The 71,929-nt window shown below is 48.3% G+C and overlaps 1 protein-coding gene across 1 annotated transcript; it reads left to right on the top strand.

Moving 5' to 3' along the window:
* Positions 1-9,584: 9,584 nt before the first annotated feature.
* On the top strand, positions 9,585-38,337 carry COX19 (cytochrome c oxidase assembly factor COX19). The gene is made up of 3 exons (XM_069647218.1): positions 9,585-9,775; positions 30,266-30,381; positions 37,958-38,337. Exons 1-3 carry the CDS (start codon positions 9,694-9,696, stop codon positions 38,039-38,041), a joined length of 282 nt encoding a protein of 93 aa, XP_069503319.1. The 5' UTR covers positions 9,585-9,693; the 3' UTR covers positions 38,042-38,337.
* The last annotated feature ends 33,592 nt before the right edge of the window (positions 38,338-71,929 follow it).

The raw sequence follows: 71,929 nt of genomic DNA on the forward strand, positions 1-71,929 counted from the left end.
TTATTGTGATGCTCAGTGAGGGTCAGCCACAGCAGGCCAGGACACGTGGTGCCAGAGGCCAAGAAAGAAGACACACACTCAGGGTGTCAGAGAGGAGAATGCCTTGGCAGGCTTTTCCACTCCCCTTTATTCCTCACACCCCGTGGTCTCACCTGACCAGGTCATCATACACATCACGTGGTCATCACATCCTTCCTCAACTTGGACAAACAAACAAACAACTTTCTAAACCTTATGGTGGTCCTTGGATGCTGTCATCGGAGTGCCAGTCTTGTGTTCTCTTGCTCACACCCGTCGGTAGATACAATGTAGGATGTACCCTTGAAGTTGAGTGGGGGGTACAAGTAGTCTGCAGAGCGAGTATCGTCCCCCGTCTTCTCTTCGTAGGGTTGCCAACTTAGTTGGACTCAATCCCATGTCTCTGGGTTCTGCAATCTCTCGGGTTGGAGTTTATGGGGGTTCTCTCTGTTCCCCTGCAGGTGGTGTTTGCTCGGCCGATGTGGAGTGTGCTCCCATGGGGGCTCCATCCTCTTGAGCTTCTTCCCACGTGGGGTTTGGTATCCGCCTAAAGTGGGACACGTTCCTGGTGACTGTCTCTGGTCATCCTGTGGCCGTTACCAGCCCATGCTCTCGGTGGCTAATGGTCCAGGGCACAGACTCATAGGGGAGGGCCATCTTTCTGTGTAGTGTCCGGTTTTGTAACCAGTGCAGTGTCCCCTACTTGGAGGTGGTTTGGTGTTGCCCTTCTCGAGTGATCTTCTCTGGCATTGTGCTCTTGTCTTCTCTGTTCTACCTGCTGTAGGTTCACTCGCGGGGGGCGTCAGGAGTGGTGGAGGGGGAGTCTGGCTTGGATTGGTACCCCGAACATCAGGGCTTTTGGGCTGACTTGCATAGCTGAGTGGGGGGTTTGTCAGTACGATACAGTTCTGGTAGCCATGGTCGCCCATTGTCTTTGGTGATCCGTATACACTTATTGATGGACGCCAGTACGGTGTAATGTGGTGGTATTGAACTCCCATGTTGTCAATGAAGTGCTGGAATTCTTTGTTTTTGGAATGGTGGGCCGTTGTCGCTTTTGTGCGATGAGGGTATTCCGTGGACCGCAAACATTTTCTCTAGCGCCATTACGGCAGAGGCTGCATTGGTGGAGTCGACAGGTTTGACCTCTGGGTACCGCGTGTACTCATCTACGGCTACCAGGAGGTAGGCTTCGTTGGCGATTGTGCACAAGCCTATGCTCACTGAGTCCCAATGGCACTCGCTTCGCTGAGGGCAGGCCATGGGCTGTGGTGGTCTGGGTCTGCGCGTGGCCAGACATGAATGCGCAGGTTTCTACGAGGGCCATGACTTTCTGCTGTATTTGCAGCGTCGAAACTCATGACTTGAGGAAGGCCTGTATCTTCACGATCTCCTGGTGCACTTCATGAGCGAGCTGGGGCACTCTCTCTTGTAGGGTGGAGGGCATTAGAATGCGGTGTCCTTTGAGGATCAGGCCTTTTGGTGAGACAGACAGTTCATGTCGGATCCCGGACAAGGCTTGCATCATTTCCTGTGCTTGGGGCGTTCGGTGGGAGACTACGGTGAGGAACTTTTCCATTCGTCCGTTAGTATGGTCTCTGTGGTCATTTGGAGACAAGGGTCTTTGTTTCTGCCGCTATTCACTCCAGCCTCAATGCTTTAGGTTTGGCACAAGCGATGATATGGCATGCATGCTCCTCTGTTTCTTTTGCTGCTTCACATTCTGTTGCAGTGGCGGGTCGGGGGTGTTGCGACAGAAAGGTTGCGAGGGTTGTCGGCCCCTGCTCTGTACTGTACATCGAGATCGAATTGCTGCAGTTGGAGCATCCAGCGTTCAATCCTGGCTAGGGGGTGCGGTGCTTACCCCTTAATGATCGGGACTAGAGGTTTTTGGTCTCTCAGTACTTTTACGGGGTGGCCCAGGATATATACATGAAAGTGGCTGCAGCCACATATGATGGCGAGGGCCTCCTTCTGTATGTGAGCATAGTTTCTCTCTGTGGGAGTGAGGGTTCTACTGGCGAAAGCGATGGGAACTACGGTTCTTTCACAGTCAGTCTGTGTGAGAACTGCTCCAAGGCTAACAGGGCTGCCATCAACTAGTAGTTCCATTTTGCGTGACGTGTCAAAGAAGGCCATGGTGCATCGCTAGATAGAGAGTCTTTGATCTTATGGAATGCCATCTCTTGGGTCTCACCCTACTCCCATGTCAACTTTGCCTTTGTGAGTTCTCGCAGTGGAGTGACCAATGGTGGCTAGGTCGGGATGAATCGCCCTCAGTACGTTGCTGCTGACTTCTGTTGCATTGTGGGGAGCTTAGGCGTTTTTGATATCAGCCACTTTTCCAGGATCTGGGGACACCCCTCTTTCAGTGAATATGTAACTGAAAAAACTCAGTGTGGATTTTCCGAATTCACATTTTTCTTCATGGAGGGTCAGCCCGGATTCTTCCAGTCGCTGTAGCATTGCAACATACGTAACACAAGAAACCACCTACTATTCAGGAAACTACTCAAAGCTTGGCTATTCACGTCATAACCGGAAAGACCGGTCACAGGGGCACACACACAACTAAAACATAGATGAACGAAGAGAGAGACCCTGATCCACACTAAGCAATCAATGGAAAAAACCTAAGGAAACTATCCCACGACATACCAAACGACTAACCGGGAGACAGCCGCAATACGACCAAAGACCATATTTGTAGCAAGAGAAAGACAGAAACACTAGGACAACTCATCAATAGGACCATGACCCTAAACTATAGCCATTCCCAACAGACCTAATCACAACAGATAGCGAGGGAAATGGAAACCCTGCACCACCAGCTCTAATCCAGAAGGTGAGATACAGACTGTTCCATCATTACACAATGTTCACCAATACATAGTGGGAAGCACAATGCGCCATCATACATAAACTACAACTAAACAATGCCACCAAGGAAGTTCACCCCATGGAAACCAAAGAACCAACGGAAAGCTAGTCATGACAGCAGGAAATGAATGACTGAATACACAGGCTCACCAAGACGGAAGCACTAGGACGCCACATCAACAGCACTCCGACCCTGAAATATTCAAAGCCTCAACCGACCAGTGTCACACTAGATAACAAGAGAATAGATATTACCAGCCCAGTCACACACCCGAAGAAAAGGTTCAGACACACCTATCACTCCATACAATACTCACTATGATACAGCTGGTTCAGCGCAGGACCACCACAGCGAGATGGTCCATGAGGAACCAGCAACAACCCCACCCAAAGTGATACAACTGTAACGGAACCAGAAGTACCTGAATCAGGATACAGACCCCACTAGACCAACCCTCAATCTTCTGCATACTTAACCCACACAAAAGCCACACAAACATCTCTCTCCCAGCAATCCGCACGCACTTTACCACACTGCATCAACAACACATAAACATCACCTACAGCACACAAGGTCTCGCCCGATTCGATACTTGCACCAAAGGCCAGCACTCAGTGTATACCGAGCTGAAGCTGCCAACAGCACACCACTTCTCCCGCTCTCCTTCTCCCCTCCTCCCAACTAACCCTACCCGTCCTCCTTCCTGTTTACAGATCTGATAGAGCGCCTGGGGACCAATTCCGTTGGTGACGGTCCGCTATATAAGTACCTTTAACATAACATAACATTGCTGCTAGTTGGCTGTTGTGTTTATCATCTGTTTTGCCATAGACTAGAATGTAGTCACTGACATTGGTGACCCCCGGGAGGTCCTGTAAAACCTTCCAGATTTCATGTTGGAATACCTCTGCTACGGAGGAGTGTCCAAAATTGAGCTGGCGATATCTTCTTAGCTCAAGGCGCGAAAAGAAGGTTGTGATATACCTTGATTTTTCACTGGACAGATCTGATGGTATCCTGATCTTAAGTCCAATTTGCTGAAAACGGTGGTACCAATTAGGTCAACATTTAATTCATCCACTGTCAGTGTAATGTGCCTTTCTCGCCCTATTGCTACATTGGGCAGGCGCATGCCGATACATATCTGTAGGTTTATTGTCTTTCCAATGAAAATTTTCCATCGAAGGTAAATACAATCACATTATTTCCATCGAAAACTGTTCCATTGAATTCCTAAACATAAAGTGCAAAGGGTAAATGCATTGAAACCCTTTCATCGAATAGGGTTTTGTTACATAAACACTTTACAATTTTTTGCATGGAAATTCGATGGAACATAATGTTACAGGGAGCTGTCCAGTGCAAAAATCTATATTTGTAACACTTGACAGCTCCCGATATCTTATGGTATTTATTTTTAATTGGGGGGTCTCCCCCCCCAAACTCCCCTCAACCCCCAGGAGTCCTCTCCCTATAACCCCCCACACCAACCCCCATGATCAAAATGTACCCCTTGTCCAGTACTGAAATCTTTAATGTATTTCAGCACTGGACACCTCCCTGTAAATTGTTGTATTTATTGTATATTGGTGGGGGGTTCCCCCAAAAGCCCCCTAACCTCAAGGGCACCCCTAACCCTAACCCTTGCCCTAATCCTTACCCTAAACCTTGCCCTAACCCTAACCCTAATTCTAACCCTTGCCCTTATCATAACCCTAATTCTAACCCTTGCCCTACCCCTTACTCTAACCCTTGTCCTAACCCTTACCCTAACCCTAACCCTAATTCTAACCCTTACCCTATTCCTAACCCTTGCCTAAAATTCATTCAATGAATATACTTTTCAATGGAAAAGAATTTAAATTAATACATTTCGATGGATATGAATTTGTTGGAAATTAATTCGATGGAAAGACCAGATACCATATCCGTACAGCTTGTGTCTGTTTGGGCTTCGCTGTCATGACCATGGGGGACACCCAGGGTTTGGGGCCTGTGGTTTTTTCAATTATTCTGAGGTCTTCAAATTTGTTAAGTTCTACCTCAACTGCCGCTCTCATATGGAATGGGATCCTTCAGTGCCGGACGGCCCTCGGTTCCACCGTGGGATTGATGTGAAGTTTCACTGTCCTCCCTTTCAGGCACCCTATGCCTCGAAACAGCTTCCTGTGTTAGGCCAGCAGTTGGTCAATTTCCATGGAGTAAATTGCATATGTAAATAGTATCAGCTCTAGTCTTTCAGGGGTTGGGCAGCTGAGAAGTGTCTCGATTCCCACATCGACTATGTAGATGCGTGTTTTGCAGCACTTCTCATTATACGTCAGGGTGGTTTTGAAGTACCCTACGACTGGCAGAGGCTTTTTGCATCCGTATGCGAATAGCTGTACAGGTTTTTGCCAGAGCGTTAGTCTGGGGTTTAGCTTGTCGAACTTTGTGGTCGGCATAACATTCACTGTGGCGCCACTATCAATCATCATCTTCACTGGGATTTCTCCAACCGTCACCATGCAGCTGCAATGCGATCTGCTGTTGTGGGGTTGTTTTCTGTGTTCCGGCTTGACTGCCGAGATCATGTGGGCTTTCTCCCGCCTTGATTTGTGTTAGCGGTTTGCGCGGTCTGGGGAAGGTTCTCTGCCTGATTGGTCATCATCATCACTGCTGCTGCTAGCAGCATCCCTTTCAATTGCTCAGGCTCGCCCTTTGCGCGGGTCCGGTTGGGCTGGCTCCGTGGGCGGTGGGCAGGTTGCCATGGGCGGAAGGGCTGTGCATTCCTAGATCTTGGATCACTTTTCCATTCTTGGGATTTTCTTTGAGGCGAATGGTCTTTAGTCCTTTGGGATTTGAAGCATTTGGATGCATAGTGGTTGATTTTTCCATATTTATAGCATGTGGTGCCATACGCTGGGCATGGTTCCCCTTTGTGTTGCTGGCCGCCGCACCATAGACACTCTCTGGGTTTTTTCACAGTCTGCCCCTGTTCGGGTTGGTTCTGCCGCAGTGCATTGATGGTGGTCATGCTACTGTGTGGTGTTTCTGTGTCCAGTGGTAGGCAACTGATCATCTGCTCTATTCCTGCCACGTGCTAGTTTGTCCTCTGCCGTTGACGTCCCATGGTGAGGATGGTGTCTAGCGGGAGATTTGTCTCCGATAGGATGGTTCTGCGAAGCTTCTCGGTGGAGAGGCCGTGTATGGTCTGTTGTCTTACTACGAACTCGTCATCGGGAAAGTCGCAACCGATGCCCATTTCCCGTAGCCGACCATGGAAGTCGTCAATGCTTTCCTGTGGGCGTTGTCTTGCCGTCTCATTTTGAAGCATTCAAAATCCGGGCTTACTTGGGGCTTACATTTTCTTGTTAGGATATCTTTCAAGGTCTCATAGTCGTCTTCCATGCCTCAGTTTGGGAGCACTTTGAAAAGTCTCAACGCCATGGTGCCAAGGTTGAGCATGAGGAACGTTTTTTTTCCCTCCTCGGCAGTGATTCTGTGTGATTTTAGGCTCAGTTCAAATTGCTGGACCCATTGCTCCCAGCAGAGCGCCGTCCGGGCGGCAAAAGGATCGAATGGCTTCATGACGTGCCCTGCGTGGTATCTAACCATGTGCTGGTGTCTGGGTTGTGGTTCTGTGGCCTGGCTGGTGTCACAGCTGGGTCTTCTGCCATGATGTGGTTTCACGCAGGTGTTGGCAATGCTGGGTTCCCAGGGAAACACATTTGCTTGTCAGGGTGTGGCTCCCTCGCAGTAAGGGCTGGCTCTTGGTGGGCTGGGCTGTATTTGGCGAAGTTGTGTTGCCTCACACTCGTGCTGGCAGTGAACTGATCTTGGTGGCTCGGCAGGGTAAATGTCCTGCGTGCAGGCTGATGGTGTGGGCTTGAGAGGCCACTAGTGGGTTTCTGTGCTTCTCCCTGGTGGCCAGTGGTCTGCAGCAGTGCTTGTTGGCGTGCAGTCAGTGCAAGTTGTGGGGGATACGCTCTGGGAGGAGCGCAGCGCTTTATCCCTACTCACGGTTCTGCTTCCTTCATTCCGGTGTTCTATTCCGACGCCCAGGCACCGTTTGGGGGATGGGCGCGACTCTGCATTGAGTCTGCGGGCCTGTGGGTGCCTGGGGTGTATGATCAGGCCAATGCAGCGTTGCCGTGTCAGGTGATGGGCCTCAGCGGTGGACTCCGTCTCTGCTTCGTCGCCAGTGTGATACTCGGTGATGGTCAGCCTCAGCAGGCCAGGACGCACTGCGCCTTGGGCCAAGAAAGGAGGCACACACTTAGGGTGTTGGAGTGGAGAATGACTTGGCAGGCATTTCCACTCCCCTTTATTCCTCACACCCACATGGTCTCACCCGACAACGTCGTCATACAAATCACGTGGTCATCACATCTATGAAGGGGCCGGTAAAACATTCTCAATGAGGTTTCGCAAACCGCAGAGCTCTCAAAGTTTCCTGTGGTCATGCATGAGACAGCAACCCAGTCCTGTTTTGCTTGGGATTTTTGGATTTGTATTGTTCCTATATTTCAAATGAAAAAAAAAATGAAAAGAAAAAAACACGAGTCCCAAAGTCCAAAGGGAAAAAAAACAGGAATGGATGCCCTTCTCACACATAGCCACGGTAACTTGAGAGCTTGGCAAACAGGTCACGGCATGAAACTTTGGGATCAACCAGTGTGTTCTTAGTGGCAATAGTGCCATATTTTATGGGCACATATATCATACATGGCAACATTCTGAGGAACCTGGGGGAGGTTTTGTCAAGGAAATTGCACGAATTTAATTTGCCACTAGGCTTGTATTGGGGTTATAATTAAATTATGTAAGAGAAAGGGAAAAAATGCCAATATTTAAAAAAAAAAAACAGGAGTCTCCCACCTTAGCCACACTTGGATGGAATTGTGGACATTGGCCTGCGTCGCATCTAGAGGGGACTTTGAATGCTAGCATGCCCGCCCTTAGATACAATTGTGAATATTGGCATGTCTACATTTAGATAGAATTGAGAATATTAGCCTGCATCGCATCTAGATAGGACCATGAATGTTGGCATGCCCGCACCTAGGTGAAAGCTGAATGCCAGCATACCCACACCTAGATAGATTTGTGAATATTAGCCTGCGTCGCATCTAGATAGGACTTCGAACGTTAGCATGCCCGCACCTATGCGAAACCTGAAGACTAGCACAGGCCACACCTACAATTGTGGACATTGGCCTGCGTCGCATCTAGATGGGATTGATTGAAGGATAGCGAGCCCGCGCCTAGATGAAACCAGAATGTTGGCGTGTGCCACACTTGGAATTGTGAACACCAGCCTGCGTAGCATCCAGATAGGGTTGCGAATGATAGCATGCCCACACCTGGACAGATTTCTAGACGCTAGCTTGCGCCGCATCTGGATGGGACTGTGAATGTTGGCTTGCCCACACCCAGATAGAATTCTAAACATTGGCCCGCGCCGCATCCAGATAGAGTTGTGGGGGTCAACTGGTGCCACACTGGGACAGAACTGCAAATGCTAGCATGCCAAAGGTCAGGTAACCCACTAACAAATATATAACTCTGCATACTTATCTCACTCAAAAAACTCACACAACCATCTCTCGCACAACAAGACACACGCACTTCACAACACTGCAACAACACATAAGCCAGATCAACAGCACATGCGGCCTGTCACCGATCCAATACCTGCACCAAAGCTCAGCATCTGGTGTATACTGAGTTGAAGCTGCCAACAGAACACCACTCCTCTCACTACATAGCTCTCAACCATTTGTGTTGCAAAGGCGGGTGAAATCACCCGATTTTGTTTTTGGCGGGTGAGACGCCCATTGGAATGAATGGGCGTGCAGGAGACTTGGCGGGTGAGTCAGCCCTTTACAAGGCGGGTGACACCCGCCAAAAGCGTGTGAGTTGAGAGCTATGTCACTATCCTACTCCCTCTTCAGCTTACTAACCCACCCCACCTTATCATTTACAGATCCGCCAGAGCGCCTGGGGACGCATTCCGTTGGTGACGGTGCGCGGTACAAATACCTTTAACATTTAACATCTAAATCGGGAGGGTTGGCATGCATGATATAAATATGTGTGGAGTTTCTCTCCTTTATTGTGGAAGCACTGCATAATAAAGTGTGCTTTACAGAGGTATTCATCAGGGACACAGTCATCGTGCAAATGCAGTGGTGTATTTTTTCATGTGTTACACCACAGAACTTACTGCCCAGCCCCATTTGATTTAGGACTCCCTTGCTACACACGGCGACTCGAACTCATTACTGAGAAATATTCATACTTCAGTTACAACTGCGTTCTTCCCTGTTTGAACGGTAAAACATGACCTTTTATGATTCAGTCAACTAATGTCGCATCCGCTACTGTTTAAATTAAAATGCCCCGTTTTACTGTTATAAAAAGTTGAAGCGCGTTCTTTTTATTTTACGTGAATTAAAACGTTTTGAACAGATGCTGACAAAAAATACAATTCAAGGTTTGAAAATAAATCGGAAAGCATCTGGCCAATTCTATGATCAGAGGAACAAAAGCGTTAAAAGCACCGTTACGTTCCTCTTGACTCGCCGGTAATTTTATAAACAAAAAAGTGGAACGTAAAACAGTATTGGCCAATGGAAGAAAACGTCTCTTCAGACCAATCAAAAGCTGCAAATACTAACCAATCAGGAAGCGGTTAACAGGACGGATTCCAGGAAGTAATGTAAATGGTCTACTTCGTGCTGCACATAGGAGCCGGGTTTGACAGCTGCTGGCGCTTGTGAGAGCAGCAGGGGCTGTTTACTTTCGTCATCATGTCGACTGCAATGAATTTCGGAAGCAAAACATTTAAACCTCGCCCCCCGGATAAGGGTTCCTTTCCGTTAGATCACTTCGGTAAGTTAAGAGAGAGAATGGTTTCTCATGGCCACTGTGTCTATAGGCAGGGCCAGACAGTGACCTTATCGAGGGTCATCGCGACCAAAATCGAAGTCCTTTCTACGGACATAGGAATTCTCCCAACATAAGACATTTTACAGAAAATACATTGTGTGACGTATTCTAGCTTTTTCCGGAAATACTCTGGGCAAAAATACTATCATCTCCTCTGCATGGCTGGAGCCAATAATTGAGCCGTTTATTCTTTCAGGAAGGGTGCCACTCCAAATGCAGTTTTACAGTATGCAGGGGGTGAACGAAACCTGCATTCCGTGGAGGAGGTGGGGTGATTGGGGCTAACCCTTGAAATGCTGGGACAGGCGCTAATTTCAGAGGCGGTGGGGGAGGGGCAAACCTGTTTGTGTGGGGGCATCTAACTTTTTGCATTCTAGTGCAGCTTCAATGTTACAATCGATGCATTCCCTCCTTCAAATCTGAAAGCACCCACTGTTGTAATGTGTGTCCAGTCTTGGGCTGGCCACTTATGTATGCTGGTATAATGTTGGTGAGTGTGATGATTGGTAGCTCAGGTTGTATTTGAGTGTTCCATGTGTGTCAGTTGGGGGCCGCCTGAGCTGGATATGTGAGGATGGCCTGTGGGTCCATTGCATGTCTACTTACCTGTATCATAGCTGAGAGCGACTAGAACCATTTAACATCTAAATATGTACAATAAAGATACCTGGAATTTCATCAGAGATACCACTGCTTGTCAGTGTGTGAACCATTGAGCGTTTTACTCTCTATTACAACACCCACTCATGACGGCTGTGAGAACGAGTGGTCTCTTGTCCCCTCTACCCTTCCAATCATTGCCCTGGCATGCAAGTACTAACCCCACATCACGATTTCAATTGCCTAAACATGTATGCAGGTGCTAACAATGAAATGCTTTACGTTAGTAATTGCTGGGCCTTTTTTAACAGGGCAGCCTGGGGAGGCAGGAGGAGCGTGGGTGAGACTGAAGCCTGGTCAGCTCAACGGTGTGTACCAATGCCAGTACGGCAACTTAGTTTTCACTAAACGTTGCCCCATATTTTCAGGCACCCTCTCGTGGAGGTACCAAACTAGAGGAGCCATTTGGATCTATTGAAAATGGGCATTAATTTACTAACTTGTCATCCGGAAATCAGTCTATAATGTGCTTACTGGACAAACTGGAATCCAGCCTTACTGTGCTAAATGGCAGGCTGTAATAATCTTACTCGACTATGCTAACTTTAATTACGTAATCTGGCTTTACTGCTCTAATTTTGCGTACTAGAATCTGCACTCTCTGGGATAACTAAGCATGTTTGTATTTTGGTTGCCCATAGTGTTTAACACAGACCAGAGGCCAATTTAAAACTCTATAATGGAAAAAAGTAAGAGATGTGTGGGCAAAAGAGAATTTAGGAGCTGAGGAAATGGGAACAGCACTAAGTTGTAAAACAGAAGCTAGGTTACTCGAATGCACTTAGTAGTTCCCTGAAGAAACGTTGGTGTACTCTAGTGGACGGGGTGGTGGTGGTAAGGTAAGTAGGTTAGGAAGGGTTGAACTGGGAGCGCAGTTAGAAATGGAATGAGAATGTGAGGTGACAGAGAAATCACACCTTGTAAAGAAACATATATAGGGGCTTTAAGTCGGCAGTTTTCTGCGTTAGTGCAATGCAAGAGGCAGCTTTATGTGGGGGAGGGGATTTGCTAGAGAAAAGCCTTTCTGTTGTGCCCAAGAGGGCAAGCGAAATGGTGCGAGGACATTTGAACACCTGAATCTGCCCTTAGTGCGCAAAATAGTCATTTTGAAATTGTGTCCTACTGTGATAGTTACTAATGGATTCTGATCTTACGCTGCTAACTGGACCCATGCAATTTGCCCTTACTTTTGTGCAGTAGCACCTGGATCGTTCATGTGCCAGATGGAATTACCAATAAAGTATCTCGGACCCAAATAACCGTACAGACTCAAAGAATATGACAAAATACTATTTTATTATCAGCCAAATAAAGTAGGGAAACCTGGTGAACAAACAAATGGCAGTTCACTCTCAATTACTTTTCAATTACACAAAGGCTTTATACCTCAATGAACTTCAGCTATGGCATTATCCTATGTGGCAAACAGTAAAAACCTATCAAAGGAGAGGTTGGTTAAGGGAGCATATATACCTATACTTTATATTTACGTGTTAGTAACATATTTGGCTGTCCCATATCTAGTAGGCACATCTTGAACTACCGCTAAATACGTACAATACAGATTAATAGTGGAATAACAGCAGAGGATTGGCTTCTCCGACAATGTATGGTTCATTGCTACATAGGCCCTCCCGATTGGTTCACATTCTCTCTCCCAACCTTGGACATTTGGCTCGTTAGCAGCATGTAAGCAAAACGGAACCCAAGTGTGTAGAACGTCAGACCACTGCCTATTAGCCTACCGTCGCATCAGTTAGGCCACAAGCCAAGGCTGCTTCTTTGTAGTTGACCTTGCTGACTGTTCTCTTCCTCTTGACTTCTAAGGGAGTCCAGGTACATCACTATCTTTGTCTGGAGCTTAATGAATAGGCCTTGTTTTCTTGTCTTGCATCACGTGTGAGGAGACCACAATTTTCTCCATTCTGATCTTTATTTAGTAGCTATTTGATTTAATTTATACTGGATGCTATTACTCCTCTTGGCCCCTGGAGACTTGGTTGCTGCTCCTTACATAGGCTTTCTGCATCTTTAATTGTCCAAAACGTGGCACTTGCACATTTTTTCTCCTTCACTTCATCTAAGAGAAATATGTTGTGCGTATGTAGCTTATCCCCTTTGACTCCTTTTTGTACCTTGCAGTTGCCTCTTGTTGTGGCATCCTTGTTCCCAAGCCAAACGGATATTCTTTGTGCAAAGCTGTCATCATGGCTGCTTTACCCATGCTATATTATTTTACTGCAGGAAGCTTCTATATGTTTCGTCTAGCTTGCGTTTCTGCGTATATACTTTTTACTTAATCTCATCTCACTTATTTTCTCAGTGCATGTGACGTCTTAATATTCGCATTTATGTTTTACTTTGTTGCTTCAGTTACATCATTATTCTTTAAATGTTTGCATATAGTTTGTGTGTCCTCATGTCTTTTTTTCATGACATCACTTTGCACTTTTCAGATTTCACTTGTAGCTCTTCTATGTTCAATGGTATAGGCAGACATCCTTCTACCTCGTCAGTTCGAGGGTACATTCAATATGGTTGTGTGAGTGTATAGCGTCTCCCATTTCTTCAATGCAGTATTGGGATGATATTGGGGTCACACAAAGTGTCTTCTTGTTGTTCTTCCAATCTGACAGAGGTGAGGCGGCAGGCACTATCGATGCCAATTACATTTGCCTCTCTACACTTTGTTAATTATGCACGCTTCCGTCTGGGCTTACTAATCTGTATAGCCTTGAATGAGCCAATTGTTTGCTAACTGGGCATACTGGAGTCTGCCACGGCTGTTCATACTGATGCTGATGGAATCTGCCATTACCTTGCTAAAGGGGCTTACTTTAATTGCTATTTTGCTGCACCTATGCAATTCAGCCTTACTGTGGGCATGCTAACTCGTCCCTTTCCTAATTGAACATGTTCCAGCCTGGCCTTAATGTGGTAACGGGACAAACTGGAGTATGCCATTGCTGTTTTATTTGAGCATGCTGGATTCTGGAACCTGTGATAAATGGGCATAAGGAAGTCTAAATATATTGTGCTAATCCGGCATACTAGAATGCTCCTTACTGACCAACCAAACTCTATACTTTCCGCATTATCTCAACATTGTGTATATCTGCCTTCCTTGTGCGGACATGGCATACTGGAACCTATGCATGGCACCAAGATAGCTTCTGGCAAAAAATTATACTTCTTGAATTCAACTAAACTACTCTGGACATGTGGAGACTTGTCTTACTGTAAACTGGAATGTTACCGTACTGCTGAAATCTTCCCTCAATGTCCTAATTGGACATCCAGCAATGTACCCTTACTGTGCCAACTGGATGTAATGAAATATGTCCTTACCCTACTAACGTGACATAATAAAATGTGGCCTTACTGTGCTAAATCAACATTCTGCAGTCTCTCCTAACTGGTCCTATCAACTCTGTCCATTTTATAATAACTGGGCAACTTGGTATCTGCCGGAGCATATCTACAGGGGTACACATTTGAAGCTGCAGGGTATTAGTCGGACATCAATATCAGTTGCCCCTGGTATGAAGGCCAGTTCTCCACATGCAGACGCCATTTTTTTTTTTTTACACGCAAATAATGTTATCTCTCGTCAGTAGCTGGTACCTAGTGTATACGTTTGGGTCTTACATATGCCTGTTGGGTAGCTTATTCTGTGCTGAGCAGCAGTTTGGGGCTGTTTAAAAAAAAATAAAAAATAAATTCTGCAGTGTGAGAAGGTAAGCTAGTAGAGGAAAAGGAGCAGCGCCAAGAGATATTAAAACGTTAAGGTTGCTTAGATGTAGCTGCTTCAGAATCCTGCATGAAATAATAGGGAGAAGGTAGGTTAGAAAGAGTGACGAGTGGGAAGAAATGAAAACGGAATGGTGCTAAGGGTTGGAGGACGTAAACCCATATATTGTTTGTTTGCCCTGAAAGCGTACGTGGCCCATAAGGGCTATACCTCTATAAATAAGCTATTACCTTGTAGTGTTATGCAAGAGATGAAGGGTCGGTTGGGAGATGGACATTTTGCTAAAAAAATATGATGTCCCTTGTACTTCAGGGTGCATGAGATGCTGAACAAGCAAGAATCTGGCTTTACGGGGTGTTTGTGACTCTCCTCAGTGTGATTCTTGGTTTATGTCATCTGTCCTTGCATTACTAAGATGACATACTCGATTCAGGCCTACTGTGCCAACTGTATCAATGCTATTTAAATTGGCTGGCTTTGCTAACTGAGCATACTCAAATCTTGCTTCATTGTCCCAACGGAGCACCGAGTCTACTCTATTCTGCTAGCTTGAAATTTGGAACATGACTTTATGCACTCAAGGCAGTCAATAGAATCTGGCCGTACTCTGGTAACTGCATACTGAATCTGGCTTTACTGCACAAACGACACCTATGAAATCTGGCATGCTGGAAACTAGACATGTAAAATCTGGCACTGGTGTGCTGATTTGGCATATTGGAATCTGCCCCTGGTATGCTAAGTGGACCTATTATTTAATCTCTGTAACGCGCTACTCGCCCATAGGCCCCAGAGCGCACAATGGCATATGATCATACTGTATACTTAATGCCGATACTGGAATCAGCCCTTCTGGTGCTAAAATTGACATACTGTATTTAGACATTGCTGAGCGTACCTGAACAAGGCCTGTTGTGCTATTTGGGAATAACATCCTAACCAGGCATAATGAAATCAGCACTGCTTTGTTCAGTGGCCAATATGGAATCTGATACTTCTGGTTGGAACAACAAAACGCAAGTGACTCAGGCTTCATTAACCGCTCTGTATTTCACACAAGGAGGGGTTTGAACAATGTCTAGCAGCTAAGGTAAGTACTGCGCTACTGTTAAGATAGGAGTACAAACGTCAGCTACCAACATCCTTTACAGCGCTCTGCTGCTCTCAAGCTAGATATTTTATTTATAGAGAGCCAAAGGCATCAGGACGCTGCATCAACACAGCAAGACTTTAGAAAGACAGGACAAGGAGACAAGAGCATGTGATCATACCAGGGTTTTAGGAGAATAGGTGGGTTTTCAGAATGTTTCTAAAGCGCAACCAGTTTGGTTCTTGCCTCGGAGGAAGTGTATTCCAAATTTGTGCCACGGATACAGGAAAAGATCTCTCCATGCCTTTGCTTTTCTTTACTCTAGGAACGGTAAACTGACCACTGGCACTAGAACGAAGCAGTCTTGACGGAATTGTATGGAGTCCTATGTTTCTTCATTTAGGGGCATTACCGTAGGTGCATTTATGAGCCAGGCTGATGGCCTTAAAGTGTTTCCTAGCTACCCAGGAAGCCAGTGTAACTCGTTCATGGCACCCGTGATGTGGTCTCTTTTAGGAATGTCGTAAATGACTCGTACTGCGTCATTGTGTACGATTTGTAGCGTATGCAGTGAGAATTTGTCCCAAGAATTAAGGTGCTACACTAGTCTAACCGGGGTAGAATAATGGCTCTCGCCAGGGGAGCACATTTTTTTGTGACGGAAAAGGTTTAGCGTGTCTTAGTACTTTTAAATGATGTTGAGTACTATGGGCTACCCCTTGTAAATGGGCGACAGAATTTACGGCTGCATTCATGTAAACGGCAAGAGTTTTAACATTGTCTCTAATGGGAATTGCGATGTTATCGATGACCAGGCTGGAATAGTCAGCAAATAGCTTGATTCTTGCTTGAGTAGATCCACAAATCATCAGTTCAGTCTTAGCAGGATTAAGACGCATGGAGTTCAGGCTCATCCAATCATTGATTGGTCCATAGATGTATTGTAATTGGACTGAGGCAAGGTCATAATTGCCACTCAGTTCCAATATGAGCAGAGTGTCATCCGCATAATTAGAGTGATGGATGTTCTGAGGTGTTCAGGTCCCATAAGGGCATGATATGCAGATTAAACAGGGAGGGGGACAAACGGGCCCCCTCCGGAACACCCTCTTTTATACACTTGGTGTCAGAGGTTGCTTTGTCCCAGCATACTCACGATTGCCTATTACTTAGAAAGGATGAGAACCAATCAATAGCGTCAATTGAACACTGGCCATGGGAGTGAAGACTGTCCACAAGACATGAGTGTTCCAGTAAGTTGAATTCAGCCGACAAGTCCAATAGTACCAACAGGCCAACTCTGCCCCTATCCACAATGGTAAGCATTTCTGTCTTTAGGTCCCGCGACGCGGTCTCTGTCCCATGGCAAGTCCTGAAGCCTGATTGTTGTTGGTGTAAGATGTTGTTAACCTCTAAATGAAACCGAATTGTGGCAACGTTGACAATGATTTTTAACAAGAAAAGCGAATTGGTTATAGGATGTAGTTGTTTAGGTTGTTAAAATCTGAACGTGGTTTCTTTGGTAGAGGAGAAACAACAATATCAGGTACAGTGCTATGACTAAATGACGAGTTGACGAAGCGTACTATGAATGGGGAAAAAGATGTTTGGGTTTTGTACAGTGAACTTGGATGGCATGATGTCACCTGCGCAAGAGGTCGGATGCATTTGTTTCAAAGGTTTAGAGACTTCATCTTCTGAGGTATGTGAAAAAGAAAAGTAGTGCAAAGGCTGGGTGTCGCTTTCCATACTCAGAAGAGGATGGGGTGTATGTGGCTTAAGAGAAGCTGCAATCTTAATACGCGCCTGGAGATTGATTGCAGACTACATTGGTAGGTACAAACTGCTGAGATTGGAGTGTAGGTTTTTCCAGGCTCTGATAAATATCAAATAATTTCTTGGTATCATTCTTAGCGGACTCAATTTCCATGTTAACATTTTTTTCTTTGGAGGCCACCAGGGGCCCACAGGTGATGGCAGCCTGAGTGCTGATCTCCCACTTCACTGGTCTAAGGGATCTGAGTCTCCCCTAACAGACACCCCTCTTCCCCCCACTCCCCCCCCCCCCCCCGAGAAGAAAGGAGAGAGCTGGCTGGGTGGGAACAACTACAGACCAGCTAGGAGGAAAATCGGAGCGTGTTTTAAAGTCCTATATGCACGGACAGTGCATCTTGTGATTACTCCTGTGCCACAAATGTTCCTCTCTGCCTGAGACATCCCTGATTGAGGCAGCAGCTTGGCCACAGGGGTCTGGAGCGGCACACAGGCCAATACTTTTGCCCTTTTTTTCTACAAGTGAACATATTTAAGTGGAGGCATAAATGCAACGTTGCATTCAGTTTTGCTCCCTATCACTAATGCAAGGCTTCACAAGAAACCAGGCCGTCCTACAAGCACTCATATAGCCTTCGAGCAACTAAGTGGCTGTTACAGGAGCATATCCGTTTGTTTCCCATAATTTGGCGGGGCAGGAGGAACCTGCCGGTTACAGACCACAGCAGGTGCCAAGTCTTATCGCAGGGTTGAAGGAGACATCCTTGAGGAGGGAGCTAGAGTAAGCACGGGGCTGAGACTTCCCCTCCCCCTCCCCCACAGAATACAACTTGGAAAGAACTGTGGGTCGGGGGTCACATGACCTCCGGTGGATGAGGTAGACTCCTGCAGATGGCGAAGGGAGGTGTGGGCCCCCAGTCTTTGGGTATGTGCTTGCCTCCATGGCATAGACTGGGGCTCGACAACCACTGCCGGAATAGACTCTGGGACTGCTCTCTGCAGTGCACCAGGCTCCAACTCCACACACAGGCTCACTTGGAAAACAGGAACATCTCTCTGAAGTCTGGGTGAGTTGGAGGAGCCTATTCAGTGGTCGGCCTAGGGTCCCGCATATGGGGAAGAGAAGGATATAAGGGCACAGAGTACACAGAAGGAAGACCCCCCCCCCCCCCCCCCCCCACTGACTGGGTGGTAGGCAGTGGGGCTGAGGCGGCGATCTCTCAAATCAGTGCCCCTGGGAGGGCCCTTTGGCAGGTGCCCTCCCACTTCTCACGAGCGGTAACACAAGACCAGAGAGGGGTGGGAGGGTGGATTTCCCCCCCCCCCCCAAACCGGACCTTAGTGGTGTTGGCCCCCTGACTCTGGGGTGTGTAACCGCCACGGGGGTTGCGGCAGGGGAGCAATAGCTCATGAGAAGCACATGACCTTGAAGGAAAAGACACGTAAGAGGCGACAACTACCGCCCGGAGGGGTGCACAGGCAGGGAGAGCGTAGCAGGGGTCATGCACTGGATAACGAACCGCGGCGCATGGAGGCAAAGCAGAAGTTGGCCACATATAAATATATAATGAACCTCCCCAGGCTTTTGACTCCGGGGCAGAGCAAAATGGCATCAACATCAGAGGCATCGGCAGCAACCAAAAAAGATGTGGCGGCCCTGATGGAAGAAATAAGGAATATGAGGGCAGATATTGAGAGCAGGGTTGACAAGATTACCCAGAGGATAGATAAGATGGAGGAGCGGTTGGAAGAAGCTGAAAACAACCAAACCTCCTTGGACATCCTAGAGACACAAATGGACCTGTGCATGTCAGAAATGAAAAGACGGGAGGAGGACGTTCGAATGAAGATGGATGATTTGGAAAACCGCGGAACGCGGAACAACCTTAGGCTCTTCGGAATCCCAGACAGAGGGGGAGTCGGAACAAGACTTGAAAAGAACACTTCATGAGGTCACAAAGTAGGTTTTTGATGACGACACCATTGATGAGGCTAAGATTGAGAGGCTAGACCGGGCAGGAGGTACTACTGGGGGCCCCACGTCAGTCCTTGTCAGGTTCCATAATTACGCAGACAAAATGAAAATCCTAGAGAAAGCAAAACAAAGGCCTGATCACCTATGGCTCGTCTAGAGTTACAATTTTTCAAAATGTATCCTCCCTGACCCTGGCAAAGGGAAGGATGTGTGTGCCCCTGACGAAGTGGCTACAGGAAAAGGGAGTGCGGTACAAATTTCCCTCACATTTGAATTGGACGGTCACAAACAGGCTGACGATCGAGAGAGACATTCGCAGAGATATGAGCAAGTTGCTGGGTGGATCTGATGGTGAGAAGAACCAGGGCGAAAGATCGGATGCGCATCCAAGAGCCGAGAAGGAGTATGCCGGGATCCAGGAAGCTGAACGCTTTGCCCGTGGTGGACACTTGAAGCACACCGGGAACACAGTAATGTTGATAATTGGGAAGGAGGTGGTCTTAAAAGGATTTTATGGTGGCGAAGGGGCCCTGGAGGTGCTCCTGTTGGTTTAGGGTCTTGTAATGTGTTAGAGGGGTTGTGTGGGACCCACAGGGGCTGTGGTTAGACTAAAAAGACAGGGTCCAGTCAGAGAGGGGGCTCAATGGCAATGAGGATGAGTAAGTGATGGACCATGAGGGAAATGGTCTCAGCTGGTGGTCTGATCTCAGCCCAGTGATGACAACCGGGAGGTGTCGGGTGCCTTTGAGGGGGCAGGGCGGAAGGATTTAGGAAAAAGGTCTTCTTGAAGCTGAGTTTCATCGGCTGTGGGAAGGTGGAGTTCTGGGCTTGGCCGCCTCGGGAGGGAAGAAGAGATTAGGGCAGTGGTATGTTATTATGGCAGTAAATCTAGGAACACAAAAAGGTTGTTAGTGGCCAGGGAGTTTCGTACAGCGGGCCTTGACGTGATGTTCCTACAGGAGACCAAATATGCCAGAGGGGAAGAACGGGTGGTCCCGGGTGGCTGTTTGGGACAGAAATACGAGGGCGTGAGTAAAGCAGGGTGGGTAGTCTCATCGGGAAGGGGCTCAAACTGGAGGTGACCAAAGTATGGGCAGATGAAGAAGGCAGGGCCCTCTTGGTTGTTGGTACTGTAATGAAAGTGTGTTTTACGTTTGCTAGAGTTTACTCCCGAAAATGATGCTTGAGGCCTCGGCCATATAATATTTTTAGGTGACTGTAACATGTGGGCTGATATCAAATTGGACAGACGCGTGTGAGATACATGAACACCGGACCCGCCCGGGAGGGGGTTTGGGGAGGTCCTGGAAAGGATGGGGGGGGGGGGTTTATGAGCTCATGGATGAATGGTGACATCGTCACCCGATTGAAAAGGGGTACACCTTCTATTCGGTCCCACACTGCACTTACCAGAATAGACTACATGTATCTCAAGGGGCTGTGGGAAGAGACGCTGGGTTCAGAGATCTCTCCGATCACATTGTCAGACCACGACCACGATATGGTAACGGTGGAACTAAACCTGCTCGGCCTGGTACATAAAGGGTCAAAGTGGAGATGCAACGAATCACTGTGGAAGGACCCAGTGTTCCACGCGGAAATATTTGAAGAAATTGGGGAATATTTTAAAATAAATACTACGGGAGGTGTCTCAAGGAAGACCGTGTGGGAGGCGGGGAAGGCGACATGGAGAGGGATCCTGATTAGGGAGGGGGCTAGGAAGAAACGGGAGCGGATGTTAATTGAGAACAGGCTGAGAGAGGAGATAGTTCATCTCGAAAGGAGGGCAAGGCACCCCACCGAAGAGGCGAAGTGGGGGGGGGGCCTGCCCCTATCTCGGGGACACCGAAAAAGCATTTGATAAGGAAGTTCTGGGCAAGGTGGGATTTGGGTCCAGGTTCAAGAGGGGCATAATGGTGGTGTACACTCCCCCCACCCCCCTCACACCCCCCCAGGGCATATGTGGCAGTTAATGGAGGTTATTCCCGTTGGTTCTCCTTAAGTAGGGGTACGAGACAGGGCTGCGTCCTTTGAAGGGGGCTGTGGATGAAGACCGGAATAGATTTGCCCCACTGGAACTAACAGTTAATTGGGACGCACTGGGATACCTGGGGAGGTGGGAGCCTTATTTGAAGCTAATTTCCCCCTCCCTCATTTCTGGATTTCGAGCAAACCTTGAAAGATGGGGGGGCGAGGGGGGAAACTGACCATATCTAGGTTCGGGCGCCTGAATGCCCTGAATATGGTTTGCCTGCCAAGGTTCTTATATGCATTCCAGATGCTTCCGATCAGAGTCCCTGAGGCCTTTTTTCCAGGAAACAAAAGGGGAGATGTTTTTGTGGCAGGGGAAGAAAGCAAGTTCTCACATTGCCGAAAGATGGGGGTCGGGGGGGGGCAGCACTCCCGATTTTGAACTGTATTATGAAGCGGTACAACTAAGGGTCCTCATACTCCATTTTAGGATGCAGAAGGAATTCCAGTGGGTTGAGCTGGCCAAACACAATTAGCTCCCGCCACTGTGGCAGAGCGGCTGTGGGTACCGAGAGGTAAGCTTCTGCGCAAAATCGGGGACCACCCGATTCTGGGAGCCATTTGGGAGATCTGGCAGGAGAAGGCGGATATGCAAGGAGTCGCGACATGGCCGTCTCCCCTGAGTCACATCTGGGCACCCGTTGTCCGGGATGCGATCCCAAACCCTGAGAGATTCCAAGCATGGTTTGAGGCGGGCCTGGAGAGGGTGCGCCCACTTTGGAAAGTGGGCGCCTCCATTACGATCCTTGATCTGGAAGGGGAACTGGGCAGAGGCGCTCTTTCGGTCTTCTCGTACCTTCAGCTAAAGGGAGTCATTGCGAGTGAAAATTTGAAAGGGGATTCAGAGATACCTTACCCCCTTTGAAAATCTCCTAGATAAAAGAAGGGGGGAAAAAAGAAAGAAGGGGAAAAAAGGGCTTGATTTCTGCTATATTCAGTGCATTGGTGATTGCAGGGAAGGGGTCCCCAGAGAACCTGAGGAGAAGGCGGGAAAGATATGGAGAGGGTAATAGACCCAGGGCTCTAGCCGATACTATGTAAAGGAGCCTTGCAGACCTCAATCTCTAGTCCGTACAAACTACACGACATTAAGCTTCTCCACAGATGGCAATATGACCTGGTTAGGCTACCAAAGATGTTTCAAGGCAAGTCCCATGTGCTAGCGCTTGTGTGGGGAACAGGCCGACTATTGGCATATGTGGTGGGGATTCCCCACGAATAAAGGTGTTGTGGGATGAGGGGCTGGGGTAGGTTAAAGCCTTAGATGGGGATCCACTGTAACAAAACACTGTTTCTGATACTATTTGAGATGGAGGAAGTAGAGGGAGAACCCAGAAGGTTGACTGGAGTGGCAGCGCCCCTGCTGCCTAGTCATGAAATGGAAATGTGCCACGACTCCAGGCAAGAAAGAATGGATCAATGTTGCTATGAACATATGCATAATGGAAAGGATAACCGCAGCGCTACATGGGAAAGCGGCGCCACATGAGTTAATATGGGGTGAATTATATGGCAAGATACTTGGAAATTTAAGGAAAGGGATGTTGTCTATAAAAGGTTGGTATAGGAATTGCAGTACAGAGAGACTCATGTTTATGTTTGTTTCGGAACTTATATAGCACACCAGGTACCCAAAGGTTTGAGGGCGCTCAACAAACAAACACAAGAAAAGAGCGGGCTACAGGTGCTAGCCCAGAAACAGGCCAGAATGTGGGTTCCATGGGTCGTCATAACAAGGTTATGGAGAGAAATGAAGTTCAGAGAAAAGTACTGTTTTCAACTTTTTCTTGAAGACGTCCGTAGATGCAATAATTCTCAAGGAAGGCATTAAAGTGTTCCCCAGGAGCCACTGGTGAAAAAGCAGCATCTCTGGACTTCTTAGTTTTACATCGGGGGATAGTAAGAAGATTAGAGTCATCTGACTTAGAGGGCTTGTGCTTTGCTTTAAAATTACGACTTCTTTCAGATACACAGGCATTTGTCCCTGCACACGTTTGTGAGTGATGAGAAGCAACCTATAGGAAACTCTGGTCTGAATGTGCAGCCAATGGAGACTTCGTCTTGCTTCTGTCACATGATCTCTTTTCGTGAGACATTTAACAACTCTCACTGCCCCATTCTGAATAACCTGGAGACGGTGAAAGTCTGATAGCGGGAGGCCCACCAATAGCTACAACAGTAATCTATTTTGGAGCCTATAATTGCCCTTGCCAATCTTTCTGAGTTTTATCCAAAATAAACGGTCTGAGGCAGCGAAATAGTTTAATAAAATATGAGGCCAAAAAATTGCAAACCAGAAATAATTAGGATAGTACTGTTATTTAGCTAACGTTATCACATCTGCCAAAGACCAGTATGTATCAGTCATTTAAAAAAGGCTTTCAATTTTCTAAAAATGTAATAGTTTACATAATGCATAATAACAGTACTGCTACTGTAAAACACTGCATTGTCTCCATGCTTTACAGTGAAGTGTATCTAAATCTCAGTGTCAACTAGATTTCATTTTGTTGGGAAGATGCATCATATTGATGAGTGGACACCTTTGAAAATGTACATGACCACACGGCTAATGCTTTGATGGCAAGCCTAGTCCTGTGGCCTGCTGGTTACAAACAGCTTGCAACTAGTCTTCAACCCATGAGTTGATCCCATACTCCTTGACATTCTATTTTACCATGTTGGTTTATACCCGCTACCCTGAAAATGAGATGGCCACAAACTACAATAGCCTGCCTAGTTTGCCCAATTCTCTTCCTGCTATGCCTTCCACTCTGCTTAGTATTTTACATAATGAATACACAAAGCTAACTTGATATTTACTTAGTCGCGATCAGTAGTTTCATCCAGTCTGTACATCTACAGACCTACTGCAAAACTGTACACTGTAGCTGGATTCCAGAGCTCACTTTGCTCTATGATTATGGTTGCATTATATATTTGCACCTGCAGTAGAGAGAGCTGGCCACTGTTTTAAGAGCCTTTTTTTACCATATCTATTTATTTGTGTCAATTTATGCAGCTAACCCTTTAACAGACACTCATCTAGGGCTTGCAAAGTATTTTCACCCACTCGCATAGTCCGAGTAGATTTTAAGAAGGGTCAGTACCATTTGCAGGGGATGTTGGAAACCTATTTAAACTTTACATTGTTTGCAGTAAATGTCAAATAAAAGTTTCACTGTGCATGGCTGGCCTCTGGGAGGCAGCCCGTGCCAAACTAAAGTGGGCTTGTGGTGACATGCACCATTTTACAGTAAGAATTTGCAAGGCCTGACTTATCTCACTAATATCTTACTTCAGCGGTATACAAAACTGCTGTATTGTTGCTCATTTTATATCTTGGGTGCAAGTATCTTCTGGTGGCATTAAAAGCATTAGTACACAATTGATAATGAAATGGGTTTGTTTTCTAATCAAGAACAATTTAATTAGCAAACTCTGCTAGTCAATTTTTGAAAACTAATTTATGCCTTAGTGTGAGCACCTGGGCATATGAAGAGGCACCTAATAAATGCATATAAACAAGCCCAAACTATTGACTTTGTCACTCCTTGTTTGATTTAAACCAAGAACATTTTATTTGATCCTTAACTCTGCAGTTACCCAGTGACATGGGTTCATAGTTGAAGGGGGTAGGGCCTCTCCAGTTTTGATGGTCCTGTATTTGCAGTTTTATGGCAAACCCTGCTTGATTGGAAACTCAAAACATAGCGCTTTCTGTATTTGATTGCATCTGCCAAGGGTTTAGCAGTAGGAAATTCTGTTTTATGAACAGAAAGCATCCGCATCTCTGGATTTATTTTATTAATCAAGCACTTTCACCAACGCGCCTTGACAAAGAATGATTTGCAGCAGTACAATAAGATGACAATGATGGTAAAATCCAGAATCAAAAACTAAGCAGATTAAAGACAGAAGATGGGTTTTTAATTGTAAATGAGAAACAAGTGGAAGAGGCACGGATAGCTAGAGGAGAGCATTCCAATGCTTTGGTGCAAAGAGCGAAAAGCAACGGAATTGAGAAAGCACAAGGTGGCTTAGGAACAGACAGAAGATGGACAGATTGGGAACAAAGAGGACGAGTGTAGCAGGAAACACGAGAACATAGATAAGGAGCAAGACCATGAAGAGCTTTGTAAACTAAGCAAGTTTAAATTAAAAAGATAAAGGTCAAAGGAGAGAAGCAGAACAAAGTGAACGCGTAATGTAAGGACGAAAGAGCAGCTGCAAAAGACTGATAGCAGAATTAAATACAGAATGTAGAGGGGTAAGATGTGATTCAGGAAGACCTAGAAAAAGAATAGTAAAGTTGAGAAAAAAAAAAGCAAGTAAATCAAGTTGTGGCCTGAAATGAAAGAAAAGAACGAGCATGACGCAGATTATAATTAACAGGCAGAGTGAGCAGCGTTGGAAATATGTAAAGCAAAATAGAGAGCCGGGTCTAAGATGACTTCAAGATCGTGAGCAAAGGAAGAAAAGGAAAGCAAGGATGGAGGAAAAAGACTAGACAGAGGGGAAGAAGAAAAGAACCTCAGTTTTAGAAGCATTGTTGTGAAGAAAATGTAGAGAGAAAAATGAATGTGTAAATCAACATAGAAATGACAGGAATGCGTAAATTATGTGATCAGAGCAGACAAAGGAATAGCATATGGAGAAGAGAACAAAGAACAGAGCCTTGTGGTACACCATAGAGCAGTGGATAAGTTGGGGGAAAGCTGACCAGCCCAAGAACCTGAATAAATGGTCCGTGAGAGTTAAACCATCTAAGCACAGACCCAGATATGCCCAGAAAAGAGAGAGAGGAGGGTAGGATTGTGTGATCAACCATGACAAAAGCAGCAGAAAGATCAAGAAGACTACAAAGGGAAGATTGTTTATTGTGCCTGACGGAAATAACGAATTTGAGATGTGTGAGAGCAGATTCAATAGAATGAGTGGGACGAAATTCATATTGCAAATGTACTCCTCAAAGAGAATGAAGATGAAGAAAAGAAGAATCTTGAGTGTATAAAACTTGCTCAAGAAGTTTAATTTAAAAGCGTAGCAGGGAAATATGTCAGAAATTAGACGGAAGAGAAGCATCCAACATAGGTGTTTTGGGGACAGAAATAGAATGGGTGTTTGCAGACTTTTCTGTTCCCTCTCCCTCTCCCTCTCCCTCTCCCTCTCCCTCTCCCTCCCCCTCCCCCCCCACACTCTGGTCCTTTGCTCCTCCTATGTTCACATCCATCAGGACCTGCATCCCGATAGCTTCCTCTGCCGTCTTCCTGCACTTAGTTAAACAAACTTTTATCCTGCACATTGACACCCCTGCAAGTAACAATGCTCCCATTATTACTTTTAGTCCGTCGGACAACCATGGTCGGCATCCATGACCCTATGTACGCTATCCATCTCTGGTCCTTTCCCGTCCCCTTTGCTTCTTCCATTTGGCATGCATCTGGGATAGTTGAAATACTGCTTCCGACAGGGTACCTTTGTCATTGGCAGGATTGAACGTGCAACAGGAACTCCCAAATTGTGCGCACTCTCCAACTTCCATTGCTGTGAGCAGATCCAGAACGTATCTATTCTGGAGCGCCACCAAGCTCACTGCTCGGAGCTCTTCTTTTATTGCGTTGAAGCCATTCACTGTGGAGTTGATAGTTACCATCAGCTCCCAACTGGTGATCTGTAGCTATTTCGCATTTGTACAAGTCTGTACAGATGGTATAAGAACATTTTTGTTCCGCTTAATAGTCTGTGTTCTGCTGGCACTTCATCTAGTGCTGTTTCTGATGCTTCTGAGAAGTAATTGTCACCTCCTTTACTCTATTCAATTCAGCTGGCTTCTCGTCCTTGCCTGTTTGTTCCTCCTTCACAGATCTCTTCTTCCTTTTGTTGGTGTCCCTCTCGGGAACTCATCGAGCTTCACATCTTTCCGTGGCACGACCAATGACAGCATATTGATGTGTGCCAATGAGCAATCTCGTCCTCAGTTGGGTGGCAGCTTCTCGTATACCTTTTGATCTGCATGCCCAGTAGTGGTCCATCAATACTGCTGTGCCTGCCTCCATTGCTGCATGTTTCTCTATGCTCCTGCATCCAGCATTCTCGCCAACTTCTACTTCACTGTTATTCTGATAACATAGTGCTAGTGTCTTCAGGGGTATTATTGACCCCGAGCCCATGTTGCTACAAAATCATCTGCAAAGCTCAGTCTCCATGTCCATGTCCGTGTTCGGTTTCAGGCTAAGGTCGATATCCCTAAAGTCATAACTGCAACCCCCCCCTCCCCCCTCCATGCCCCTAGGCCAGTTCTGACCCCTTCCACTGTGCTCCTGTCCTGTGAACTTGTGCTATCTGGCTCTGTGCGTCTCGTCCCTCCAAGTCTGCGGTCTCCTCTGTCGGTTGTCCATTGTGTTTTTACTGCCCGTATTGCTCGCTCGTCGTCCTCCCTGTGCGCGCGTTCCCTTGCTAGTCTGTTCACCTGTAACTTCCTCTGTGTCCTCTCGACCAACTTCCGTGTTTTCTGCTCAGCTATTTCCCTTCGCCTCTCGATCTCTTCCAGTTCCATTGTCTTTCTGTCCTGCTGCTCCTGTTCCACCCTTTTCCGCTCTCTGCGATCCCTTTCGATCCTTTCTTCTTTCCCTCTCCTCCTCTTTACTTTGTTCCCTATCCTCTTTCTAATTTCTCTTCTCCCTATCTGTCTCCACCATTATCTCAGCCCAGTCTGTGTCACTGCTCTGCTTCAGACCTTCAATTGCCTTAGCTGCCCCCTCTGCTTCCCCATCTGCCTTTCCTTCCAACTTCAGGAGTATCTGTCCTCCTATTCACTTGTTTGTGGCTATGCTTCCAAGACCCCTCCTTTGCCCCCTCTGCGCCTCGCTGCTCGCCTCTCGTTCAGAAGCTGGCTGCCCTGTGCCTTTCTGCCCCTTTTCCTTTGTATAAGGTTGAGGCTTGTGTGTCTGATTTGAATACCCTTCTGCTGCTGTCAATTCCCGTAATGCTCTTACTACTTGTAACGGATACACCCCTTGCTCATAGTCTGTGTTGTCCGAGGCCACACTCAGAGGGAAATGGGGGCAGGGGGGTGGGGATGAGCGCCTGGCTCCTTCAGCTCCTGCTGGCTCAGCATCCACTGACCCCTTGCTGCATCCCCCTCACCCCCCTGGAACATGCGCCACAATTTGAACTTGGCCATGCGTTTTGCTAACTTCTTCCGCTTATAGGCACCCTGTATGTGTCAGTAGTGATTGCCCCATGTCTTTGGAGAAACATCTGCAAGGTGGCCATGTTTAATTAACTTTCCCTCAGTGCTTTTGGACCATTCTATGCTATGTTTATTTACATATCTTCTCCCTTTAGGGTGGGAGTGTCTTACACAGGTGTTGTAGGGGCGTGTCACCCCTGCACTTCCTCTGATACATTTGCTCTCCTGTATGTCCATGCGACTATTGGCTTTAAGCATCAGCAAGCTAGCTCAGGATCTCATGTGCCTTGCGGTTTCTGCGTTACTGCATTTGGCTAATGACAAAATAATAGCAAAACAGTATGTAGATGTATCTGTCCTCTAACTATGGAACTGTGCACTCATGTTCTTCCTGTATTCAGTGGTGTGGGTCTATTTAGTGCAGTGTGGACTGCACATGTGCTTCATGTCTAACACTGCTATGTCGTGGTGTCTCTAATGACGTCAGCAACATGGCTTCTTGGTGCTTAGTCCAGGCTGTCCATATAGGTGTCTCTGACCATAGTATTCAGCTCTTCACTCGTGCATGGATAGATTTGTATTGCACCTGGTCTGTATGACAGATTGAAAGGGTACCTCAGTGTATTTGTTGATCATTGGTGCATTTGGTATTCTGCCGAAATAGAATGGGTGGTTGCAGGCTTTTCTGGCCTTTCGTCTTGCCATGAACTTGATGGGAGGGGAGTGGGTGGTCCCAGGATCCCGACTCCCTCTTCACGCTTCTTAAGGATAGGAATAATAACTGCATGTTTAAATGAAGATGGAAAAGAAGCAGATTCAAGCGCGCAATTAGAGAAGTGAGCTATGCGACCAATAGAGGATTGATAGAAGGAATCAAAGCAATAGGAATCTGGTCCACTGGGGACGGGTAGAATGCGCTCTTGTCAGGAATAAAGAGGTATTGTAATCTGATAGGAGGAAAGTGAGAGGGAAATCTCATGGACAACTCGGAGAAGAAGGTGACCGGAAGAAGGTAAAGATGAACGAAGAGTAGTCCCTTTAGAAGTGGCAAAGTCAGTAACCGAATGAGGAGGAGACGGAGAAGGATCAGGAGGGCGAGGAGAAAGAATGGAACTTAACAATTGGAAAAGACACTGGGGATGGTGGGAGTGAGAGAGCATAAGAGGAAAAGTACAGTTTTTTGGGATGTAAAAGAGTAGAATCTTAAGACGAATGAAGGGAAGATAAAGTTAGCAAATCTTCAGGAGCACAAACCCTCTTCCAACTACTTTCAGTCTTATGCAGAGAGGAACACAGAGCAGGAGAAAGCCAAGGTTGATATGGTGTTTTAGAGGGACTAAATGGCCGTCTGGGTGAAAATGATCAAATCTAGAGCTGATTCAAGATGAGTAGAGGCTTAGTCGGCTGAAAGAGAAGAAAATTGACTAAGAGGAGGATTGTGAAAGGCAGAGAAGAGAATGTAATAGCGTTAAAAGAGCAAAGATTGCGACGAGAGAGTGATAGAGGATTGTAATGGAGAACTCTGCTGCCTTTGCCTTGGTACCTGCAGAAAATTCTTCAAGTAGAATATAACCAATTATGTTTGCTCAATATTAGCTTCACAAGAAGCATGTACTGTAAAAGGGATGATTTGTGGTTTCATTTTTTTCCTAAACTCCATTTTACTCCCTGACTTCTAAAGTAAGAATTTAGTATGAGTGATCTATCGCTGAAGTCCTTCCTTGTTATAAAAAAAGAATAGCCAAAGAAATTGCTTCTATGAAAACATGAGTGCATTCATTTCGATGATAAAGAGTAAGGATTTATTAATCGGATGTTTTTTTATGACTGTGACAATTAATTGAATCTGTTATTTTCAAAGCATATTTAGTTAAAAATGTTCTTCAAAATGTTGTGACAAATTAATTTGCCATTTAGAAAACTCATTTATTTATTCCCCACCTGCCCCCCCTTTCCAGGTGAATGCAAAGATTTCAAAGAGCGGTTCATGAAGTGCCTTCGAGCAAACCACTTTGAAAATACACCCTGCAGAATTGAATCAAAGGAATACTTAGAATGCAGAATGGAGAGGCAAGTACGCAGCCTGGGAATAAGCTTAATGTAAAGGACAATTGAAGATGCATATTCACTGTGCCAGGGACACTACTAGAATTAACTCGGGCCATGTTTTTATGACTAAATGTCATAACATCATGGCACATGACATGTCAAAATGTCGGGGCTGTACATAAAGGAAAAAGGAAAATGCAAGTACAATATGCATTGATGCATATAAACCACGCGTTCTCTGCAAAGGGATGTTATGGTCCAATGCAAAAGCTAAACACTGAACTATCTACGTTCTAATTAGCCACACAGCCTTAACCCTGCACTATGCATGATTTTACATATGACATTACATATGAGTTCACCAATAACCAGATCAAGCAGTGATCATGCTCCCGGAATGCCCTTCATCTTGCCCCAGGTAAAATAAACGTAACCTGAAGGCATAGCTTGCAGCAATGCTTTGTGGCTGCTATGCATTAGGCATGACCTACAGCGCTGAAATAGTTACTTCTACAAACTGTAACTAAACTGCCTGGTCTACATTTGTGGTCACTGCACGCTGACCATGGCCCACAGCCAGGTACCAGGCATAATCCCACGAAATGGTGTAGCCACTGGGCATGACTTTAAGGTGTACCCCAAGCACAGCGACCATAACTAGAATATCTTCTTGCATGACCTATGATTATGCACAGGGCATAATTCAACTGACTACTGAGCTTGCATGGCTGCACCCAGGACCTGCAGGTGTGCAACTGGCATGGCTTTTGATGCCCAGGGACTGGAAAGTTAGCTGTGGTCGCCAGATGTCGTGGTCACACCCCCGGCACAGTAGCCTCGCCTGCAGTGCCCACAGTGTGACAAACTAACAAGTGTATTAATCGTAACCACTGAAATTGCCATGGGCATCATAACACTTCCTTACCTTTTAGCTTGCACCAGCAATATTTTAGTACATCCTATAGAATCCAGTCTGAAACTCGGACCATTACTTAACAAGAAACGATACCCGTGTCCAAGCTGATGAAGTCCTGTGCACCTTGATGCTTTGGAGAGGGTTGAAACATGCATGTTTGGATGAAGCGTCCATCTTATTCCTCACCCCTAGGGTAACCAGATGTCCTGCATCAGGTGCTCTGTACTCCTGTCCTGCGAGGTTTTCATTTAAAAACCATGTACTCGTTTTGGGTAGATGGAGTTTACCAGCAAACATAATATATTACAGCATGGAGATTTTACACTATCACTTTACCATCCAGAGGCTGGCTGAGCACCCAACCCTTCTTAAAAAAAAAAATAAATAAAAAAAACATTATTGCACATATAATCAAATAATGACTGTGCAATCTCCATTATAAGATATTTCCAATATAAATGACATCCATACAATTCATAAAAGCAAAATAAGAAACCCATCCAATTCACAAACCAAGTTCAGAAAATATTTCCATCACATAATCGCAGTAGTTAACATAATATTAAGATCATCCTCACCCATAAAAGGTTGCCAGTGCTCCTCTAAAACAATCATTCCCGTATTTAATAAAATATTGGTACCTAATGACAATGAACAAACGAATGCCTTATAGTTTCAATAACGCATCCCCAGAACCGCTGCTCACGTGCAATGCCAATGCGTGCACCAATGGCTTCAATTGACGGCATAGTTACATTTAATTAATATATATTTCCTAACTATGGCAGCGTTTGGATAAGTCATGAGGTATTTAGGTTTGTTCATCCTTTCATCATAGTAGCCAATGAAGTCATTGTTTTTCTTTGTAGCCAGATCAACAAACAGCTGTTCTCTATTAGTGATTTTCAACAACCTCTTCACCCTATATGTATGCTTGGAGAATGTCAATCCCCCCGAGCTGCCACCCAATGGGTCGGTTCTGTAAACCTGTCTTTGTTGCCTAAACAGTTGCGCATGGGCGTTTTCTGGTCACTATGTGAACGAGAGCAAACGGTTTCATATAATTTATTTTCTTGGTTAGCAATAATGGGTACTCACAGGGCATACTTCGAGGAAGCCTGAGGAGTGTCTTCAGTGCTTCAGTGGGGGCGCTGTTGCGCAGCAGACCGATGGAGACGTGCGCTTTTGCCACTCCGCCGAGTCCACGGACATCCTGCATTTATATCCCGTTTCCAGGGATAACTAAACATTTCCCTTAGTGGAGTGAAGTCGCTGAACGCTCTAGCTCCAAAACTTTGCAATCCCTCTCGAAATCGGGGCTGAGGGGACCTCATGCCACTGCCTGTGAGTGGCAGACTAGATTTGGCACCATTTCAGAGCCGGGAGCAGGGAGCCGTTGGAAGGTGGCTGCGGCGCTGCACGTCCCTCGGATCAGAGTGACCAGGCAGCTGGATTGGAGAGAATCGGAGGAGCACCCAGAGGCCAACAGACACCTGGTGGCTGCGAAGGCTGCGGCTTGACACACTTCCAGACTGCGGGCGCTGCTGAGGGACTCTGGTGGAGGGAGGACCCGAGCAGACCTTGACGAGGATTGTCGGGGAGGGCAGATCCCCTCCAACTGACCCCCCGCCCCCTACACCCTCCCCAGCCATAGAACACAGAGCTGCACCCTCTGGGCTGTCGGGCAGAGGCACCTTCTGGTGACCGGAACAAGAGCAGTATGTCCCCGGGCTGATGACGATGAAACAGAAATAGCAGGATCTGTGACCAGGTAGCAGCAGGCAAAGAACTGTGCAGGCCGGCGCAGAATGCAGTGAGGACGGGAGCGGGGCACATTAGCAACACCAGACATCCGCTGTGGGTGCTCCCCCTAGCCCAACATAACACTTGGTGACAACCACTCCCTGTCATTGGGCCACCTACCACCCCCACTGGAACACTATAAATCACTGCAGATATTGAACGAAAAGTGGCAGAGGGCCTGGAAGGCTCACAGAAGGGGGCACTCCAAGGCGGCTCTGCGCTGGAACGAGCAGTGACCTCCCTGGAGAATTGGTGAAGGCCTGGGGCACAAATAGGACCGTGCACCCGACACCGCATAATTATCCCCGAGGCAGGAGGCCACCACTACAAAACAACCACCAACACGGCAGCCACAACATGGGGGGCATACACCACTCACAAGAGGGTGTAGTCCTGCAATCTTCCTACAATGAGAAGCAAACAAACCCAGGAATGCCCCGGAGAGGACAGACTCAGTGCAAGGCACTGGCTGAAGATAAGGCGGACTGCCAGACGAAGATAGTATAGACCCGCCACGGCTGCGGAGAGACGTGAACCCGCAATGCTGGTGATTGAAGCTCAAGAAAACCATGGTCAAAGACAAATGTAAAATATCTGGGCTACAAAGCAAGATGGACGAATTTACAGTGGGGGCGGCCCAACTGCCCACGGTCTAAACACAGGAGGCTGGCCACGGAGGTGGAGGAGGAAGCCGCCGACCCCCAGATCTCCATCCGGACATCCCTAGAAAGTAAAGTGGACGGCCTTGCAGCGGAAGCGTCCCTCCTGTGTCAGGACCTACGGAACCGGTCAACAAGGATAGGGGAAGCTGAACAACGTATCTCAGATGCCAAAGATGCTATTAAAAGGCTGGAGAAGCGGCTCACAACTGTTACCCAGAAGCTCACGCATCTGTAAAACAGGGCAGAAGACAGTCAAGGCAGGAACCGCTGTAACAATCTCCGCATCCTAGGGATGCCCGAGAAGGAGGAAGGCCCTAGCATGGAGCTCTTCTTGGAAGATTGGGTGACAGACCTGTTTGCCCCTAAACCACTTTCTAAATTCTTCTCTGTGGAAAGAGCGCAAAGAATCCCAAAGGGCCGGCCCACCCCTGGGGCGCCTCCCCGGACAATTCTAGCGAGGCTATTGAACTACTGAGACAGATAGGGATGCCTTCCTACAAATGGCATGGGCCAAGGGCCCTATCGCCTACAACGGCCATCGGGTGGGCTTTTTCCAGACTACACAGAGCAGTCCAGAAGGCACGTCAATCATGATTCGTTCCAAAGAAAGCTGCATTCGATGGGCATCAAATATGCCTTCTTTTTCTCCGGCCCAGCTTAAGGTCCAGAATGGAGGGTCCATCCATCTCTTCCACATCCCAAAGGAGGCATGGGCCTGGCTAGAGAATCGGGTCTTATCAGGACCAGAAACTCAACCGACAAGCAGCAACGTGAGCCACTGCAAGACTGCCTGCTGCACACCGACGATATTCAAACCCAGAGAAGTTGACTCTGACAAGGCCCGATCTGAAATGAGGGGGTGGGGGGGATGGGGCAGAGCTAATCAACGACTGAAGATCCAGCTATACAAGTAGCGACTGAGAACTGAAGGACAATATTATGAGGTACCAGGCATAGGCGGCCACAGGACCGGAGTGTGCGCTGTGGTGGCTGGGCCAGCAGAACCCCTGTAGATGTTTTGTGTTGGGCTTGGCACCTGTTGGTGCAATTTTGGGCGACTGGTGCTTCAAGTTGGAGGGGGCGGGGGGTGTGGAGTACGGGGTGAGATTGGTAGGATCTATTTTAGGGGGATATTATATAAGGTTTGGCTGGATGGCAGTGAAATGCAGCGAAGTTCGGGAATGCAAGAAGGCAATGCAGCAGTGGGGGGGAGGGGGGGGGGGTGGCCGGGCATTAAACAAGGTGGTGGAGGGGCCTCGGTTCAGGTACACCCACAACGTTTTTGGTGGGATAATGGCTGAAGGGGAAAATCTCCATGTTGACATGGAATGTCAATGGGCTGGGCTCCAGTGTCAAGCCTGGCGCTCCAGTTTTTGAACAGACACTCCCTGGACATAGTGCTCCTGACCAACACAGCTGGGGAGGGCGGGTGCCGGGGGCGTGTAAACTGTTCAGAAGGACGAACTACAATAAGGTATACCATGCTGGCTTCTCGAGAGGGGTGATGATTCTGATCCACAAGTGAATCCCCTTTCATCTCAGAGAGATCTGACCGCAGGGGGTAGATATGTATTAAAAGGGGAGATATATGGGTGTTGGTGGCTGTCTATGCCCTGCCCCCCCTCACGCTAGAACTCCTGAATGACCTGCAGGGCCTTCTACTCCTGGATTCGGCAGTGATCGGGGCAGGACTTCAATGAGGTCATGGACCTGAGGGAAGATCGCACACACCTGGGAAATAGGAACCCAACCCTCACCAAGTTACGATCCTTCACTTCAGCGCTAGGCCTGGTAGATGCCTGGCCTAGATCAGAGGCGGGCTACTCCTTTTTCTCAAACGCTCATGGCTCCATGTCATGGCATTGACGGATCTTCACATGTCATCATGGGCACCTTGTCGTCTCATACTTCCTTCTCTGCCTGTGGTGTCCCCCAGGGATCTATCCTCTCCCTCTGGCTCTTTAACATCTACCTTGCTCAGCTAGCACGCCTCCTCTCCCCCAACTTCCAGAGTTATGCAGACGACACTCAACATTTTCAGACTTCCTGCTGACTCACTCGCACCCTCCTTCATCCCTGAGTCTCTCTCTGCCAACCAGCCTTGGTGCACTTCCAATAATCTCTTCCTCAATGCCAGCAAAACTGAGATCCTTCCTATTGGGACCCCTGCTCCCTCCTCCTCTTCTCTCTGGCCTCCCACTTTGGGCTCTCCCCCGGCTCTTTCTGAAGGCAGAAACCTTGTAGTCCTCTTTGACTCCTCTTTATCATTCCTCCCTCACACGCAGGACATTGTAAAGAAGTCACACTTCCAACTCTTCCTTCTCAAAGGAATTCTCTCATTTCTCACTTTCCCCCAGAAGCTCAATGTTTCCCGAGCCCTGGTTCTCTCTAGGCTTGACTTTTGCAACAGCCTCCTCCTCAATCTACCCTCTTCCACTCTGCGACCCCTCCAGTTAATCCAGAATAGGGCAGCAAGACTTATTCTTGACCTTAAGCTCAGCGACTGCATCTCTCCTGCCCTAAAGAGACTCCACTGGCTCCCGGTTACTGCACGGATCAAATTAAAATCCCTCTGCATCATCCACAAGGCTGATTGGGACCGGGGATCACACTATCTGCAACTCTTACCAAATACTCTCCTTCTAGACCTCTACGCCCCTCTGGCACCAACTCTGTGTGTAAGTGTTTTGCTAAACAGAGCAGGAGGCCGCTCGCTTTCCTCAGCTGGATCCCTCCTCTGGAACAGCCTCCCGCCTCCCTCTGCGTCTTGAGCAGAACCTTCTGTAGTTCTGAAAGTACCTCAAGACGCTCCTCTTTTCCTCCTTCTTTCTTCCTCTGCTAATCCCCCAATTGATGTGATTGGTGTCTTGAACCCTTATGCATCCTCTGGGCCTCTGACCATTCACACCCAATCTTCCCAGCATCTGACTTCCTCAGCACTTGCCTCGGCATACCCTGTGTACTGGAGAGTCGCACTTTCCACCCAATGCGGCTACTGGCCATATAGCACTTAGGCATAGTAGATTTGGTTGTTCCTTCCCCGTCTGTATGTTTTGTATTTAATGATACTGATATCCCATGTTCCCTCCCTGCTGCCCTCTGGGCCCTTTGAAACAGAATATATTTCCTGTATAAGCACCTAACAAGCAAACAATAAATAAATCAAATTGTTGTGGATGGGAGAAGCCTGTTACGTTCATTACAGTTGCTTAACCATCAATTAGTACTCAGTAAGTGTTTGCTTTTATAAGTCATGTTGAACTGTTATTTAACATTAGTACAGACGTTGCATACGTTTCACGATATTACAGATTACTAGTTTGCTACATCACATTACAATGAAAGCTTGCAATCATAAGGTAATTTCGCATTTTGACATTTGCCTATGAAACATTGTCATCTGTGCATCTCTGGAGGAAAGGAGGAGTTCTTTAGTCCATTTATTTCGCTTGAAGAAAACCAAGAATGGAAATGTGGTGTCGAGAGGAAATTGAGTCATCCGACCACACTAAATGCAAAATATGTTTGTAAGTGTCCAGAGTAGTTCACTCACAATAGAGAAAATTCGATTGCAGGCTTGATTGTTCGCAAAATGGAAGAGCAAGATTTGCCCCGTTTTTCTTGGCTCCTGCTTCATCCTAGTGCAAGTCTAGAATTATACTTGGGCAAATGCGAGGATACAATTGTATTACCTTTCCTTTTAGAAGTATTTCTTTCCAACCCTTACAAAAATGCACCTTTGTACATTAACATTCATAATGTCTGATCAATGTTCAAGACATCCGCTATGGCTTGTATTCAAGCTTATTTACACATTTGCTAATTTACTCCTATGATGTAAGGAATGTTAGCTAGCAAACATTTGTAAATTATGCTTATGCGTAAAAAATACCTGAAATAGACTGCTTGAATTTCCATGAACATTTTTGTTTTTCCTTTTTTTTTTTTTAAACTCGCTGTGATTTGAGTTTGATGAGTAAGAGGTGTTTTAATCATACTGAGTGAGGGTTGACAAAGTATTATGAGGGAGGCGTCTGGTTAAATGCAGGAAATCCATAAACAATTTGTGTGAAAATGCAGATCTGCATCACTGTGTTTAATTTGTGTATTGGCAATCTTTATTGAATAGTGAAACGAACACACTTTTAGCATTCACTGTGAACAGAAGTGCATGGTTTAAACTGCTAATTATTTTCTTTTCGTTTTGTTCATATAGGCAGCTCATGTCGAAAGAACCTCTGGAAAAATTGGGATTTAAAGACCTAGTAGACGATGTGAAAGAAACAGATGATAGGACATCATAGAAGCAACTTCCACAAGGAATCAAGCATGAACTGTAGTACATATTGTACATATTTATCTATTTTATTAGTTGCCCCCAGAAGAACAGTAAAAACATCAATTTAATGAAAAAGGGCAGTGTTGGCCATGAAACCATGCCGGCACCTTGGAAAATGTAATTATATGTTTTTGTTTCTTTCTATGATGCACACCCAATGACTGTCTTTTATAGCAATTACATTGTTTGAAAATTGAATCCACTGTGACTATACCTGATTTATTAAATAAAGCGTTTGTATTCAGTGCAATTTTAGGACAACATCGATTATACGTATTGCTTTCATTAAAACTGTTGGTGTTTGCATTCATTACAGTGTTTGCATGAAATGGTCATGAAAAGCAACATAACAATTAGGAGGGTGTTACTATGGATTGGGAAGAAATGAACACTACGGTAAGTATGTTTTTCCACAATATACATGAATGAAACCTCTTTATTCAGTTTATTATCAAAATATGTTGGAACTAAAACGTGTTCAAAGATATGTCTGTATTAAACGATCAAGGTTAGTGTAGTTTTAGGACATCTAAGACGTTTATACTGGCATGCCAAGTCTTTCTACATTTCAGAAAACCAGATATAAAATTATTAGTAACCATTTTTTGAAGAACTTTTAAAGAAGTCCCTTCAAAAATCTATTGGCATGAGTCCTTTTCAGTGCATTGTCAGACCATTGCTGGAAAATGGGTGTAGTCCCTTAAATTCACTTCAGAGTGATACTGGAGCACAAATTCCTCTTTGGGCAAATGAACAATTACAAATCTGCTCTCCTTGGAAGTTCTGGAAAAACCATCATTGAAAATATATACATTGGCACTGGTCTTAATTAAATGCACTTGTATGGTAGTTGCTATTTCATATTCACTGTGTTTAAGTTGCTAAAATTGCAATATGAAATAAAACTTTACATACAGTAGCCCATTTTATAGTGTAGATCTTCTTTCTGAAAGACCAACAAAATAATAATTTACATTGTTTTCAAATGGAGGGAATCCCGCACCTATGCTTATAATACATTTTTACTAAGTGCAATTTTGTTTTTAGGAGTTTTTGCTCGTTCCTAACTATTGTGAGCCTGACTATTTGGTTGAAAACAAATATTTTCCAATTATATATTTCTTGAGTAGAATTTTAAAATGCAAAACTGAATTGCTATTTTCTCAAATGATGCGTTCTTCTCTGCACTTTTCAAAAGCATCCGTAGAATCGGATTGACACCTCCCTGATAGCATTCAGAAAAATGTGCTCTCAGAAGTTCTGCAGGCTCTCATTGAAGTCCTAGATTTGATGGGTTTCTCCTTCCTGGAGCTATGCTGCCAGCAATGACTCCTCAATCCTACTCCGATTTAGAAAGGTTGTGGCATCCTGATAAGTGCTTACAGATGGTCCTATGTTGGTCCATAAGCAAGAGTGTAAATAACAGAAAGGTAGATCACCCACATTACAGCTTCCACCTTGATGACACCAGATCCCATCATTTCGCGCCTAGAAACATTTGTGTACAGGTGCATTATAAATGCCATATCTCCCTTCTCCACCCTTCAATATTCAGTCATTTGCACTACACAAAAACTCTTAATACGTTTAATTTTTTGTTTTCGTGTATCCATGGGTAGAATTCACACTCACATCTATAAATACTGACGTGTAAGAGATGATCATGTACAATAAAGTTTCAATCATAAGAATACACCCACATTTCAAACACTGTATTCAAAAATAATAAACTTACATTCCAACTTGAATGATTAATTACAAGTCTGAATTCATTCATAACAGAAAAACGTTGAAAACTGTCACAACCAAAGCAACAGTTAGTCCTGGCATGTAAAGTCCCAACATTACACTATTTTGCCGAAATCGGTGTCTTGTCTGGAGCCTAAAGACATCCACAACAAATAGGACTGTAGGTAGCTGTGTAGGACCAGATCCCTCACCAGGGACTCACAATATAGTGTGTGGATGTACCAACAATAAAGTCCTTTGTGAAGAAGATAAAGGCTGCAATAGAACCAAAGTTCAACATTCATACCATTGTTGTTCTAATAGTGAAGTTGTTGACTGCTCTGCATTTTTCTTTTTCTGTCTTCTATTGCCAAAGTTAATGGTATATCATGGCCAACGTTTAGAATTACTGTGACTGCAGAATGACTCCCATAATAATCAGGATCCACTCCTTGTTTGGCAACTGATTTAGCCACAGTCCTGTGTAGGCAATTTATTGACAAGGTTTAAGGGATGCAATTGACTGCATCCACCTAGATGTTGTACCCCATAATTCCAACAAATTGTACACAAACCTCTACACCAAACCGACAGCTTAGACTGACCATTCCAGTAGCTATCACCCAAGTCCAAAGTCTGAGACACAATTTCCGAGTCAGCCAATTTTCAAAAGCGGAAGAAACTATGCTTTCAGAATTGCGAAGGTGGTGCTGCACCTCTAACAAAAACACTACTGATGCGTTCTTCCAAAGTGACATTGTGCAAAGAAAAGAAGTTGTTCCATGAGACACGACTAATTCTAGAGCTCAGGAGCCTCAATACTTATAATACTTATAAATAAGAATGTGAAATTGGTTTACAAAAAACTCCCCACTTGTAAAGGCAGAAGGCAAACCCCATACCATTACATATGCTTTCTTCTCAGTTAAGAGCTGAATCTTGTTTAAACACAATCGCCTACCCAATCATGGAAACGATCATCAGCGGCAGACAATTGCAAATGTGAAACCTACCCCATAACAGTTACAAGAAAAGCCTTTGTCTACATGCTGCAATAACAAAAACGTTGTTCATGGCTTTATTTCCCCATACAATCTCCTTTACATAGTCCTCTCCGGTTTATAGTGATGGCATTGAATGCCTTAGCATCTAAGAATAAGCAACGAAAAAAAAGCATTGAATGTATTTTTTCATTTTTTTTTAATGGGGGTGGTGTCCCTTTAACCACCGTTTTTTTTACCCCTTAAAACCCATTACAATTAAAATAAGACCTTTACCTTTGAAAAACATGCATTCAATGCTTTTTTTCAATGCATTGTTTTTCAATGCTTTTGTCATTCAATGCTTTGTATTCGAGGCATTGACTGGAAACCTCCTCTCCTACCAAAAAGTAAACCTACACACGTGGGAGCACAGTCCTAACATCTGACATAAGTGACCTTACCACATATCTTACAAAACCTAAAGAATCTGATGATAATATATGGTTGGTGACATACAGGGGAGTTTCGTTCGTAATGGGCAATGGGGCACCAACCTGCCCCCATTCTGAAATAGTTGTGTAAGTCCAGTCAAAACACTGAACGCTCCCTCGGCTGCCTGCTTTAGCTGAGTGAGCACTCCTGGACTGGCTTTCAAAGGGAGCTGTGGTTTGCCTTTGACTGTTCAGGTTCCCCAGTGTGCATACCCAACGAGCCTTGCATGAGAGGGGCATTTTGGTTCCCCAGCCCTGCATGACCCCATGGAAATGCAGGCTGGATAAATGCATGTCTGAATATGTGTAGGGGTGCTCCTGTGCTTAACCACACATTCAGGCATCTTGGGGCATTGTGCTCTGGAGCACTCCAGCTCGGCCCATGTGCAAGAACCAAGAAACACTCCCTGCTTCCTGTTCTTGCTGTGCAGGATCTGGGGGGCTTTTGTGTGAGTATCAGTGTCTCTACGGGCTGAAGGTAGGAACAAAAGTCTAAGTGTGTGTATTTATGCATATGTGCGTGAGAAAAGGGGTGCACACACGAATGAGCAAGTGCATGGGTGCACTTGTGAATGCTGTATAAATGTATGTGTGAATGAGCGACTCAATGCTGTGCGTTCATTTGTGTGTGCTCTTCGTTTGTGCCACCAGAGGGTCGCTGATTTGGGGTGGGCGGGGTATTTTTAACTGTGCATAAATGATAAAGAAAACATTGTCATTATGTCACTGGACTGGTCTACCTTCATGCAGCCAGTATGTCCATTTATGATTTCTGTGGTATGATATCTTTAGTGGGCATCATTGATAAATCAAGTGTGACCAGTATTATTTTGTGGCTACACTGGGCTAGATTGGTGCTGCCAGTCTGAACATGTGTTTGTATTGTGGTATGTCATTTATACTGGCAAAGCCAACAGGAGTATGTTCTTACAGGCAGATACCTGCATATATTGGCAGAGCTAGCATGGGCAAGTCTTCTTATAGTATGGTTTACTTCTTCACAAGAGTACACCTCATAAACTTCCTTAAATGCAGGCGTGCACAGCAGGTTTTGCAAAAGGGCAGAATGTACCTTATAGTGACTGCAGTGGGCCAAACTGTAATTGTGGGCTGAGTGGTAGGTGGGAGTGAGGGGCTAGCGGCAGGAGACATTCACGACCGCCACCCCCAGCATTTTATTGAACACATGGGAAAAGTATTTTGAGGGGTTCTCGTCTTTATTTCTGTTTCACACTTAAATTCTTTGGTTCATACGGACATATAGTTAATAATCTTCCTTATGTTACAGAAGTAAGGCAATAGGCAAATCATTCAGGAGGAACACACTTCGTTCCAACACATTTCACATGTAACGTGTACGATCTGCTACTTGCATAGCTTATGGGCACTGCTGTATACCAATATTAAGTGAGCAATAAACCATATGCAGTTGCTTCATTTAGGTACGAGTCGAATCACTAAACAAGAAATCCAGTGGCTCAGTGAGACATTTTGAAACCTTTCTCAGATGCCAGTGTCTGGATCTCGAGCTCCAGTGCAGTTGTGGCTACTCCGAGAACAGCATGGAGATGCTGTTCGGTGATCCTTGTCCTTAGACTGGATTTATGTAATTTGAACAGAGGAAACCGCTAATCACAAATGTAGGTAATGCCAAACATGGGCACCATCTATCATGCTTCCTTGCACAGATTAGGCAACTGGTCAGTGTTCAGAGACTCGTAGAATGTTCATAAAGGCACCTCTCTAAATGTATTTTTAAGGACCATAGAGGACTCAAGTTCAATCACTTAGAGCTACGCATCAGGTAGAGCATTTTTTACATCGGAGGAAGGGTCTGAAAAACGTTTCAAAGAGGCTTCTTGGGATTTAAATTGTGTGAAACAATTTTTAAAATCCCCTTGCAATTCAGTCAGGACCTTCTCATGCCATTTGCCATTGACCATGGAGGAAAACATCTATGCATTCCGGGACGTGTACAGCATCCCTTTCTCCAGTTGGACTATCAGAAGTTTTAACATTATTTTTTTTTAAAACCTCAAAGTGCCTCAAACCTATCAGAGATGAGATTTTACCTTCCTTGCAACTTTAAATTTGTCATTCAAATGGCCTTAAAAAGCATAGTCAGTTACCCAGTTCCCATCTTGCATGACAGAAGCGTTGGCCCTCTTTTGCCCACAATCAAAAGATCACGGGCAAAAGAGGGCACACTCTAACTCTAAAGGCTGCAGACTGCTGAGGCCAGCCATGCCTGACCCTGCCCCGCACTTGAGTGCAAGCAGGGGCTGGCAGGCCCCAATGGTCTGTGAAGAATGGAAGATGCACCACGGAAAGGACAGTAGTAAGGGTGTGTGTGGGGGGGGGTGCTATGTGGTAGAGGGGGTGCTATGTGTGTTTGGGGGTGCTGTGTACACCAGTGCATGCAAAGGTTGGTAGTCCTCAACAGTCTGGAAAATGGAAGATGCAGCCTGGACAGGATAGCAAATGAGCATGTATGTATGTTGGGGGTGCGCTGTATGTTTTTATTTGGTAGAGGGAGCACTATGTGTGTATGGTGGTGCCATGTTTGTGGCAAGGAAGGGATATTGGCATGGGCGGTTCAGGGAATGAAACCCACAATTTGAAGTAGATTCCACCAACACTTCATAACACTTTCTCTGAATTAAGATAAGCAAGTAGATATTCATTAGATATGCTTCATACACACTTCCTACACCCTGGGGTGACTTCAATTTGTAGGACAGTATTGGCATTTATATATCACCAGTACTTGGTAAAATTCTGAGGTTGTGAAAAAGGGAAGGTTAATGGAAGGAAAAAGGTTAACAGGTTCTCCGAGCATGCAAGTACTTTTACAATCCCCCAATGAACCCCCCCCCCCACCCAGAGCGGAGCGGTGAGGAGAGTTGAGTCTGCAGGAGTCCGCGTGAGCCAAGGGAGACATGGACACGACCCTGAAACCCTCGAGGCTCTTAGCCCACCAGGAGAGGAAAGGCGCCAGTAAGGAGCGATCTGAAGAGGTAGGCGTCGACTCAGACGCGGACAAAAGTCGTCGTCTAAAGAGCGACAAAACTCCAATTAAGAGGTCGAGAAAAAAGACTTCCACCAGTGACGACGTATTTCAGGAAACTTGTGTAGAGTCCCAAGCACTCAGGACTCAGCCGGAGGACATGGAGAATATGGAGGAGGTATCTAACCTACCAGCCCTCCCATATCAAGCACAAGTTAAAGCTACACAAGACATACAAACGGAACCAAGCGGCAAGAATAGTGACTCACCTGACTACGATGCGTGCAGCGCCTCGCGTACCGCCGGTATGGCGAGTGGGTTGCCGGCCGAAGGGCGACCTCTGACGGCCCCTCAGCGGGTGCGCGGCAACGTAGAGGCACCGGAAATCAGAAGCAGAAGAGAGCCGGCAACGGAGCTCCTCGCCGGCTCTCCTGAATTGGCGCAGCATGGAGGGAGCCCGTTGCAGAGAGAGAGCGAGGAGGGGCCTGCCCACGAGGGCCGCCGAAGTATGCCGAGTAGTCCCGAAGAACGGGATAGTGCAGAGATGGTTACAAAAACAACAGAAAGCCCAACAATAGGTCCTGAAAGGGCAGCCGTGGAAAGGGGCAAAGTAGCCCAAGAAAGGGTTGGCAGGAACCGTAGGGCAGGCGAGAACAAGAAGGAAACTGAAATGTCCATTCGGGCTATGGTACATACAGAGCCCGGTTCTGCAGAGGAGCCATGCATAAAAGAAAGTTCCACACAGGATGAACTTAACTCTAAAGGCTACAAACCAAACCAGCATACTAACAACATGGTTACCATACATGACAGTGAGGAGAGTGGAAAAGAAGAAGGTATAAAGGAAAGTGAAAATTTAATCTCAGAGACAGACTCAGAGAGAAAGGCGTCTTCGCCAAAAATGAAAAAAAGAAAAAATGTCAACAAAATAACGAATCAAAGGAAAAACCAAGAAAAGATTAGTACATCAAAAACATCGAAGAACAAACAAGAGAACAGTGGTTTAAAACCAGTAAAAACGAAAGCAGCAGCAGTGAATAGGAGTCAGAAACCACAGAATAGAAACACAGCAAAGTCGAAATGGCTGCCATCTCCTATGCTGTCAGGATCTTTAAAAGCATTCTTTTTTAACCATCAGAAAAGAAAATTAGACTCGAACAATGAATTGTCGGATGTAGAAATCTTAGTAGCCGTTCAAGAGAGTACTCCAGCAAATAAACATCGGAAAACGGATATGGAAGAGGTCCAAGAAGGGAATAAAGGCTCCCCGGAACTGGGTCTGTCACAGACCCTATTGGAAAAAAAAATGCAGCAAAAGCAATCCGACTACAAAGAGAGGAAAGAGAAGAAATTTGGAGGCAGAACTCCTTGAAAGAACAACAGGACGTGGCCATACAAGGGCCAGAGAGCCTGTCAAGGAATGAAGATCTTCATCAAAGACATGAGAGGGTCCTGGTAACGTGTCCCCCAAAGCAGCAGAATGTGTTACCAATTCCGCAAGATCAAATACCTCAAGAGGGAAATGTCCAACCAAAACAGATGGTTCGACTAAAAGATCCCCGTCCTAATGACTCTAATCTGGGCTGGACAAAAATCCATCTGAACTCAGGCCAACAATTAGGCACCCCAGTTAAATTAAGGGAGCATCATGGTATGAACCAACATAGCGAAGGCTCCAAAGGGCATCCTATACGAACAATGACAGAGGGGGGGCACAAAGGCACCCGTTCTAGCGACAGCTTGTTCATCGAAGCAATCTCTACGCCGGGAAAAGCAGGGAGTACACCGAAATCACCAAAAAATAGACGGTTAAGCGAAATAGCTACTCCAACGCAAAAAGATTCACCAAGCAAAAAACCTGATATGCTAACCATCATGTCTGCCATGACGATTGCTCTAGCCCCATTTTGAAAACTGTATGAGGGTATAAAAGAGGGAATTCAAGATAACACATCGATTTCGGCACCTTTGACTACAAAAATGATCCACATAGAAGGTTTCATCACAGCATTAGAAGAAAGGAACAGCCTACATCAGAAAGGCTGGGAAAAAGAAGTAGAGGACCTGAAAAAACAAGTAGAGCTCCTACAAACAGTGAAGGTGAAAGAGTCCGCTAGAGACAAAAGTAACCAACTCCGAAGTCAGTCTGGAGAAATTGCTGATAAACGAGAGCCACGGCGAGAGTTAAAGGAAGCAAGTGGTGACTCATCAAAACTGACCCACCTATACCCAATCAAATCGGGCCTGTTAAATCAACCAGCTAGAAAATCCTCCGTGGTATTAAAATTAACAAACAAAGACCCTCTTCAGAAGTTGATGCAAGGGGAGAAGGGAAGTCAGCAGGAATCATCTAGGACAAACGAAAAACAATTAAAGAAAAACAAGGAAATGCAGGAAATTACACCGAGATCCAAAAACAGGGAGGAGATGAGGAGTTCACCAAGATCCTTCGAAGATTTCATGAGTGACACGAACTTGATGAATCTCTCGCAACATTGGGAGATCATCCCCACTAATGTAGAGAATGAGGTGTGCAGCACTGATCCACAGATAAAATCAAAAAAACCACAAGATCAAGGAATAAGCATCATAGACAACCCAAATCCCCAAAAAAGAATGGAAAATAAGGAAGCAGCGGAGATCCTAGAGATAACATCGCCCACGGAACAGAAAAAGAAGAGACAGAGAAGTGAGGCAGACCCGAAACTAAGCGGGCAAGGACCAAGTTGGCAGGAAATGCCACAGTGGAAAGGCGAGCCTAAAACTGCAGAGGACCACCGAAGGAAAAAAAATCACAAAATCAGAAAATGAGGAACGTATATTTAAAGTCGAACAAATGGATGCAAGAGCAGGTTATATGATCCTCAACAGGAAGTCCATCTTAAAGTTAATGAGTAAAATGAACGCACTGAAAAGTACAAAATCAGGAGACATTAAGTTAGTGGAACCATATCACAGAGGGAAGATTGCAAAGGCATATATTCACGTAAAGGCTACAAGACTACAGCATATAGACGAAAGCGCTGTGAGAGAAATGGAGCAATATGGTTTTTGGCTGACATAAATAACACCAGAAACCCCAAGTGAGAAGAAAGGACACTGCCACAATGACCGGGAAGAAAGACAATATTGTTTCACATCGAGAACAGAAGAGCGTTATCGAGCTAACTGGATAGGTAAATGGCAGGGTGAAAAGACAAATGACCGCGAGAGAGAGTACGCTCGACTAGATGTCCAAAAGCCTCGCCAGAGATGGACAAGTTATGAGAAGAAAGGATACAATCTGCAATCAAGAAATGAACGATGGGAAACAGTCCCTGACAAAAACAGGTCGCGACCAGGAGGGAAAGACTCGCAAAAATACCGGCAGTACAGTCCAAAGTTAACCTCACACAGTCACCGAAACGAGAGGTGTTCCAACGTAACCCCAGTGCAAACAAAGAACATGCCAGTAGGCCGGGCCCATGGGCATGGCTAAAATCAACTTTGAATCCAAAAACAGAAAACTAGCAACCAAAATTGACCCCGAAAACCACGAGCAACAGACATTCTAACTCTGTGCACGAAGAAAGCAAGAAAAGTTTTATCTTGGGATCGTGGAATACTAGGGGTCATGCCCATTGAACTAGAGTGGGAGACGTCGATCTAGGTATACTGGACATCTTATGTTTACAAGAGACCTGGCTACAAGACAAACCGAGCGTAGACGGGTTTGTAGTCGAAATATCACCGGCATGTAAGGGCCTGTTAGGCCGTCCATCGTCAGGTCTGCTGACAGCAATAAAAATGGGCTCAGGTTTGGCTGCACCTACAAAGCTACATGAATCATATGAGATGCTGGTCACTCTGACATCATGGACCGATCAAACTGACGGGATGAAGAAGGATTACATCATGCAACTCATCATAATAAATACATACTGGAATCCGCAACGAACGACAACAAAAGCTTATTGTACAAAAATGGCGGAAATATTAGATTCGATATACGTTGAGTATGAGAACTTTGATGTCATCGTGTGTGGAGACCTGAATGCAGACTGCAACCAAATGAATGAGGAAATCAAGGGTTGTGGGTCACAAGGAGCGACACGGACCCGAGGTAAAGCTTGGGGGGCGGTGACCAAACCAAGAAACCTACTCAACATCGCTTCAGTGTTCCCGAAACAAATGAATATTCCCACATGGGAGTATTTGAATCATAAAGCCACTTTGGATTATATCTACGTCTCAAGTGGCCTATTACCTAGGATCCAAGAGTACAAAGTGCAAAGAACCACGCACAGTGACCACAATCTCCTGACCTGCACATGGCTAAGAAAACAAATGCAGAGACCCTCATATAAATACAATGTAGAGTCAAACAACAATCAATCAAGGGTACGTTTGTCAGAAGAAGATGTCATAAGGATAACGGCGAAATACGTACACCCAGACGCTGCCAAGATCCAAGTTCTCGCCAAGCGACCAAACTACCTACCTCTAGTTATTCCATACAGAAAAGCCGTGGTAGGACAGCCGAGGAAAGAGGCAGGTCCAATACATGTCTATGATAGACTGGTCGTTGAAAAAAGAAAAGTGGTGAGGAGATGGAGGAAAATCGCAAAAAAACCAAATAAACAAGAAGCTTGGTAAAAATGGCGTACGGAGGCAAAGGCTTATAATCAGTGGCTAAAACAGCATAGACTACTGTTATACCAACAAGACGCCGAAACAATGTTGAGAAGTCTCAGCACAAAAAAATCAAGTGACTTCTGGGCAATAATTAAATCTGCAAATCCGCCAAGACCCATAGAAATTGTAAACGCGGTCTCCGAGACAAAATGGAAAACATACCTAACGGCCCAATTTGAGCTTCCAAAAACACTAGCAACAGAAGAAAAAGCAGATATAACACGTTGGGTGGACATTGCTAATGTTGTTGACATTGAAATAGCCATCAACAAAATTAAATCGTCGAGAGTGCCAGGCCCGGATGGCTTGACTAATGTGGATTTGAAACAATCACCGAAAGCATGGGCAGAAATAATCAGTAAAATCTTCGCCCATTGTGGTCAAACAAAAATAGTTCCAGAAACATGGTTAAACGCCATAATAATTGTTCCAGTGTATAAAAAGGGTGGAAGAGAAGACCCGGAAAGTTATAGGCCAATAGCCCTGTTGGACATTGTGGGAAAGATTTTCGCAAAGCAGTTGTTGAACCATTTCAGAAATTGGGCAAAAAATGCACTCTGTTTTGACACCTTCCAAACAGGGTTCCAGAAAAACGGAAGTACGGCTATAAACATCTTGATGATAAATATTCTGAAAGCCAAAGTTAGAGAAGGAGCGCCCAGGGTCTACTTGGCATTTGTAGATTTATCGAAAGCATTTGATAAAATAGACTGGGCGGAATTGTGGTCTAAACTACGCAATTGGAAGTGCCCAATGTCAATTATGGGACCCATAAAAGCCCTCCACGCCCACACGAAGATCAGGGTGAAATTGAGCAAACAAGGAGCACTGTCGGAGGAGATTCTAGTCAAGCGGGGCGTCAAACAAGGGTGCCCCCTAGCTCCAGCCCTCTTCATCGCGTTTCTTGGGGACTATCAGAACGATGAGGAAAAAATAAGAGCATTTCCACCAAAAATTGGTAAGACTACCATCTCGCGACTTCTTTATGCAGATGACGCTATGATCATTGATCAAACTCATATTGGCCTGCAGCGAAAACTGTCAAATCTGTCAAGGTATACGAAAAAAAACAACTTGGAAATCAATACAGCAAAGACGAAAGTCCTGGTTCTAGACAAAACCACGAAGAGGCTGTCAAAGCACCATAAGTGGTATCTGGAGGAAACCAATCTTGAAGTAGTCGACCAGTTTAAATATCTAAGGGTGACCATAGATGGGTCATCCGTAGATAAAGCTATGCAAGATCAGTTATGGGACAAAGTGAGAAGACTAACGGCTCAAACGAGATTGGTAGACAAAACATTTGGGAAATTCTCCATCCTGCCAGCGATACATTTTTATAAAGCCAAGTTCGTACCGTCCATCATTTATGGCATGGAAGCATCGTTAAACATGCCGAGTGCTATATGGCAGAAACTTGAAGGGCATGTTTGGAAATCAGTTTTGGGTCTACCAAAGTTGACATCCATGCCAGCAATTAGACGGGAACTGGGCCTGGTCTCTCTCGCATCTTTGGTAGAGCAGAGTAAGATGAGACTCTACAGAAAGATTGTGATGGCAGGCTCCTTGCCAATTTACGCTATTATTGCAGAAGAGCTTAAAAGTGGCACCTGCAAGGCTCTCAATAAGTGGGCGAAAACATTACAAGATACTCTTAGTGAAGTATCGTGCTCGGAAGAAGATCTAAAAACCAACCCAAACCGAGTAAAACGAAAAATGGAACTCATGGACTGGATCAGGATGATTGACTCTGCCAGTGCAAATAAGCTACTAAAGTGAAAATGCCTCTGAATTATTGTATGAAATTCCCGAATAAAAAAATGCGAGGAACCTTTTTGAAAGCCATACTAAACTTGCTGATGACGCACAAAATTCTTTCAATTCGAGCACCGAAGATGGACAACAGTTGCTGCCTGTGTAAAGACAAAGAGGAAGTTGAAACACTGAAACATCTAGTGCTAAGATGTCCGAAGACACGCCAAAACAGAGATAAATATCTTCAATCTTCCTTGCAAGGGGCTATAACGCTAAATGAAAAGGCTGTGTGGAACAGGCTAATCTCAACGAGATGGACAATTACAACGGTGAAGTTAATAGAACTAGCCTTTGAAATTATCTCCAACTTACTGAGCGAAGTGGCGGAACCAGTGACATCAGCACCAGAGGTAGTAGAGTCACCCATACCTCTCTGATTATAACAGTAGAAGATTGAGCCAGTGAGCAAAACACGAGACAAAAGATTGATCATCGTTCATCGTTCATCGTTCATCTAGTTAAATAGCGTTGAAGTAATTTCTGAAGAAAAAGGTCCTTGTAAAAATCGAAACTTTTCGATGGAAGTCAAGTAACAAAAAATTTTATTTTAAAAAAATCCCCTAATGAAGTCTACATAAAAACTTTGCCCAGCAATAACAGTTTCAAACAAGTTACCACTTACAAGGGACAGTTAGAATCAAATTCAATGGGAAATAAGTGCCTCAGCTCCATAGATATTGTTCAAATTGGCTTTGACTTCCTGGCTCCCTGTAAACTCTTCTGTCCCATTGACTTTTGATTCTAACTGTCCCTCATGGGTAGTACATTATTTGAAACTGCTATTGCTGGGCAACGTTTTTATCTAGATTTCATTGGGGGGATTGTAAAAGTGCTCACATGCTCTAAGAACCGGTTAACCTTTTTCCTTCCATTAACCCTGACTTTTTCACAACCTCATAATTTTACCTAGTACAAAAGTGAATACTATCCTAGTATTTGAAGTCATCCCAGGGTGTAGGCTGTGTGTATGAAGCCTACCTAACGAATATCTGCTTGCTTATCTTGATTCTGAGAAAGTGTTATGAAGTGTATTTTTATTGTTGCACATTGCCCTTTTTAAAGAATGCTTATTTAAAACTGACCATTAAATAAATTAACAATTATTTTACTAGAAAATCTTGAGTGCAATTGTTATTTGGATACTTGTATGTGTGGATTTCGATGCTGCAGCTCTACAGCTCATATGTACCCCTCTTGAGAAGTCTGGCTGCCCAGTCACTCTATCAGCTTTTGTAGTACAGACCTATACCAATTGGTGTGTTACCTAATACTAAGAGGACACGACTGGTGTGGTCTCCCTGTGGGTTACTGCATACAATCTTGCCTAACAAACAGAATTTGCCTATCCAGCTAGCCCCAGAATTGGAAGTGTTAGCAAAGCAAACTATAGAGGAGATGGATAATTTGACTTTTTCTTGCAATGAAATAGTGGTGGCTTCGGCAAAGACAGTGTTTTTTAAAAGTCTGGGGCCAGATTACTGCCCCATGGATTTATACACTGTGGATGTTGTGTTTGATTTGTATTCAATCTGCAAATCGCTGAATGCCGCAGTTAAGTTGGAAGCATTAAATATTGGTACCCATTTTTAAAAGAGTGGTAAGTAATGGTAATGTTTATTTGTAAAGCGCCTATACACAAGACAAGTGTTTCAAGGCGCTCAAGGCGGGAGGGAACAGGGGAGAAAAAAACAAGTCATTCAGAGCCATTGAGTTTCTGAACGATAACCAGTCTGCCAAGCAGAGTAAGTGCATATAATACAATTAACAGTGTAGATAACAACAAATAGGTCTGACGATGATTCTGATGTTTTTCCAAGAGCATAGAGGTGCCACCATGTGGGAGGGGAGATGGAGGAAAAGATAGACGATCTTCAATACATGGTACGTTCCTATCGGGCAAGTGTAAGTGCTGAGAGATGCCATTCTCAATGGGTAATTGACCGAGTGAAGTAGCATGAGGCAAGTGCAGGCCCTGAGGCAAGTGCTGGAAGACTGGCGAGGGTGCCGTGGACCTGTGTGACTCTGAGGTACTCCCTGCAGCCAGTTGGCATGCTGTGTGGAAAAAGGAGGGAGATAGGGAATAGAGCAGAGAGAGAGGTTAGCAGAGTAGAGGGAGAGAGAAGGAGGAGAAGAGCAATGTCTTAAGGACAGGGAGGCCCCTGCTGAGGATAAAGATCACCCTCCAAATCTCTACTTGGAGAAATGGCTCACTCGTCGAAGTTTGGAAGAAGATGAGCGGAGGGCTCTGGAGGGACAGTCTTTAGGAAGGTGAAGATAGGTGGGTCCCAAGCCCCAGAAAGCCTTGTGGACAATGCGGAGGGTCTTGAACTTGATCCTCGCAGCCACGGGAGCCAGTGGAGGGATTTCAGCACAACCCATCCTGTTACAGACCTATATCTCTTCTAGTCTCTAAGCTGTTTAGTAAACCTCTACATAGTAGATTGCTAGAGTGGTCAAATGAAAGTTATCCTACATCTCCAGTACAGTTTGGTTTTTGGGTGGCCTTGGGAGCCATGGAGCATGCACTAAGTGTGGTTGGTTCAGGTCAAGGCTTTGTTGTAGCAAAATCCACAGAGCATCCCAGAGATGGGTTGGCTAGGAAGAGCTCTAGATGCCTGGTCGGGTTCTCCTCTCCTTCTCGCTCTCATTCAGGGGCCTGGTCCTGTTACGCAAACCAGTCTCCATTCCATTGTTGCTGAACCAATGCTCATGTTACTCTGTTACAACAAACACTTAAGGTTTTCTACAAGAATGGTTACTGTAAGTTTTGGCAAGCACAATGATCGTGATCTCATTTAACATGACAGTATTATCACATGAATAACCAAGCATAATTACAGGAAAGCATGCAAACATCAACACATGTTCAAATGCGCACCTGAAGAGCTGGATAACGTGAACATTTAGTTGACGAACATTGTGCAGTGTGTTGACATATTGGGGGAAACTCTAGAAAAACTAGAACCTGATAAACATGAGTCAAGAATTGTGTGCTAATCTGCTTTGTTGGTGTTCTGGCACTGTGTTTGTAGTGATAGTGACGTCACAGCTAGAATGTTGGTGTGTTCTAGGTGTGAGAGGTCTAAGGACCGTTTGGTGTGGCAGTTGGAGGAAGAGCCTGCTGAAGGGTGTGGGGGAACCAGTGTTTCTGTTGTCTACCATCTAAGTGTATGTCATCTATATGCCTATCTCACGTGTTCTGGTGGACGTAGTGGTGATAAAACTACTCTGTGATTGCACTTGTCTTCTTTGCAAGGGTGGCCACGCTGCCACAGAGTGCCTCACTGGTGTCCCCCTCCAGACTCCACTTGTCGCCTCCTCTTTCCGCAGTATTAATGCATTTGCAAAAACATCCCTTTTTTGCACCCTATTGTAATCCTCCAGTTGCCCCCACCGCCCATTCACTGAATCGGCCAAGTATTTTCCTGGCATTTCTCCAACATGATTCCTGAAGAAGCCTTAGTGGTGCTCCAGAGCAAGGCCTCCTCTGCTGAACCTCCCATGCTGCTTCTAGGGCACCTCCTCTCCTGTGGTTCATGTATGGAGAAGCGTCATGGAGCCACCAGGACAAGCCACAAGTCTCCAGAGCTTGGCCTCCTCTGCTGAACCTCCCGTGCTGCTCCCGGGGCACCGCCTCTCCTGTGGTTCATGTGCTGCAGAAGCGTCATGGAGCCACCAGGAAAAGCCACAGTCTCCAGAGCTTGGTCTCCTCTGCTAAACCTCCCGTCCTGTTCCCAGGGCACCGCCTCTCCTGTGGTTCATGGGCTGCAGAAGCATCATGGAGCCACCAGGACAAGCCACAAGTCTTCAGAGCTTGGCCTCCTCTGCTGAACCTCCCGTCCCGTCCTGTTCCCAGGGCACCGCCTCTCCTGTGGTTCATGGGCTGCAGAAGCATCATGGAGCCACCAGGACAAGCCACAAGTCTTCAGAGCTTGGCCTCCTCTGCTGAACCTCCCGTGCTGCTCCCAGGGCACCTCCTCTCCTGTGGTTCATGTGCTGCAGAAGCGTCATGGAGCCACTAGGACAAGCCACAATTCTCCAGAGCTTGGCCTCCACTGCTGAACCTCCCGTCCTGCTGCCAGGGCACCACCTCTCCTGTGGTTCATGTGCTGCAGAAGCGTCATGGAGCCACCAGGACAAGCCACAAGTCTGCAGAGCTTGGCCTCCTCTGCCGAACCTCCCGTGCTGCTCCCAGGGCACCTCCTCTCCTGTGGTTCATGTGCTGCAGAAGCGTCATGGAGTCAGCAGGACAAGCCACAAGTCTCCAGAGCTTGGCCTCCTCTGCTGAACCTCCCGTGCTGCTCCCAGGGCACCTCCTCTCCTGTGGTTCATGTGCTGCAGAAGCGTCATGGAGCCACCAGGACAAGCCACAAGTCTCCAGAGCTTGGTCTCCTCTGCTGAACCTCCCGTGCTGCTCCCAGGGCACCTCCTCTCCTGTGGTTCATGTGCTGCAGAAGCTTCATGGAGCCACCAGGACAAGCCACAAGTCTCCAGAGCTTGGCCTCCTCTGCTGAACCTCCCGTGCTGCTTCTGGGGCACCTCCTCTCCTGTGGTTCATGTGCTGCAGAAGCGTCATGGAGCCACCAGGACAAGCCACAAGTCTCCAGAGCTTGGTCTCCGCTGCTGAACCTCCCGTGCTGCTCCCAGGGCACCTCCTCTCCTGTGGTTCATGTGCTGCAGAAGCGTCATGGAGCCACCAGGACAAGCCACAAGTCTCCAGAGCTTGGCCTCCTCTGCTGAACCTCCCGTGCTGCTCCCAGGGCACCTCCTCTCCTGTGGTTCATGTGCTGCAGAAGCGTCATGGAGCCACCAGGACAAGCCACAAGTCTCCAGAGCTTGGTCTCCTCTGCTGAACCTCCCGTGCTGCTCCCAGGGCACCTCCTCTCCTGTGGTTCATGTGCTGCAGAAGCGTCATGGAGCCACCAGGACAAGCCACAAGTCTCCAGAGCTTGGTCTCCTCTGCTGAACCTCCCGTGCTGCTCCCAGGGCACCTCCTCTCCTGTGGTTCATGTGCTGCAGAAGCGTCATGGAGCCACCAGGACATGCCACAAGTCTCCAGAGCTTGGCCTCCTCTGCTGAACCTCCCATGCTGCTCCCAGGGCACCTCCTCTCCTGTGGTTCATGTGCTGCAGAAGCGTCATGGAGCCACCAGGACATGCCACAAGTCTCCAGAGCTTGGCCTCCTCTGCTGAACCTCCCGTGCTGCTCCCAGGGCACCTCCTCTCCTGTGGTTCATGTGCTGCAGAAGCGTCATGGTGCCACCAGGGCAAGCCACAAGTCTTCAGAGCTTGGCCTCCTCTGCCGAACCTCCCGTGCTGCTCCCAGGGCACCTCCTCTCCTGTGGTTCATGTGCTGCAGAAGCGTCATGGAGCCACCAGGGCAAGCCACAAGTCTCCAGAGCTTGGCCTCCTCTGCCAAACCTCCCGTGCTGCTCCCAGGGCACCTCCTCTCCTGTGGTTCATGTGCTGCAGAAGCGTCATGGAGTCAGCAGGACAAGCCACAAGTCTCCAGAGCTTGGCTTCCTCTGCCGAACCTCCCGTGCTGCTCCCAGGGCACCTCCTCTCCTGTGGTTCATGTGCTGCAGAAGCGTCATGGAGTCAGCAGGACAAGCCACAAGTCTCCAGAGCTTGGCCTCCTCTGCCGAACCTCCCGTGCTGCTCCCAGGGCACCTCCTCTCCTGTGGTTCATGTGCTGCAGAAGCGTCATGGAGCCACCAGGACAAGCCACAAGTCTCCAGAGCTTGGCCTCCTCTGCTGAACCTCCCGTCCTGCTGCCAGGGCACCTCCTCTCCTGTGGTTCATGTGCTGCAGAAGCGTCATGGAGCCACCAGGCAAGCCACAAGTCTCCAGAGCTTGGCCTCCTCTGCTGAACCTCCCGTGCTGCTTCTGGGGCACCTCCTCTCCTGTGGTTCATGTGCTGCAGAAGCGTCATGGAGCCACCAGGACAAGCCACAAGTCTCCAGAGCTTGGCCTCCTCTGCTGAACCTCCCGTGCTGCTCCCAGGGCACCTCCTCTCCTGTGGTTCATGTGCTGCAGAAGCGTCATGGAGCCACCAGGACATGCCACAAGTCTCCAGAGCTTGGCCTCCTCTGCTGAACCTCCCGTGCTGCTCCCAGGGCACCTCCTCTCCTGTGGTTCATGTGCTGCAGAAGCATCATGGAGCCACCAGGACATGCCACAAGTCTCCAGAGCTTGGCCTCCTCTGCTGAACCTCCCGTGCTGCTCCCAGGGCACCTCCTCTCCTGTGGTTCATGTGCTGCAGAAGCATCATGGAGCCACCAGGGCAAGCCACAAGTCTCCAGAGCTTGGCCTCCTCTGCTGAACCTCCCGTGCCTCTCCCAGCGCACCGCCTCTCCTGTGGTTCATGTACTGCAGCAGCGTCATGGAGCCACCAGGACAACCCACAAGTCTCCAGAGCTTGGCCTCCTCGACTGAACCTCCCGTGCTGCTCCCGGGGCACTGCCTCTCCTGTGGTTTATGTGCTGCAGAAGCGTCATGGAGCCACTAGGACAAGCCACAAGTCTCCAGAGCTTGGCCTCCACTGCTGAACCTCCCGTCCTGCTGCCAGGGCAACGCCTCTCCTGTGGTTCATGTGCTGCAAAAGCGTCATGGAGCCACCAGGACAAGCCACAAGTCTCCAGAGCTTGGTCTCCTCTGCTGAACCTCCCATGCTGCTCCCGGGGCACCTCCTCTCCTGTGGTTCATGTGCTGCAGAAGCGTCATGGAGCCACCAGGACAAGCCACAAGTCTCCAGAGCTTGGTCTCCTCTGCTGAACCTCCCGTGCTGCTCCCAGGGCACCTCCTCTCCTGTGGTTCATGTGCTGCAGAAGCGTCATGGAGCCACCAGGACAAGCCACAAGTCTCCAGAGCTTGGTCTCCTCTGCTGAACCTCCCGTGCTGCTCCCAGGGCACCTCCTCTCCTGTGGTTCATGTGCTGCAGAAGCGTCATGGAGCCACCAGGACATGCCACAAGTCTCCAGAGCTTGGCCTCCTCTGCTGAACCTCCCATGCTGCTCCCAGGGCACCTCCTCTCCTGTGGTTCATGTGCTGCAGAAGCGTCATGGAGCCACCAGGACATGCCACAAGTCTCCAGAGCTTGGCCTCCTCTGCTGAACCTCCCGTGCTGCTCCCAGGGCACCTCCTCTCCTGTGGTTCATGTGCTGCAGAAGCGTCATGGTGCCACCAGGGCAAGCCACAAGTCTTCAGAGCTTGGCCTCCTCTGCCGAACCTCCCGTGCTGCTCCCAGGGCACCTCCTCTCCTGTGGTTCATGTGCTGCAGAAGCGTCATGGAGCCACCAGGGCAAGCCACAAGTCTCCAGAGCTTGGCCTCCTCTGCCAAACCTCCCGTGCTGCTCCCAGGGCACCTCCTCTCCTGTGGTTCATGTGCTGCAGAAGCATCATGGAGCCACCAGGGCAAGCCACAAGTCTCCAGAGCTTGGCCTCCTCTGCTGAACCTCCCGTGCCTCTCCCAGCGCACCGCCTCTCCTGTGGTTCATGTACTGCAGCAGCGTCATGGAGCCACCAGGACAAGCCACAAGTCTCCAGAGCTTGGCCTCCTCGACTGAACCTCCCGTGCTGCTCCCGGGGCACTGCCTCTCCTGTGGTTTATGTGCTGCAGAAGCGTCATGGAGCCACTAGGACAAGCCACAAGTCTCCAGAGCTTGGCCTCCACTGCTGAACCTCCCGTCCTGCTGCCAGGGCAACGCCTCTCCTGTGGTTCATGTGCTGCAAAAGCGTCATGGAGCCACCAGGACAAGCCACAAGTCTCCAGAGCTTGGTCTCCTCTGCTGAACCTCCCATGCTGCTCCCGGGGCACCTCCTCTCCTGTGGTTCATGTGCTGCAGAAGCGTCATGGAGCCACCAGGACAAGCCACAAGTCTCCAGAGCTTGGCCTCCTCTGCTGAACCTCCCGTGCTGCTCCCAGGGCACCTCCTCTCCTGTGGTTCATGTGCTGCAGAAGCGTCATGGAGCCACCAGGACATGCCACAAGTCTCCAGAGCTTGGCCTCCTCTGCTGAACCTCCCGTGCTGCTCCCAGGGCAGCTCCTCTCCTGTGGTTCATGTGCTGCAGAAGCGTCATGGTGCCACCAGGGCAAGCCACAAGTCTTCAGAGCTTGGCCTCCTCTGCCGAACCTCCCGTGCTGCTCCCAGGGCACCTCCTCTCCTGTGGTTCATGTGCTGCAGAAGCGTCATGGAGCCAGCAGGACAAGCCACAAGTCTCCAGAGCTTGGCCTCCTCTGCCGAACCTCCCGTGCTGCTCCCAGGGCACCTCCTCTCCTGTGGTTCATGTGCTGCAGAAGCGTCATGGAGTCAGCAGGACAAGCCACAAGTCTCCAGAGCTTGGCCTCCTCTGCCGAACCTCCCGTGCTGCTCCCAGGGCACCTCCTCTCCTGTGGTTCATGTGCTGCAGAAGCGTCATGGAGCCACCAGGACAAGCCACAAGTCTCCAGAGCTTGGCCTCCTCTGCTGAACCTCCCGTCCTGCTGCCAGGGCACCTCCTCCCCTGTGGTTCATGTGCTGCAGAAGCGTCATGGAGCCACCAGGCAAGCCACAAGTCTCCAGAGCTTGGCCTCCTCTGCTGAACCTCGCGTGCTGCTTCTGGGGCACCTCCTCTCCTGTGGTTCATGTGCTGCAGAAGCGTCATGGAGCCACCAGGACAAGCCACAAGTCTCCAGAGCTTGGCCTCCTCTGCTGAACCTCCCGTGCTGCTCCCAGGGCACCTCCTCTCCTGTGGTTCATGTGCTGCAGAAGCATCATGGAGCCACCAGGACATGCCACAAGTCTCCAGAGCTTGGCCTCCTCTGCTGAACCTCCTGTGCTGCTCCCAGGGCACCTCCTCTCCTGTGGTTCATGTGCTGCAGAAGCGTCATGGAGCCACCAGGGCAAGCCACAAGTCTCCAGAGCTTGGCCTCTGCTGAACCTCCCGTGCTGCTCCCAGGGCACCTCCTCTCCTTTGGTTCATGTGCTGCAGAAGCGTCATGGAGCCACCAGGACAAGCCACAAGTCTGCAGAGCTTGGCCTCCTCTGCTGAACCTCCCGTGCTGCTCCCAGGGCACCTCCTCTCCTGTGGTTCATGTGCTGCAGAAGCGTCATGGAGCCACCAGGACATGCCACAAGTCTCCAGAGCTTGGCCTCCTCTGCTGAACCTCCCGTGCTGCTCCCAGGGCACCTCCTCTCCTGTGGTTCATGTGCTGCAGAAGCATCATGGAGCCACCAGGACATGCCACAAGTCTCCAGAGCTTGGCCTCCTCTGCTGAACCTCCCGTGCTGCTCCCAGGGCACCTCCTCTCCTGTGGTTCATGTGCTGCAGAAGCATCATGGAGCCACCAGGGCAAGCCACAAGTCTCCAGAGCTTGGCCTCCTCTGCTGAACCTCCCGTGCCTCTCCCAGCGCACCGCCTCTCCTGTGGTTCATGTACTGCAGCAGCGTCATGGAGCCACCAGGACAAGCCACAAGTCTCCAGAGCTTGGCCTCCTCGACTGAACCTCCCGTGCTGCTCCCGGGGCACTGCCTCTCCTGTGGTTTATGTGCTGCAGAAGCGTCATGGAGCCACTAGGACAAGCCACAAGTCTCCAGAGCTTGGCCTCCACTGCTGAACCTCCCGTCCTGCTGCCAGGGCAACGCCTCTCCTGTGGTTCATGTGCTGCAAAAGCGTCATGGAGCCACCAGGACAAGCCACAAGTCTCCAGAGCTTGGTCTCCTCTGCTGAACCTCCCATGCTGCTCCCGGGGCACCTCCTCTCCTGTGGTTCATGTGCTGCAGAAGCGTCATGGAGCCACCAGGACAAGCCACAAGTCTCCAGAGCTTGGCCTCCTCTGCTGAACCTCCCGTGCTGCTCCCAGGGCACCTCCTCTCCTGTGGTTCATGTGCTGCAGAAGCGTCATGGAGCCACCAGGACATGCCACAAGTCTCCAGAGCTTGGCCTCCTCTGCTGAACCTCCCGTGCTGCTCCCAGGGCACCTCCTCTCCTGTGGTTCATGTGCTGCAGAAGCGTCATGGTGCCACCAGGGCAAGCCACAAGTCTTCAGAGCTTGGCCTCCTCTGCCGAACCTCCCGTGCTGCTCCCAGGGCACCTCCTCTCCTGTGGTTCATGTGCTGCAGAAGCGTCATGGAGCCAGCAGGACAAGCCACAAGTCTCCAGAGCTTGGCCTCCTCTGCCGAACCTCCCGTGCTGCTCCCAGGGCACCTCCTCTCCTGTGGTTCATGTGCTGCAGAAGCGTCATGGAGTCAGCAGGACAAGCCACAAGTCTCCAGAGCTTGGCCTCCTCTGCCGAACCTCCCGTCCTGCTCCCAGGGCACCTCCTCTCCTGTGGTTCATGTGCTGCAGAAGCGTCATGGAGCCACCAGGACAAGCCACAAGTCTCCAGAGCTTGGCCTCCTCTGCTGAACCTCCCGTCCTGCTGCCAGGGCACCTCCTCCCCTGTGGTTCATGTGCTGCAGAAGCGTCATGGAGCCACCAGGCAAGCCACAAGTCTCCAGAGCTTGGCCTCCTCTGCTGAACCTCGCGTGCTGCTTCTGGGGCACCTCCTCTCCTGTGGTTCATGTGCTGCAGAAGCGTCATGGAGCCACCAGGACAAGCCACAAGTCTCCAGAGCTTGGCCTCCTCTGCTGAACCTCCCGTGCTGCTCCCAGGGCACCTCCTCTCCTGTGGTTCATGTGCTGCAGAAGCGTCATGGAGCCACCAGGACATGCCACAAGTCTCCAGAGCTTGGCCTCCTCTGCTGAACCTCCCGTGCTGCTCCCAGGGCACCTCCTCTCCTGTGGTTCATGTGCTGCAGAAGCATCATGGAGCCACCAGGACATGCCACAAGTCTCCAGAGCTTGGCCTCCTCTGCTGAACCGCCCGTGCTGCTCCCAGGGCACCTCCTCTCCTGTGGTTCATGTGCTGCAGAAGCATCATGGAGCCACCAGGGCAAGCCACAAGTCTCCAGAGCTTGGCCTCCTCTGCTGAACCTCCCGTGCCTCTCCCGGGGCACCGCCTCTCCTGTGGTTCATGTGCTGCAGCAGCGTCATGGAGCCACCAGGACAAGCCACAAGTCTCCAGAGCTTGGCCTCCTCGACTGAACCTCCCGTGCTGCTCCCGGGGCACTGCCTCTCCTGTGGTTTATGTGCTGCAGAAGCGTCATGGAGCCACTAGGACAAGCCACAAGTCTCCAGAGCTTGGCCTCCACTGCTGAACCTCCCGTCCTGCTGCCAGGGCAACGCCTCTCCTGTGGTTCATGTGCTGCAAAAGCGTCATGGAGCCGACCAGGACAAGCCACAAGTCTCCAGAGCTTGGTCTCCTCTGCTGAACCTCCCGTGCTGCTCCCGGGGCACCTCCTCTCCTGTGGTTCATGTGCTGCAGAAGCGTCATGGAGCCACCAGGACAAGCCACAAGTCTCCAGAGCTTGGCCTCCTCTGCTGAACCTCCCGTGCTGCTCCCAGGGCACCTCCTCTCCTGTGGTTCATGTGCTGCAGAAGAGTCATGGAGCCACCAGGGCAAGCCACAAGTCTCCAGAGTTTGGCCTCCTCTGCCGAACCTCCCGTGCTGCTCCCAGGGCACCTCCTCTCCTGTGGTTCATGTGCTGCAGAAGCGTCATGGAGTCAGCAGGACAAGCCACAAGTCTCCAGAGCTTGGCCTCCTCTGCCGAACCTCCCGTGCTGCTCCCAGGGCACCTCCTCTCCTGTGGTTCATGTGCTGCAGAAGCGTCATGGAGCCACCAGGACAAGCCACAAGTCTCCAGAGCTTGGCCTCCTCTGCTGAACCTCCCGTGCTGCTCCCGGGGCACCTCCTCTCCTGTGGTTCATGTGCTGCAGAAGCGTCATGGAGCCAGCAGGACAAGCCACAAGTCTCCAGAGCTTGGCCTCCTCTGCTGAACCTCCCGTGCTGCATCCGGGGCACCTCCTCTCCTGTGGTTCATGTGCTGCAGAAGCATCATGGAGCCACCAGGACAAGCCACAAGTCTGCAGAGCTTGGCCTCCTCTGCTGAACCTCCCGTGCTGCATCCGGGGCACCTCCTCTCCTGTGGTTCATGTGCTGCAGAAGCATCATGGAGCCAGCAGGACAAGCCACAAGTCTGCAGAGCTTGGCCTCCTCTGCTGAACCTCCCGTGCTGCTCCCGGGGCACCTCCTCTCCTGTGGTTCATGTGCTGCAGAAGCGTCATGGAGTCAGCAGGACAAGCCACAAGTCTCCAGAGCTTGGCCTCCTCTGCTGAACCTCCCGTGCTGCTCCCAGGGCACCTCCTCTCCTGTGGTTCATGTGCTGCAGAAGCATCATGGAGCCACCAGGACAAGCCACAAGTCTCCAGAGCTTGGCCTCCTCTGCTGAACCTCCCGTGCTGCTCCCAGGGCACCTCCTCTCCTGTGGTTCATGTGCTGCAGAAGCGTCATGGAGCCACCAGGACAAGCCACAAGTCTCCAGAGCTTGGCCTCCTCTGCTGAACCTCCCATGCTGCTCCCAGGGCACCTCCTCTCCTGTGGTTCATGTGCTGCAGAAGCGTCATGGAGCCACCAGGACATGCCACAAGTCTCCAGAGCTTGGCCTCTGCTGAACCTCCCGTGCTGCTCCCAGGGCACCTCCTCTCCTGTGGTTCATGTGCTGCAGAAGCGTCATGGAGCCACCAGGGCAAGCCACAAGTCTCCAGAGCTTGGCCTCCTCTGCTGAACCTCCCGTGCTGCATCCGGGGCACCTCCTCTCCTGTGGTTCATGTGCTGCAGAAGCATCATGGAGCCACCAGGACAAGCCACAAGTCTGCAGAGCTTGGCCTCCTCTGCTGAACCTCCCGTGCTGCTCCCGGGGCACCTCCTCTCCTGTGGTTCATGTGCTGCAGAAGCGTCCTGGAGTCAGCAGGACAAGCCACAAGTCTCCAGAGCTTGGCCTCCTCTGCTGAACCTCCCGTGCTGCTTCCGGGGCACCTCCTCTCCTGTGGTTCATGTGCTGCAGAAGCGTCATGGAGCCACCAGGACATGCCACAAGTCTCCAGAGCTTGGCCTCTGCTGAACCTCCCGTGCTGCTCCCAGGGCACCTCCTCTCCTGTGGTTCATGTGCTGCAGAAGCATCATGGAGCCACCAGGACAAGCCACAAGTCTGCAGAGCTTGGCCTCCTCTGCTGAACCTCCCGTGCTGCTCCCGGGGCACCTCCTCTCCTGTGGTTCATGTGCTGCAGAAGCGTCATGGAGCCACCAGGACAAGCCACAAGTCTCCAGAGCTTGGCCTCCTCTGCTGAACCTCCCGTGCTGCTCCCAGGGCACCTCCTCTCCTGTGGTTCATGTGCTGCAGAAGCGTCATGTAGCCACCAGGACAAGCCACAAGTCTCCAGAGCTTGGCCTCCTCTGCTGAACCTCCCGTGCTGCTCCCAGGGCACCTCCTCTCCTGTGGTTCATGTGCTGCAGAAGCATCATGGAGCCACCAGGACATGCCACAAGTCTCCAGAGCTTGGCCTCCTCTGCTGAACCTCCCGTGCTGCTCCCAGGGCACCTCCTCTCCTGTGGTTCATGTGCTGCAGAAGCGTCATGGAGCCACCAGGGCAAGCCACAAGTCTCCAGAGCTTGGCCTCTGCTGAACCTCCCGTGCTGCTCCCAGGGCACCTCCTCTCCTGTGGTTCATGTGCTGCAGAAGCGTCATGGAGCCACCAGGACAAGCCACAAGTCTGCAGAGCTTGGCCTCCTCTACTGAACCTCCCGTGCTGCTCCCGGGGCACCTCCTCTCCTGTGGTTCATGTGCTGCAGAAGCGTCCTGGAGTCAGCAGGACAAGCCACAAGTCTCCAGAGCTTGGCCTCCTCTGCTGAACCTCCCGTGCTGCTTCCGGGGCACCTCCTCTCCTGTGGTTCATGTGCTGCAGAAGCGTCATGGAGCCACCAGGACAAGCCACAAGTCTCCAGAGCTTGGTCTCCTCTGCTGAACCTCCCGTGCTGCTCCCAGGGCACCTCCTCTCCTGTGGTTCATGTGCTGCAGAAGCGTCATGGAGCCACCAGGACAAGCCACAAGTCTCCAGAGCTTGGCCTCCTCTGCTGAACCTCCCGTGCTGCTCCCAGGGCACCTCCTCTCCTGTGGTTCATGTGCTGCAGAAGCGTCATGGAGCCACCAGGACAAGCCACAAGTCTCCAGAGCTTGGCCTCCTCTGCTGAACCTCCCGTGCTGCTCCCAGGGCACCTCCTCTCCTGTGGTTCATGTGCTGCAGAAGCATCATGGAGCCACCAGGACATGCCACAAGTCTCCAGAGCTTGGCCTCCTCTGCTGAACCTCCCGTGCTGCTCCCAGGGCACCTCCTCTCCTGTGGTTCATGTGCTGCAGAAGCGTCATGGAGCCACCAGGACATGCCACAAGTCTCCAGAGCTTGGCCTCTGCTGAACCTCCCGTGCTGCTCCCAGGGCACCTCCTCTCCTGTGGTTCATGTGCTGCAGAAGCGTCATGGAGCCACCAGGACATGCCACAAGTCTCCAGAGCTTGGCCTCTGCTGAACCTCCCGTGCTGCTCCCAGGGCACCTCCTCTCCTGTGGTTCATGTGCTGCAGAAGCGTCATGGACCCACCAGGGCAAGCCACAAGTCTCCAGAGCTTGGCCTCCTCTGCTGAACCTCCCGTGCTGCTCCCGGAGCACCTCCTCTCCTGTGGTTCATGTGCTGCAGAAGCGTCATGGAGCCACCAGGGCAAGCCACAAGTCTCCAGAGCTTGGCCTCCTCTGCTGAACCTCCCGTGCTGCTCCCGGGGCACCGCCTCTCCTGTGGTTCATGTGCTGCAGAAGCGTCATGGAGCCACCAGGACAAGCCACAAGTCTCCAGAGCTTGGCCTCCTCTGCTGAACCTCCCGTGCTGCTCCCGGGGCACCGCCTCTCCTGTGGTTCATGTGCTGCAGAAGCGTCATGGAGCCACCAGGACAAGCCACAAGTCTCCAGAGCTTGGTCTCCTCTGCTGAACCTCCCGTGCTGCTCCCGGGGCACCTCCTCTCCTGTGGTTCATGTGCTGCAGAAGCGTCATGGAACCACTAGGACAAGCCACAAGTCTCCAGAGCTTGGCCTCCTCTGCGGAACCTCCCGTGCTGCTCCCAGGGCACCTTCTCTCCTGTGGTTCATGTGCTGTAGAAGCGTCATGGAGCCACCAGGACACGCCACAAGTCTCCAGAGCTTGGCCTCCTCTGCTGAACCTCCCGTGCTGCTTCTGGGGCCCCTCCTCTCCTGTGGTTCATGTGCTGCAGAAGCGTCATGGAGCCACCAGGACAAGCCACAAGTCTCCAGAGCTTGGCCTCCTCTGCTGAACCTCCCGTGCTGCTCCCAGGGCACCGCCTCTCCTGTGGTTCATGTGCTGCAGAAGCGTCATGGAGCCACCAGGACAAGCCACAAGTCTCCAGAGCTTGGCCTCTGCTGAACCTCCCGTGCTGCTCCCAGGGCACCTCCTCTCCTGTGGTTCATGTGCTGCAGAAGCATCATGGAGCCACCAGGACAAGCCACAAGTCTGCAGAGCTTGGCCTCCTCTGCTGAACCTCCCGTGCTGCTCCCAGGGCACCTCCTCTCCTGTGGTTCATGTGCTGCAGAAGCGTCATGGAGCCACCAGGACAAGCCACAAGTCTCCAGAGCTTGGCCTCCTCTGCTGAACCTCCCGTGCTGCTCCCAGGGCACCTCCTCTCCTGTGGTTCATGTGCTGCAGAAGCATCATGGAGCCACCAGGACATGCCACAAGTCTCCAGAGCTTGGCCTCCTCTGCTGAACCTCCCGTGCTGCTCCCAGGGCACCTCCTCTCCTGTGGTTCATGTGCTGCAGAAGCGTCATGGAGCCACCAGGACATGCCACAAGTCTCCAGAGCTTGGCCTCTGCTGAACCTCCCGTGCTGCTCCCAGGGCACCTCCTCTCCTGTGGTTCATGTGCTGCAGAAGCGTCATGGAGCCACCAGGACATGCCACAAGTCTCCAGAGCTTGGCCTCTGCTGAACCTCCCGTGCTGCTCCCAGGGCACCTCCTCTCCTGTGGTTCATGTGCTGCAGAAGCGTCATGGAGCCACCAGGGCAAGCCACAAGTCTCCAGAGCTTGGCCTCCTCTGCTGAACCTCCCGTGCTGCTCCCGGAGCACCTCCTCTCCTGTGGTTCATGTGCTGCAGAAGCGTCATGGAGCCACCAGGGCAAGCCACAAGTCTCCAGAGCTTGGCCTCCTCTGCTGAACCTCCCGTGCTGCTCCCGGGGCACCGCCTCTCCTGTGGTTCATGTGCTGCAGAAGCGTCATGGAGCCACCAGGACAAGCCACAAGTCTCCAGAGCTTGGCCTCCTCTGCTGAACCTCCCGTGCTGCTCCCGGGGCACCGCCTCTCCTGTGGTTCATGTGCTGCAGAAGCGTCATGGAGCCACCAGGACAAGCCACAAGTCTCCAGAGCTTGGTCTCCTCTGCTGAACCTCCCGTGCTGCTCCCGGGGCACCTCCTCTCCTGTGGTTCATGTGCTGAAAAAGCGTCATGGAACCACTAGGACAAGCCACAAGTCTCCAGAGCTTGGCCTCCTCTGCGGAACCTCCCGTGCTGCTCCCAGGGCACCTTCTCTCCTGTGGTTCATGTGCTGTAGAAGCGTCATGGAGCCACCAGGACACGCCACAAGTCTCCAGAGCTTGGCCTCCTCTGCTGAACCTCCCGTGCTGCTTCTGGGGCCCCTCCTCTCCTGTGGTTCATGTGCTGCAGAAGCGTCATGGAGCCACCAGGACAAGCCACTAGTTTCCAGAGCTTGGCCTCCTCTGCTGAACCTCCCGTCCTGCTCCCGGGGCACCTCCTGTCCTGTGGTTCATGTGCTGCAGAAGCTTCATGGAGCCACCAGGACAAGCCTCAAGTCCCAAAGCTTGCACCAGTGCTGCTTCTTCATTTACATTTCTATACCATAACGGGCAGCAAGGCACGCCAGGTTCTAGACAACATGGCGCCCAAGGCTGAATACACCCCTCCTCAGGTTGCTCCTCTAATGCTACCCCCTGCACTCCCTCTCCAACATCATTACATCACTACAATTTAAATAACATTTTAAGGACATGTAGAAAAAAGAATACGTAGACAGGAACGTGTACAACAAGATTGCAAACAGTAATTCATTTTCATTATACTGTGTTTATGGTAATAATTATCTAAATTAAGGGTACTCCTGGTACTGGGTAACGTTTCCAACAATGTCGCTCTTTATTGAAAGTGTGGCACGAGCCAATAGGCCCGATTCATGGACTTTTTTTGCAGGTGCAAAGTGGGTTTGCACTGCTGAAAAGTGACTTTGCACAGCCGATATAAACCCTGATTCATGGAACTGTGCAAAGTCATTTTGCAAAAATGACTTTGCACTGTTACAGTAATCGGGGGTTGTGACCGGTAGTGCAAAGTCACTTTTCGGTAGTGCAAAGTCAATTTGAACCGTACAAGAAATTCCATGATTCGGGCCCCATATCTCTTCAGTTGGTGAACACACCGCTCGGAGGAAGTTCCAAGTGCTACCAGGGAAGAGTGGAGGACTGGCGTGAAAAAAAAGGGGAAGACACTTACGTGGTGGGGGAAAAACGGGGCACTTGTCAGATATATTAACTAAGGTTAGGTTACACAGAGGGTCTTGAAGCTGCTTCAAAGCGCTCTCAGGGAAGTAAGAAGGCTATGAGGAGAAGCAGCCATGCTGCTTATGATCTGAGTACCTAAGTATGAGAATACCTGCCAAATGGTCTGAGTGCATTAGCATTTAATAGCAAAATCTGCCTTCTATGGAGGATTTTTGTGTAACGTTTTATTTTCTTAAACAAATTCACAATAAATAAATAAAATAGGCCATATCAGGAGAGTACCAGAGTAAAGGATGGCAATATCTGGACAATGGCATCACTGAGTAGGCATTTGTTGGCAATAGCTGCTTAATGGTGTGAGTATCTGAGCAGATCATTTCAACTTCTGGGCAATATTTGCATGTAGGAATGTGCTGCTTTCAGGAATAGGACGATGTCATGGGACGAGGTTGAAACCCTGGCTGGGCCGTCTCATTCTGTAGGTAATGAATCAAGTGCCATCAGTGGTCATCATACTGATTATTGTAGAGCTTAGAAGCGGCCCATCTACATAAGGCTCTATACAAATCACCAAATTGTTATGTGATGAAAGTATAGGGCCAAAATACTGAAATACCCAGTAAATGGTGTGAGTTGCTGTTGTCTGATGCAAAAGCTGCCAAACTGACATGCAACGATATGAGTACATTATTGTATGATAATACCTTGGATAAGTTGCAAGTATGTGACCATACTCTGGCAACACTGCCAACACATGGGAACTTGGACATGCAATTGTTAGACTAGGAAATCCTGAGGCTGCATGGCCATGTGATGGTGATGGCTACAATATCAACATTTTTACTACAGACATGTTACAACCGTTGGCTTTATTATTGTTTCTTTTTCTACTTTTGCACATACATCGAAGGCTGTTTTCCCATTTAATTTCTAAACCATTACCTTCCATTTTTTCAACTCTTGGCTCCTTTGCCTAAAACATAAAGGGCAACAACAAACATAGTTGGTAACAGTATTCCTCTTTTCCCTTCTTCTACAAACATTATTTTTGCCTCCCAGTAAACAGCATGGTTTGGCATTGTCACTCCATGTCACCTGAAACCGTGTTCTTCAGACCTGGGCTTTCATGTAACAGATCAGTGCATTCTGGGAGTTGTGGCCTCATTCGGAGTAGGGCGGTAAGGGTTAACGGTCACCGGTAACGAGACCGGTGCTGTTAAACCCTTACTGCCCTACTACAAGTTCCCTTTGCGGGTCCTTCCTTAACGCCTGCTTTTAGCTTTTATTAGCTATTTGGCTTTTTGACCAACACTAAGACATGCTCTGCGCCCTTGACTTACATACTCTGGCCCGCTGACCTCCGTTACTATTCTCTGTACACCCTAGGGGTATATCTACTGTTAAACATAGCGGCATTGTAATTACTGTAATGTTTGTAGATAGAAACACTGTTAGTATTCTGTTAATGTAATTTTTATGTCTGTATATATGCATTATTGTAACTTTGTACAAATTGCGCCCTGTTGCCTCCGGGCCTAATGGCTTGCGCGTTATAAATAAAACAAATACAAATACAAATACAAGGACGGGACCCGCAAAGGTACTTTAGTGCTAATAACGGTACCGTAATTTATGGTACCGTTATTAGCGCTTTCCATTCCCATTGAGCCCTATAAGGGCTCAAATGGGAATGGGCAAGGGCCCTGGTGAATGGGGAATTACCGGTCCCTCCAACCTTGGAATGGACCGGTAATTACTCCATTCACCAGGGCGGAATCGGAATGAGTTTGGAGGCAGCCATGCCGCAAATAGCGGCATGGTTACCTCCAAACTCGGAATGAGGCCCCTAGTCTTCTTTTGGTTTTTAACTAGATTAACACGCCAGACAAGAATGATATTCCAAAGAAACCCCCCAGATGACATGGATTCACTGAGTTGCTCACCCTAAAATATAACATACAAAAAATGAGCATAGCCGCCTGGTACAAGACCGTAATGAAACACTAATTCGCCCCTTCCTCATATATCATGCCTCCCACTGGCCATTTACTTCTGTCGCCACAACGGCCCCTACAACCACTTCCTCCCACAGGCAGTCGCTGGCCCTCGATAAAGGCAGCAAAAATTAAGGGCCTCAGTCCGAGGTGGGCGCAAAGGGATACCGGGCACCGTTAAGGACATCATTGCCGGTAATCCCTTTGCACCCTATTCCGAGGTCCCTTAGCGGGAACCGCTAAGGGACCAGAGAGCTAATAACGGTACCGCATATTGCTGTACCATTATTAGCTACTTCCCCATTGAGCCCTATGGGGGCTCAAATGGGAATGGGGAATGGATTTTTCAATTTGGGACTTACCGGTTCCTCCAGGGTCGGAATGGACCGGTAAGTCCCCATTGAACCAGGTTTGACCCGGACCCGGTATGGGAGGTAGTCATGACGCAAATAGCACCATGACTACCTCCATACTCGGAATGAGACCCAAAGTCTTTTTTAGCCCAGCATAACCCCTCACCCCTATATTCTGGCATGCCCTTGTCTTATGTAGCAATGATCACACTGCCCAAGGTTTTTGGGGCACTTAAAGAATGTTTTGTTTCACAAAGAAATTCTAATGTGGGTGATGTGAGCCTTCTTAAAAAAAAAAAAAAAAAAAAGAATCAGCTGACGATTAAGCGTTTGGCAGCATCATTGGGTAAAAATTGGTATGGGCAGGGCAAGCTATAGCCCCAGCCCCCTTTGCATGCTGCTGCTGCCTGTTAATGTTAAAATACAAAAGCTTGCTGCTCTCCCAGGTGGGAGCTTTACAAGTTGCCCCTGCTGTGCCCTTAGGCTTTACCCATTTTGCCTACCCCTAGAAATGGCCCTGCAACAAGAGGGGGGTGGGTATTGGACGCTCCACACATAGACGCTGACTCCTGGGGCAAAATGTCAACTGCCCTTTTAGTTCTTTAGCAATTGGGCAGAAGCTTCACTTTGCCCAGTAGGAATGTTTACAGTTTTCAGTTTGCAGCCATACCTCTCAAAAGAGTGTGTGCAGTGTGAATGAGTGTGTGCAGTGTGAATGAGTGTGTGCAATGTGAATGAGTGTGTGCAGTGTGAATGTGGTTGGAGATGGAACTCTATTGGCTAAAATTATCTTTACTGTTGGTAATCCAGTGATTTAGAGCTTTATAATGGCTTTGTATCCGATTATAGATTCTTTAAAAGGTGAGTGATGCATCCCAAGGCAGACAGCTCAAAGGTAGCTCAGAGGGTTGAGTGGCTGTTGCTGAGTTGTTTTATATTCAGAGCTACCAGGAAATTGCCATTCCTTCCGAAAACATGTGTTGCTAAGAGCATCTTTTTGACATGGAGAGAAGTTGGGCTTCCTCACCTGGCTCGATTGCGTGCTCATATTCAAGGAAGGGGTGGGAGAATTTCTTCCCCTGTAGTGAAAATCAAAATGTACCCCCCATGGCTACACATTAAAATCATGAGTAGGCAGACAGTGAAGCCAGGACCCCAAGCAAGGGCTTCCTGACATCCCTCCCAGCAGCCACTTTCTGAAATAATTAATTCTATGTTGAATATGGGTTACTGCGTTATTTATTAAAATCTCACGTGAAAGGTGATGTATTTCGTTGTAGACATTTTATACAACTACAATGCAATTTTAAAATGTGATACTCTAAATTGGG

The sequence above is a fragment of the Ambystoma mexicanum genome, chromosome 2q (assembly GCF_040938575.1).
Source record: "Ambystoma mexicanum isolate Mex_15411 chromosome 2q, UKY_AmexF1_1, whole genome shotgun sequence".
Taxonomy (NCBI): domain Eukaryota; kingdom Metazoa; phylum Chordata; class Amphibia; order Caudata; family Ambystomatidae; genus Ambystoma; species Ambystoma mexicanum.

What these genes read in the sequence shown, in the direction of transcription:
- COX19 (XM_069647218.1), top strand. Translation starts at nt 9,694, where the DNA reads ATGTCGACTGCAATGAATTTCGGAAGCAAAACATTTAAACCTCGCCCC. An exon ending in CTTTCCGTTAGATCACTTCG is followed by an intron (nt 9,776 to 30,265) that starts GTAAGTTAAGAG and finishes CCCCCTTTCCAG; the next exon opens with GTGAATGCAAAGATTTCAAA. An exon ending in AATGCAGAATGGAGAGGCAA is followed by an intron (nt 30,382 to 37,957) that starts GTACGCAGCCTG and finishes TCATATAGGCAG; the next exon opens with CTCATGTCGAAAGAACCTCT.